Source organism: Astatotilapia calliptera, chromosome 3, assembly GCF_900246225.1.
Source record: "Astatotilapia calliptera chromosome 3, fAstCal1.2, whole genome shotgun sequence".
Lineage (NCBI taxonomy): Eukaryota > Metazoa > Chordata > Actinopteri > Cichliformes > Cichlidae > Astatotilapia > Astatotilapia calliptera.
The window spans coordinates 21038393-21110060 of NC_039304.1; the positions used below are offsets into that span (position 1 = coordinate 21038393).

The 71668-nt window shown below is 39.6% G+C and overlaps 2 protein-coding genes and 1 non-coding gene across 3 annotated transcripts; 2 read left to right on the forward strand and 1 right to left on the reverse strand.

The window, feature by feature from the left end:
• The first annotated feature begins 12682 nt into the window (after nt 1-12682).
• On the forward strand, nt 12683-38873 carry adisspb (adipose secreted signaling protein b). Its single transcript, XM_026162320.1, has 4 exons — nt 12683-12979; nt 29528-29666; nt 32543-32668; nt 36632-38873. Exons 1-4 carry the CDS (start codon nt 12782-12784, stop codon nt 36730-36732), a joined length of 564 nt encoding a protein of 187 aa, XP_026018105.1. The 5' UTR covers nt 12683-12781; the 3' UTR covers nt 36733-38873.
• On the reverse strand, nt 35159-35229 carry trnag-gcc (transfer RNA glycine (anticodon GCC)). The gene has a single exon. It is a non-coding gene; the product is annotated as a tRNA-Gly (tRNA).
• A 5132-nt stretch (nt 38874-44005) lies between the features above and the next one.
• On the forward strand, nt 44006-67494 carry vax2 (ventral anterior homeobox 2). The gene is made up of 3 exons (XM_026162314.1): nt 44006-45666; nt 49654-49841; nt 63207-67494. Exons 1-3 carry the CDS (start codon nt 45432-45434, stop codon nt 63705-63707), a joined length of 924 nt encoding a protein of 307 aa, XP_026018099.1. The 5' UTR covers nt 44006-45431; the 3' UTR covers nt 63708-67494.
• Nucleotides 67495-71668: the final 4174 nt, after the last annotated feature.

Here is a 71668-nt window from a genome sequence, read left to right on the forward strand (position 1 = left end):
ACTTTATTTATTGTGGTTTAACTTGTATACTTATATGTTCTGATTTGTTGTATGACGTCAATATTTGGCTTGATGGCAACATCTGGTGGAAATGTTGTGTCAATGGTCCACTTGGAAATCCCCTTACTGATCAAATGACACAGGGAATAAGTATTGAATACATGGAGATAACAAGGGGCAAAATGACATAGAAAGCCAGGAGATCACCTGAAATCTGTCAGTATTGATAGAGAAATCCTGTCCCCCATCAGTACTAATTGATATCAGCTGCTTTAGTCCTAATTGATGGCCTATAAAGGCTCCTCATTACCCAGAAGGCACACAGGAAAGACTTCATGATGGGTAAAAGCAAAGAACTCTCTCAAGATCTTCGTAATCTTATCGTTGAAAAGCATTTTGATGGGAATGGTTATAGGTGCATTTCCAGAATGCTGAATGTTCCTGTGAGCACTGTGGGGGCCATTATCCGGAAATGGAAAGTGCATCAGTTCACCATAAACCTGCCACGATCAGGTGCTCCACGCAAGATCCCTGTCCGAGGAGTCCAAAGAATAATCAGGAGGGTTCTCCAAGAGCCAAGAACCACTCGGACAGAACTTCAGGAAGACCTTGCATCAGCAGGTACTGTTGTTTCAAAGAAAACTATAAGCAATGCACTGAACCGCCATGGCATCCATGCACGCTCACCACGCAAGACTCCATTGCTGAACAAAAAGCATGTCAAGGCTCGGTTAAAATTTGCGCAACAGCATTTGGAGAAGCCTGTGGATTATTGGACGACTATAGTATGGTCAGATGAAAGCAAAATCGAACTTTTTGGCAGTCATTCTACACACCATGTTTGGAGAAGAAATGGCACTGCTCACCACCCCAAGAACACCATACCAACAGTCAAGTTTGGGGGTGGAAGCATCATGGTTTGGGGCTGCTTTTCAGCAAGGGGTACTGGCAGACTTCATATTATTGAAGGCAGGATGAATGGAGAGATGTACCGGGACATTCTGGATAAAAATCTGCTGCCATCTACCAGGAAGCTAAAAATGAAAAGAGGGTGGACATTTCAGCAAGACAATGATCCCAAACACAAGGCCAAGGAAACAATGAAGTGGTTTCAAAGAAAGAAAATCAAGTTGCTTGAATGGCCCAGTCAATCACCTGACCTAAATCCCATAGAAAATCTATGGAGAGAACTGAAGATTAAAGTTCATAAAAGAGGCCCAAGGAACCTTCAAGATTTAAAGACCGTTTGTGTGGAAGAATGGGCCAGAATCACTCCTGAGCAATGCAGACGACTGGTCTATCCATACAAGAGGCGTCTAGAAGCTGTAATCACCAACAAAGGCTTTTCTACAAATTATTGAATAAAGTGTGTTCAATACTTATTCCCTGTGTCATTTCACTTTATTTATTATGGTTTAACTTGTATACTTATATGTTCTGATTTGATTGTATGACTTCAATATTTGGCTTGATGGCAACATCTGGTGGAAATGTTGTGTCAATAGTCCACTTGGAAATCCCCTTACTGATAAAAATGCTGATGTGTCAAATACTTATTTTCCCCGCTGTATAGGCAGCCCACACTAACCCGAGATTCGAATGTTTTTGTTTTTTTAAGTTCTACTGAATAACTCAGTCGTGTGGCAACAGACTGCAAAAATAATTTGCATAAAGTTATTTGGGAAGGGGGGGAGGTACTGAAAGAGGAAACCAGTTTGCTGATACATTTGGTACAGGAAATCACGCACAGTCATATGAAAAACTGAGTACACACAAGTTGTAAGTTGTAGATTTGCCGCTGTACGTGTTGTGTGACTCACTTTGGGCTAAGCGTTAGCTGTCACACAGACGGCCTCACATTTTGTTCTAGAATACGTTGGTATATAGAGAAGTGCATGGTCGACTCGGTGATTGCAGGATGTCCAGGTCCTGTGACTGAAAATCAAGCCCAAATCATCATGCCTCCACCACCATGCTGACATTTGGTATGCGTTGTGCTGTGCTGTGTATGTTTGGTTTTCTCCTAACGTGGTGCTGTGTATTATGGCCAAACACTTCCACTTTGTCATATCTGTCCAAAACACATTTTCCTGTAATTCCTGTTCAGATGCTACAGCCGAGTTGGTTTATTCTTTTTAGAGAGACGATGCTTTTTCTTGCTAACCCCTCCAAACAAGCCATACTTGTTAAGTCTTTGTCTAATATGATGAACTTTAACTTTTTCATGCACTTTAACATTTAACATGCCACTGAGGCCTGTAATGTTTGAATGTCGCACTTGTTGTTTTTTCTGAGCAGGTTCTCTGAGCGTTACATGGTCTGACCATGAGGCTAATTTGCTTACATTGTGGCTTTGTGTTAACATACACCTGAGTGCTCCAGACCAGCAGACTGCCAAAACTTCTGCTTTTATAGAGGTGCTCACCTTTGCTGATGATCAGTTAATCAAACAGATTTGATTAGGAATATCTAAACTGCTACTTGCCCTCTTAAGTAAGTAAAGGGTAAGTAAGGGTTTGTTTTTCACAGGAAAGGATAGGAAAGGAAATGATGAGTAGTCGTGTGAAACTTTCATTTTCACATTACTATATATAGATGCGTAAAAAAAAAACCCAAACAAAAAAACAGTTTTACTCATCTTGGACATGAGCTACAGTTTTAGATGCTTCATATTTGGCTAACTGACGTAGCACTTCTTCTGTATTCATTGTTTATTAGAAGGTAAACGAAAGGAAAAAAATAGAGTAACTAGTTCCCTGTTAGAATTCATGATGACGCATAACCACAGATTAACCATTTCAGCCATGACACAGCCTGACTTAAATTATTTTTTTGATTGAAAAGCAGAAATGGTACAGTGAGGCATGCCAGGGAACAATGACTATGTGTTTATCTCTATGAAAACTTAATCTCCTTTGCAGTAGTTATGGATACTTGTTGCCTTCACAGACCACTTTGCAGACCTTTGTTAGGTTCACTGATGGCTGGTTTTACAGGGTTTGGATTGGCTCAGATATCACAGGAAGAGTGTGTCTTAGAAGTTGTTACCTTTAGTACAGTAAAAGTATTTTATAATAAGCAGTAAAAATTTTACTGTGGAGATTTCAATCATCTTCTTTTGTCCTTTTGAACATTGCCGTGTGCGAGTATCTGTGGTAATCTGTAACACACAAAATGTTATTGTTGTTGTTTGTTTTTTAAAAATCTTTTCCCAGGAGGATTTTGTAAATTACTGTGCGCTTTCATCTGCTGCATATCAGCGGGATCAGTCTCCCTCAGTTGTCTTCATATGAAATTTTATATTTGTTGTAGCTTGGACCACTTCATGGGCTTGGACACGTCTGTGTTACTTAGGGCCGAGGTCAGTGGATGTAAAGGCGACAGAAAAGAAGCTAAAAGAAGACATGAAGACATAGATGAGCGTGTGTGATCGCACTTTAACCATGCCCAGCAGTGTGCTGAAAGCAAAATTGAAGGTTTTTTTCTCTTCTTCCCACAAAGAGTGCTACTAAATGTGGTAATATAACCAAATGTGAGAGTCTCAGGTGGGTCATTTCAGAGTTGTTACCAAATATTGAAGCTTGCAGTTAGTTGGTGTGATGTTAACAGTAGACACTGGTAATATTTTTTATCTTTTTATTAACTGCAGTTTTTTTCATTAATAACAGCTGATTGGGTTTTTTGGGGGTTTTTTTTTGCAATTTTTGGAGGTAATGATATTTTACGTCCAGTCTGCAAACACTGCACTTGATTCCTAAACCCACCAGGATTAGACTGATAGGCTAACAGCCTACAGTAATATTCAGCAAAGCAGAAAGGGACATGCTGACAGGCAGATTAGTGGAAAGACATAAGTAGATGTATATTAATCTGAAATAAGCCAGTTGAGCAGGGCTGCGTGTTAATTTGTGTGTACACATTCTTTTTTGTGCTAACTCGGGGATATGAGACCAGTCTAAGCAGTGCCAGCTCTCAGTATTGTGATAATGATAGGGTTAGGGTTTGGCTCAGATCTGCGCCTTTGATGCAGTTCTTGTATGTGAAAGTACCTCAAATACACACGAAATGCTTGTGTTAAAGAGGTTATCTGTAAATAGGTTTTCAGTCAAATGCAACTTAAATATATAAAATCAAAGGTTAATTTATTTAAATAATTCATCATTAAGAAAAATGTGCTTGGTCTAGTGAATTTCGTTTGACCAGATTAAATTAAATGTAAGTACATTGTACTTATGTAACAAAAATTATATGGGGAATAACTTAAAGTCGGCAATCTGGGCAGATATATTTTTTTGAGTGTCTTTAAGAAAGAATTGCCTTTGTTGATCTTTGTGAGTGGATTCATTAGTGAAAGAAATTACCGCCAAGTCTGTCTGGATGAGTAGATCTTTAGCATTCATAGGAACATGACACCAGATGAATGATAAAACTGAAAAGTGTTTATGAATGAGCTATTTTAGATGTACAGGCCTCTGGAAGTTACAGTTTTAAATCAGCAATGGAGGTGATGGATGGCTGCAGCATTACTTTTGGCATGAGTGGATCACCCTGTTGAAGAAGATTAGCATTTTAGAGGGTTATAAAATCTTTTTTGATAAAAATCTAGAAGCCTGTTTACATAAAAACACAAGTAAACACATTAGCTGTGAGCTACAGATGCATTTTTGGTACGATCCAGGGGTTAAAGCGGGATTTGGACAGCTCTAACAGCAGCTCAGATAACAACCATAGATATATATTTGTTTGTCTTAGTGGCTTTGTTAGATTTGTTTTGTTTGTGTAGAGGCTGTGTGATCTGCTGACCTTTTATTTGCTGCTGTGGCTCTGAGGTTTATGGATCTTTGTGGATTTAGGCAGCTGCATTGTATAATATATCAGCAGATATTACTCAGGCTGGGACACTAGCTTGAGTGATATCTGCCTAGCTGTAGTATGAAATTGGAATTTGGCAACAGATAGTGAAGAACATCAGCCTAAATTCAAACGAATGAGTGAAAACCCTGACCTAACCAAACAGTGAGCATGGTTACTACTGCAAATAAAAAAAATAAAAAACTTTAACAGGCTTCATGTATAATGTTTACCCCACATAGCCTGTACTTAGGTGCGCCGTCCAAGTGTACTAACAGCTAGTCAAATTTCAATGACTCATTTTTTTTCCATCTGTGAGAACAGTATCATCTGTGATTTGTTTGTGTAAAAACGTCTCGTTCTTTCTTTGAACTCCTAACTGGCTCGCCAGCTTGTGGCAAACACTCATCTTTATCCATCCTCCTTTAACAAAAAAAAATAAAAAAAAATAACCTATGACTTATTTATTACTAGTTGTATTTATTGCAGCTTTCAGTTTCTTTAAGATGATCATGCTTAATTTGCTGAGCAGTCATTGCCCTTTAAAAGTCTTCTTCAATCATCCCCTTGTGTCCTTTGAACTCAGCCGATCTGCTCTTTCATTGAATTGTATTTCTAATTATTGTTCTTTACATTTTGCATTTGTGAGACCATGTTTCACACCCCCAAAATATTAGTAGGGACATAAAAATATCAGTGGTAAATCTTAACTGTAGTAACAACCAGGGCTGGGCCATATCATATGGTCAGTGATAATAATATTATAAATATAATATAAAAAATGTCATATCATTGCTATAGCGATGCTATACAAGCCCGGGCGTGTCTGAAAACACTGTGCCAGGCTCCAAACATTTAGTATCTAAAAATGAAGGTACTCTAGAAACCTCCAACAAAGCAGAGTCCTTCAAAATAGATGAGAAAACCAACCCCACCAAATATGGAAGCAGCACACTTATTTTACCACACCACTGAGTGAAACCAGGCTATAAAAACAGCAAACACTAGCAGCATGTTTAAAGTCACTTTTATTCCTTATTGTGAAGCTCAATTTGAACTTCAAGTCATTATTAGTATGTATGCCTAAATGCATCGAGTTGCTGCAAGATAATTGGCTGATCACATATTTACAATACTGAGCAGTTGAACAAATGTACCTTATAAAGTGGCCAGCGAGTGGATCTGTAAATACACATGTAGCGTCATAGTCATTTGTTAGTTTCTGAGCAAAACATTACAGCTCTTAGATTTACAACTCATGCCATTATTTTTTTTTCTTAAACTGCTAATTTTTTCACATGGAGTCAAAGTTCAGGTAGACTCGCTGTAGATAAAAGCACATTTCTTAATCGGACTTTTCAAGCTATAGCATATCGTTTTGACTGTGAAAGGCTGCTTTACTGCAAAAAGTCTGCCTTTACATGAGTAATTACTCTCCCATGAAGCCATATTGTATGAACTTCAAGCCTTCAAAAAGCCTTATAGCAGGGTGAAAAGTGCTCTCATGTGATTTAGATGACTATAGTAAAGCTTAATATTTGATAGAGAGCTACGTCTTCTCAGAAAGAAAGAAAAAATGCATACATATTATTGCTGAAGTTTAAATTATGTGTGGTGATCATTATATCATTGTATCCACTCACCTTCTATTTGAATAAAAAAGGAAAAAGAGAGCTCTAGGCTCTATTTTTCAAATGTTATTAAGTTTCCCACGTATATTGGTACTCTATACTCCAAAATAAGATACAAGAAATGTCTAGTAGATGTTAAAAGATTTGCTCTTGATCAGTATAAAGCATTACTCCTACAGGAGCTGATGAATTTAAGCTTATAGCTGATTCAGAAATGCATTTGTAATGGTTCTATAAAACAAATGATGATATCAGATAAAACCTCTCTGACCTCTGGGTGTCTTCAATAAAGGTAAAAAGAAAATGTGCACATAAATTATGAACTAATTAAATTATTAAAAGGTTTTTGTAAAAAACAAACAAAAAAAAATCACGTAAGTTCAAAAAAACAGGTTTAATAATGGTGACTCACCTGAATCCAAAAACTTCAGGTCCATCATTCAGAGGTTATTCAGTTTCTTGCATTTGGACCTGCTACAGCATTTTTTTGTTTATTTATTTCTTTTTTGTAGATATAGGTTTCATGTGTGTATTGTTATTGGTTATAAATGATGGTTTATCTCAATTTGATCTTCATTGTCAATTGAGACAATCCCAGTAGCTGCACACTCCCCAGTCCTATATGAACTGCTCCAAATGTAAAGATAAACCTTTTAATTGTGACGTTATAATGTGACTTTGAAGTGTTGACGTATTTAAAATGTAGCATACATCAATAATTTCTTTTATTTGAACAGGATTTAAAATTGGGAATTTTTTGTCACAGATTTATTCTATTTTTTTTCTTTGCCTAAACTAATTACCCTAAACATGAAACAAGTAGTATTCCTTTTATCATTAGAGTATTTTTATAGTAACATTGAGAACTGAATGAGCACATTTACGGTACTGAAAAATGTTTGAAAGTCAAATACCTGATGCCAAACACTGTGCTCCTAAAATCAAATATGGAAGTATCAGGGTGAATATCGTGACTTGGGAAAGACTCATTATTAATACTGTGGTATGTGTTGAATTCATAAAAAGGCACAGATCAGATAAGAAAACTCATTTTACGGATAATATTGACATACTCTGACTCTTCTCATCCTTTATCTGGAGACTTATAAGGTAGCGTTGTCTAGGATAACAAGGCTAATAAATTCAGTTTAAAGTTAGTTTACATTTTGCTTATCTTGTTTTAGAACTTCGAGTATGGGATATTGTTAATATTAAAAGGCTTCTTGTTGTTTTCTTTGATATAAAGAGCTTTGGATATGAAACATCCTTCCTCAGTTTCCAGTTCTATTTCTACACAGTGATCCTGCACATATGGAACATGATGTAACTCCACAAACTCATTACTGTGACCCAGATTGCTGATAGCAAGCACTTCTAATCTCTAATATGAGTCTGAATAAAAGTTAAATGGAACTAGAGTGACAGTAATGCCTGTGCTTTGTGTAAATGTAGCTGGCTGTGTTAGTATATGTACTAAAGGTAAATGCATCAGTCTTGTGCTATGAGTTTGAATACTGGATTGCACTGGAGAGCCACTTATGGTATGCACGGTCACGTCGGGGCTTGTTTCTAAAAATATGTACTCATCGTTCTTACAGCAGACGTTTGTATCTATAAAAACAACTTATTGCTTTATTAATATTTTCAGTTATACTGCTACAGCTGGGATAGACTTCAGGCCCCCCATGACCCTGACATGGATAAGTGGAAGAGAATGGATGGATGGATGTTACAGTGATCTCTGCTGTTAGGGCCAACATAGCCAGCATTTTGCATAATGATGTCTGTGTATGTATATGTATTCCCTGTGAGACCAAAGTTTAGGCCTAAAATGTCTGAAAATGCTTGTCTGCAGACAGTTTTTTTCTGTTGTTGGCTTTGAATGATTTCATAGAGAGGGGTATCCTTACATGGCTATGTCAGTCATATAGCGCTTAATATGACCACAGAAGTTCCACCCATCTTCTTAAAACCTGCTGTTTGTTAAAGACAGCCAATTAGAGGAAGGTTTGCTCAAACGGAGAGGAGCTAAAAGAACTTGTGTCAGACACAAGTTGAATTGAGGGGCTCCACCAAGTCCCACTAATGGATAAATGTGGATTATTTTAAACTGTAAATCATGCAAAACTGCTCTAGTAGAGACTAGTTCCACATAAATAAGTTTCTTGAAACACTAGAGGGCTTCTGTTTAGAAAATGAATGTTAGTGACTTTCTGAGAAAGTGCAACACGTTGGTGTAAAGATAAGTTATCAATACCAGTTTCGGTTAGCATTAGTAGAGGCCAATCAGTTGAAGAACTACTGGAAAAAGATGAAAGAACATTTTCATATCTTTTGACTTCTTTACTTGTTAAGGCAAGACGTTTTAAAATGAATTCACCGTTGCCACTGAAAAGGAAGTAGCAGCTGCCGGCAACCTTTATTGACATTAACCTCCTTGCCCCAAGGAAAAATTGATGTTTGCTCGGTGATTGCATTGAACTCTTTTGCTGTCTGAGGCAAATTAGTTAACAAGTGTTCAATAACAAGGTGATTGCCCCGGTTGCCTGTTGGGAGCCAGGCTGCTTCCAAACAATGGAGACCTGACTTAGTGCAGTCACTCACAAACAGATCACAACACAGTGCGATTAACTGGAGTGAGTCTGTGCTGATGAGTGCGACTGGTCTGCGATGTCTTACAATAGGGCACTTGACTAAATTGGTTCTTGAGTGGTTGTATTATGGTTATATTTCTTTGTGTTTCTTTAAGTGCTTAAACTCCTGTAGTTAATTTGCCATCCTGCAGTGACTACATCACTATTTATAGAGGAATTTTAGTTTCAGATCCAGGTTTTACCGAGTATCTGAATATATCTAAAGGATTTAATATGAGTTGAATATGAATGATTTCATTGTACACAGCAACAAATTTGATATTTTCGCCCTGTTGTTAGAGTTAATTGACAGATTATTGCAAACATGAAATTACCAATTTGACCCCATACAGTCACAAACTGTAGACTGTCTCCTTGTTATTGCCATTTCATTGTGCCATCCAACCATCCAAATTGTTGCAGTTCTAGTTCCTGTACCTTTCAAAGGCAACACAATTGCAAGTTCATTGCACGTGATGTTTTCTTTGATATTACCTAATGAATGTAGAATATCCAAGTTTTTACTTTATTTCATTTCTTTTTACTAGCTCTGCTGCACATGCTGGGCTTTGGTTATTTTTACAGGAGCTAGCCTTAAACAAAAATTCTATTTGATTACTTTAACAAAAAAAAAAAGTAGGTTTAGGTTGTGCTACATAATTAAATGAGCTGGATCAGTTATACCTTACACAAATTGAACCTGTGCATATTAATATGCTCACTTGTCAGGAAACTGGCCTTTATATAAATTTAGCTTATATTAATCTGATATGTCTTTATTTTCAGATTACTATTGGTTTCCTGTTTCTGTGAGATAAGAAATTCATTATTTTTGATTTAATCTGCTCTTCAAGACAAATGCTAGGATATTGCCTAGCTTCACTGTCTTAGATTGGTAATTAATTCAGATGGTATCAGCTTCACCAACTGTTGGCTTATTATAATTTGGCAGAGGATGTTTGACAAAAACCCTGTGCTTAAATTAAAGTAACATTTCTGGTCCAGATCTGAAGGGCAGGGAAACCCTCTGCCAGTAAATGTGAGGATAGTTTAACTTCAGACTTGACTTCAGAAAAAGAAATAAATCTCCCCAACTGTCAGTTTGGCAAGAAACAAAATGTGGTTTAAATTACTCTCTTGCACACCACGAATGAGAAAATGTATTAAAAAAGACATTAATATTCTGACTGCTGTAAATGAGCCTTGATTGGAGTGAGTGTGACTTTGGTGACATTTAGCTCACTGAATTAATAATGCTGATCCCAGATAGCTTTTCAGTGTGGTGGTGCATGGGCCTGTTACACTGTGACTCCGAACATAAACACACCTAAGCCAAAGAAGTAACCCAGCAAAGTTTGTTCCATGGTGAAGTAATGCTTTATGAAATCCAAGTTAGACATGTGGGCCTTGTTGTCAAACAGTCTTTTTTAGAGATTAAACAGAGATAAAACACAGTTTTAAAAACAACAACAACAACAACAACTTCCTTGAGAATATGTGTGAATGCTACAGCAGAAGTAGAAGAGCTTGTATGAATTTGTGAGTGAGATTGTATAGAGGGCTTTGAGTGCTCAAGTACAGCTAAAAAAGTGCTTAACAAGAACCAGTTCATTTACCATTACCATACAACTGTGCAGACAGAGGTTGGTTAAACAATGACATTATTGCAGATTGTATTAGTTTGAAGTTGTATTTAATATTATGACATGTTAAATGATAAATAGAGAAAGTAAAGCTCCTTACATGCCATCTGAAGCACAGTATATCCATCTTAAGGTGTCAGAAACTGTTTAATCGAAATAGAAGTGGTTAAAAAATGTCCTACTTCAGCTAAAGCACTGACCTCCTTCTGGGATTCTTTGGAGAAAAGCTATCGATCAAGTAGTTAAAGTTCAACTCCTCAAACTCTTCAGATTTAGTGGCTATAAGTGACCGGCTGTGAGTGCGCCTCCTTGTTATCTTTAGAAACTAACATCTTGAATATTAACACAAAGGACCGTTATCCTTGCAAAGCACTGACAGGAAGCAGCAGATAGTTTTCACTGTATATAAAGCTAGTTTGGGCTGCTTCCTTATTCACAGCAGGTAGCTCCACATGTTTGAGTTGCAGATTTTTATTTTTTCATGCCAGGTCTCCTTCCTGATTCGACCTTGAAGGGAATTGTGTCTCCTCCTGGGACCGAGCTGGGGATCTTACGCTCATTAGAGCCCAACATACATTAGGAATATTTAAATATGTAAACCGTAATTAACTATCGTTTAACTCCACAGGAGATGTCAGAGGGCGCCTCCAGTCTGCTAGCACCAATCATAGCACTGCTGCTCCACCGCTATGATTCGTCTTAATGCTGCAGACCTCGTGTGAACGTTACAAAACATACAGACATTCTTATAATCGTACTATATTGAAAAGAAACAAAAAAAGCAAACTCCACCCTCTTTCTTTGCTGCATTGTTTCGTCTGTTTATGACCACCTCAGAGTTCTCTATTAACCAAACTCGCATGGCCTTGCACAGTGTTAGAGGATCACAACATAGCTACAAGGACACACAACAGTTAACCGTCTTTAACCTGCAAGCTCCCCAGTGATGCTGAACTGTGCCCACGTGAGATAAATACTGGTGATTATCTAGTGAATTGATGGAGTGGGCGTGATGTATGCTGACTCCCTTATACTCTATTAAGGCAGCACCCGAAACCAAACTGAGTATTTCCAGCTTCTTGAGGGGACTATCTCCTGATTTTTGTCTACATGTTAAAATAGGGCATCTTAGGACAATTTCTTGACTTGATATCTCTGATATTGTGACTCACTCTCTGGAAGCTCATGTGTGATAACAACTGAGGGTTCAGACGTGCACTCACACACTGCAGCATCACTCACTTAAAGTGTTTTTATGGGCAGTAGCATTCACGGTGGCTTAAAGGATATCGTCCTATTAATAGAGTATTTCATAAATATTTAAAAAGTTGCTTAGGTATATTCTTTGCACTATTTCTCCCTGTCTTGCTGTTTAGCTGGTGTTGAAAGGCTCTGGGAAGGAGATGCTTTGAAAGGGGCTCAAATTTATGGAGGAGACCTTTGAACAAATTGTTTGTTTTTTCAGGGAATTATTATTTTTTGTGGAGGGCTGTTTATTTGGAGAAGGATTTTCCATTCTCTCACACTGGGGATGAATGCCTGGGCAGAGGAAAAATAAATAAAAATGTGTCAGTGTGTCCTATGATAACACGAAAATCTAAGGCCAAATCAGAAGTTTAGATTGCAAACCTTTAACTCTTTTATTTTGACACTGAGGTAACAGTGAGATTCACATATAGGTGTCTGTAATGTGATATCACCCTGTTTATCCTGTGGGTAAAGATAGCTTTAAGACTCTGGGTATGTGTTTGGTGTCTTTGTCTCATGCTGCGAAATGAGCGTTGGCCCAGTCAGATGGTCACTTAAAAAAAAAAAAAAAAAAAAAGTAAATATCTGAAGGGGATAAAATCTTTGTGCCTGATGTGTGTTTGTGTGTGCATTTTCAAGGCTTTAAAGCACCCAGAGGGTGCATACTAGCAAAGCATGCGCATGAGTGATTGTGAAGTGCTCTCCAGCAACTCTCCCTTACATCACTTAAAGGAAACAACCGGCTGCTTAATGTGTGTTTTCTCCCTTTAAAGGGATGCAGTGTGAATATTTGTACATAGCAGACCTTCAGCTGCTCTTCCGTCTTTCCTCTTCCTCAGGTTGTGCTAAGGCAGGAGGCGTGCGCTTCTCAGAGGAACCCCACGCTGCATCTTCACACGTTCATTTCGATGAAAAGCTACATGACTCCGTTGTCATGGTGACTCCAGAAGATGATGGCAACTTTTTGGTCAAGGTTAGTTTAACCTTGTAATAGTTTGACACTTAATAGTTACTGAAGATTAAAGAGATGTCTTTTAATGTAGCTCAGTTTGATTTTAATTTTTTTTTACCTTAACTGTTTTTATAACAAGTGCAGTCAAAAAGTTTCACAACTTGTTCCTTGAAAACCAAAAAAACCCCAAACGAAACCCACCACAGCTAAATTCCTGTCTTCTGCTTGTGAAGCACTGTGAGGCTTTAAGGACTTGACAGATTGTTTCCTTGACATCTTGTTCAGACCACCAGCTGAGCACAAACGTGAACTCATTCTTCAAACCAATTTGACTTTTATACTAAGGACGATCGCTAATGATGAGAGCCGAGTCTCTGTCCGACCGTGGTGCAGGTTTTAGTGGAAGAGCCTACATCAGGTCAGGAGTCAGAGAAGTATGATTGTTGTTTATTTTTAAACATTCCTGGGTTGTGCCCTGAAATTTCTTCCTGCAGAAGTTGAGGTTTCTGCTCTAACATCCTGACATGTCACATTTGATCCAAATGACTTGAAATATGGCCATGATTTTAGCTCATCACTGTGCCCTATTGCCAAATTTGGCTCTCTGCAACCTTCTTTTTCCTAAGATGAATTTCAAGTTGCTGATTAGACACAGAGGAGAAGATACGTGAACATGGGAATGGACTTTAGAGTATATCCAGATGTAGATAAGAAGGTCAGAGTTGCACAAGGAGCTTTGAAGGCAATGACGGCTGAATTTAAATCAAGTAAAGTTTTTCTTTAGCGTTTTTATCGGTGCGGTTGTAGAACAGTTTTATCTCACTTCCTGTGTCCTGCTAAAGAGTCTGAAGACCACTCTCCTCTTATGTATTGTCTGTATTAGTTGCAGTCAGACCACAGTCTCGCCTTACAGGAAGTCTAATATAAGATGCTATTTCTGACTGTCAGACGGCAGTTGAGGTAATTCACTTTACTCTGTTTCTCATCAGTTCTATATCATTGAACCTACGAATGGTAGTAAGAAAGATAGCCTTTACTCATTTATAATAATGCTTTCAAAAAAGTTAATAGTACTTCAGTATATATAAAACAGTAGGTGATTAACATGCAAATGTGCAAACATGTGGATAAAATCATATTATTATCACTGTGCACTGAACAGTCTTATGGCAGCTGATATAAAGGACCTCCTGAGGTGATCAGATGTGCACTTTGGTGCAGTCAGTCTTTGACTGAAGGTGCTGCTGTTGATAACCTTCAGGCCACAGAGTGGGTGTGCAGGGTTGATCATAGCTGATTTCAGCTTCAAGTGCATTCTTCTCTCTACTGCCTGCTGAGCTTTTTCAAGTTCAGACCCGACTGCTGGGCCGTTCCTCTATAGGTTTGTCTACTGTTCCTCTCTGCTGTGCGGACAGCTTCTCCTCAGCAGGCCCCAACAAAAAGCACTGGCCACCACCATATGGTAGACACACTGCACACCAAGGGATGGCAGATGTTCAGTGACCTTAGCCTCTGTAGAAAATAAAGTCACCTTTGTCCTTTACTGCATACCGCCTCTGTATGGCTCTTCCATATCTGTGGTTGACCACCACTTCCTCTTAATTGCTTCAGATTGTTGTTAGTGTTGAAGGAGGATTAATATGAATAAAATTCTCTAGGGATTCATAATAAAAGTCAGTAATTATCAAAATCTTCATGCAGGACAATTATTGACTGACCTCTGGCTGCTACATGTATTATATAAATGGAAGAAAAAATGTCTTACGTTGTCTCACCTTCAATGTAAGTGCCATGCTGTTGTTGTTTGGTGCTATAGATGACAGTACTGAGCGCTAAAATAATGAATAAAACCCCTTCTGTTCATCTGGACGTCGAGAGGGAGAAACATTTCATCTCTCATCTAAGTGACTTCTTCAGTCTTCGGGATGATTGAGACTGTTTTCAGTTTTCACATGACACATTAGATCGATCAATCTATCTTATCAGTCTACAAAATAAAAAGCAGTGTGATTAGTGTAGACACAAAACAATGTCTAAGTTGTGTGAATATTTTAGTTAGAGGATGTTACTAGAAGTGGATATGGAGAGCTAATAAGAGGACGTGTTAGATTAGGTGGCATTAAAAAATAAATAAAATAAAGCTTTTGTAACAAGTAGAGTCAAAAATTACATCAACATGCTATGAAAAGTCAGTACTTATTTTATTTTGTAGTTTTTTTCCTGATGTAATTCTCAAATTTTAGTATTTGTAAATGTTTAAGTAATAGGGGTAGGCTAGAGTCTCAAAAAGATATCGCCATATTTCAACAGAAATTTGTGATCGTGATAATTTGATGATATACAAACAAAATACTGAACCAAGTTTCATCAGCGATTGCAGCTCACAGGCAGTTTCTTTTTGATCATATTTTTCCATTTTGCTCCTAGGTTTTCATTTTCCCTTTTAAGAGTACTGGTGGTTTGAGGGACACTAAAAGCACACGTGTTACTTCTTTCTTTTATGCTGTGCAATTATTTGACAAGGGGAAATTATCAAGAGCAATAAAGATGTTAAACCTCCGTCTGTGAAGGATAGGAAGACTGAAGACTATTTTTAGTCTGGTGATTATGTGTGTTTTGTTTATATGTCTGTCTGTTATGAATTAATGTAGTCATGAGGTGCTTCGCTGATGACGCGTTGGAAATGTTCAGAGGCACTTACTTAAAATGATCACCCTAAGCTCAGCTGTCTGGCAGCATCACACGCTCTGGATAAGAAACACTCTGCACCAGTTTGCTTCCAGCCTGTTATTCAGTTTGCGTCATGCGTGTCACGTACACCAGAGAACCAAATTCAATTCCACTTTTATTGTCATGGGGTGCAGGTGTAGTTTCAGAGTGGATGTCAACAAACGCTGTAAAAAGGTTGATTAAAGGTTTGCCAATACAAGATCTTACTTCTCTGGCACATGTCTTTCTAACAAGAAGCCTCCAACCGGCTACATTTATAAAAGGAGTGATTAAAAATATTTTTAAGTTTTGTTTTCTTTTTCAAAAAACAAATCTACTTTTCACAGATTATATCTCTTGTGGCGTATTAGCTTAAAAATTCAGAAATAGTACATAAGGGCTTAATTTCTTTGGATGGCATGTTTTCAAGTGGCAGATATAACAGAGAGAGGTAGGTCTTTGATCTGGTGTACCCGTCCCCTCGCTTTCTGTCAGAATTGATAGGTTGTATCTGTGAAACATCGAGTCCAAGATTAAAGTCTTTTCATTCCTGCTAATCTTCTCTGTCAGCTTTAAAGTTTAGAGAACAATGATATCGGACAGCGCATCTTTCTGCTCTCGGCTCTTAAATCCTGGAGGAACCAACAACAAAGGAAGGTGCCTAAGGCCCAACATTGTCACAGGGTGATTTATCATACAGGCTTGATCTTTAGATGATAGTAATGATAATGAACCATGTTGCTAACTGCACAATTTATTTATTTTTTACTTTCTTTTTACAGTTCTTTACAGCTGCTTTGTTATAGAGGTGGTTGTTCATCAACTTTTGTTCATTTCATTGTTTTTTTTTCTTTATTTTTCTTTTCAACATTATTATCTGTGAATGTAACGTGTGGGATATCTGTCAGTAGAGATGCATTGCTAGATTCGAATTCATAATGTTGTTACTATGTTCAGTTGTTTTGACATATTGCACCGTTTTAGACCCAAACTGAAGTGTCTCAACAACTTATTTTTGAATAGCAGTAACATCTTTTAAAAATACTTCCCAGAAATTTTTTTGCTTTTCCTCTGCCAATGTCATGAATTTGAGGAATGTGTTTATAACTGTCTGATGGATTGCCATGAATCTTTGAAGATTACAAATCCCACAGCTTTTTACTGCTCAGCTGTAAAAAGTCGAGTGGGGTGTTATCGTCGTGAACAGTATAACTTGAGAACGATGGGAGATAGGATATTCAAATTGATCTACTAAAAATATTGGAGAGCTTTCAATGGCAATCCATCCGATGTTCATTCATCGTAAACATCAGGTTCATCATGCCACTAAAGCAAAATTGATCACTGAAGTTGGCTCCAGAAACTCGTGTTTGAGTCAAGCGTTGTTTCATTTACATAAATGTGCTCATGGTTAACTGGTGAAGGCTGAAATATGAGTTGCAGTGATACTCTTTTTACTAGAAAAGATTTTCTCTTCAATAAACCTTGCTGGTAACCTCTGTGTGTTGTAGTTCTATTATGGTGGAAAGTGAGTAATTCATTCTCTGTTGTCACCAGCATGTTGCTGCAGTCACTCTGTTGATGGGGGAGTGTGGGGTTAAGTTACGATAATAAGCCAGAAAGCCCAAGTTTCAGTGTAACAAGCACCTCAAACTTGTGGACGAGTATTTAAAGATCACCTTTGACCTAAGGTCAGGGGTGATCTTTAAATTCAAAGTGACTTATAAGGCGTACTATGTATGTAGTTGGTCTTTAGTCACATAAATGAAACGCGATTAGGCAGAAGAGTGATGTCCATCTGGGACACTGTAATCAAGATTGTAGGGCAATTTGGCGGCTTCCACAAACAAGTGCCCTCCCCAATGTCATTTTAATGGATTAATTTTTAAGTCTATGAGAATGTTTGTTCACTAATCAATGTATCTTTGTTATTACAACATTCTTTTTTCTTTGGTAAATAAGTTTAAAATAACATAAACAGCAACTTGAAATAACATCTCACTTTGAAGTAGTGTCACAGATTTGTTGTTGTTTATCTCTTTTTCTCATGTTGTTGGTGTTTTTTTTAACGGTGCCTTTAAAGTCTTCCGAGTGTAACTTTCCAGATTCATAACTGCAAACTTCAGTATGAAGATTCTTGTTTCGGGCTAAGTGTCTGTGGTCAACTCTGAAACAAAGAGGTGGATGCAGTGAGAAAGCGCTGCATAAATTTGATTCTTATTTTCTTGGTGTTAGGGCAGGTTCATAAAATTTGCATACCAGACATGTGACCCAAAATAATCAAACCCCAAAGTCACAAAGTCATATTATAATGTTGAATGAAAACTGTTGTGTGTTATAAAACACGATAAAGTGGTCGACTTTCTCAATTCAGTGTAATTGGCAAGCAAAGATGGACTTTTTTCCCCCCACACCCTTATCCATGTGTGAAGCTGACCGTCCGCTGTATCTTCTCAAAGGCACAGCAGGAACTTCAAGCTCAACCAACAGCAAGCACATACAGGATGAAAACGGGAGGAGTAAAAACAGTATGTATGCTACTGTTGTGTGCCTACCACTCATGACTCAAATAATTAAAGTCTTATTTCCTGCTCTCGTTGTGTTAGCTTAACTGTAAGCCACCTGGGTAACAACTTACTAGCCAGCTAGCCAGCAGCTATTATCTTAATGTATATATAAAATATTGAATATGTAGTAAGGAGTACATTGGGTTACATTGAATAGGCAAGTTTGTTCTTGCCTTTTACACTTAAACTTGGGCTTATTTAGACACTTTCTGGCTTCTTATAGCAACCTAACCACCCCTGTCAACATACAGCGGCTGCAGCAACATGATGGTGACAACAGAGAAATAATTACTTACTTCCCACAACATTGGAGCTATAAAACACAGAGGTTACCAACAAGGTTTATTAAAGGGAAAAACTTTTCTGGGAAAAAGAGCCTGCATCTCAGGTTTCAGCCTTCACTAGTTAACCATGAGCAGCTCATGTAGATGAAATTTAAAGCCGTTGTGTCTCCCTTACAGATGAATTGTAATAATTTTGGTAATTCTCTTAATTACTATCTGGAACTTTGCACTTTTTGTGGTTTTACATGTTACCCCTCAGCCGTAAAAGTCAGATGGGGTTGTAACCCTGATGGATGGGCGAGCAGGTGGGCAACACCAACAACCAAGTTGTGAAATCGGTAACTCGAGATCAAAGCAACGTAGGAATTTCAATTGATACCACATGTGCATCTACGAGAATCTGACCTCAGGGGCCAGAGGTCAAGTTTTCTGAAAAACTTGTGACTTTAAGAAAGCAAAGTCACCTAGGATTTCTGAATTGATACCATAGATGGTAAATGGAATGGTTCTTATGTAGCTCTTTTCTACTCCATCTTAGCACTCAAAGCTTCTCTGTATGTGCTTTCTATCTAACATTCACATGCATTCTTGCTCTGATGTATCAGCAAGCAACTTGGGGTTAGTATCTTGAAGTAGTGTGCAGACTGGAGTAGATGGGAATCAAAGCACCAACGTTCCGATTAATAGGTGACCTCTACCACCTGAGGTACAGCCACCTCATAGATGCAGCTGTTGGTAGGCTGCGAGTAGGACTGTTTTGTCTGCCTTATTCAGTGTTCTTCTTTTGACTGTTGTTTACTTTAGCTGCAGTGCATTTGACCTCTCAGGGCCACCGTACAAGTGTAACTGGTGTATAAAACCCATCAGCTAGCTATGGAGTCTGCCTTTACAAACATTTGTGAAAGAAGGGGCCATTCTAAAGCTCATGGTACTGTAATAGGATGTGACCGTTGCAACAAGTCAGTTTATGAGATTTCCTTCCTGGTATTATTGCAAAGTTGAAGTGTTTAAAAACCACAACAACTGGGGCACAAAGTGGAAGACCATTTACAGAGCGAGGTTGCTGATTCCTGGTGTGTAAAAGTCACTGACGCTTTGATGAGTCGGTACCTGCAGGACTCCAACTCTCCTCTTGTATTAACATCAGCACAAAAACTGTGTGATGGGAGTTTTATGGCATGGGTTTGCTTTTTTTAAAACACTCTAGGTGTGTTTAAAAAAAAAAAAAAAAAAAGTTATTGATTTATTGAGATGGAAAAATTAATGTATTTGGCTATTAGTCAGGACCCCCGTAGTCTAGACACTGATTGTGGTAAGGATGGAGGCTTGGGTTGTCTGAAGTCTGAAGGGGAGAATGACAGAGCAGAGAGTGGAGGCTGATTGGCTAAAAGAAGGCTGGTAAGAAGATGATTGGACTAGGGTAATGATGTCAGCATTGAGTTTGACAACGTGGGAAAGAGGAAGCAATGTAAAGAACAGACTAACAGCCGAACACCCAGGAAAGCAGGCAGATGAGTGATTACAGATCTCTTTTTTTAACTTGCGCATACGTTTAATTTTGCAGTAACAAAAGTGTGTTTGTTAATGTGCGTGTGACTATTCTAAGCTTTCCTCAGATGATAACTGCCCTACCAGAAACCAAGTTGAAATGTCTTAAAGTTCAGTTCATGTTACTAAGCCTCTTGAAGTGTTAACTCTCACTCACAGCCAGATCATTGTGATTAAAAGTTGTGTGTGAGCGCGTGGATGGACTGCAGACACTTAGTTCTCAGTCACAGATCGGCCCGTTTGTGCACTCGTGTTTCTAAAAGCTCTGTAAGTGCAGGCCCAGAATATTGTGAGCTCGGTTTTGTGGAGGGGGCATCGCTAATGAACTGGTTAGGGGGTGAGAAGGAAGGTGCCAATCCCTGCAGACATACCACTAAGGAAGTGGGTGTGCGTGGGATGGAAGCACTATGCATCCAACAGCTGTATGAATGCAGCCCTGATGAAGGTAATTTACATTTCACAAATTGTGTATGTCCATGTGTCAGGTGCGGGTCGGGCAGATTTTCTATTCAGTGTTTCTGCACAGAAATTTCAGTCGCGGTGATGCAAATGAGCAGCTGTCAGTGCTGCAAAGACCGGCTGAAGAAGCCACACGTTTTTAAATTTAAAGTGTTTATGAAGTTTAGTTTCTGTAGTGCATAAGGTGAGGTGTTGCTCTGCATAACATTAGTGGTTCTACATGCAGATTACCAGTAATCTCATTACTAAGTAACCAGATTAAAGGCTAATTAGTGAAGAGTGTGTGGTTGTCTGCTGGAAAGATTAACACAAAATAAGAAGATGAAAATAGGAAAAGCTGCTTTTAGCTTCAAGCGGAACTAATACATCTAGTATATTAAAAAGTGATTTGTTGTTAGAGGTTGTTCTTGTAGTAACACATCTGCAAACAAAAGCTGATTCTTGACGCTTAAAGATTTCTTCTTCAAGATAAACACTGCAGAAGTGGTAGTTGTTTAGTACACAGGGGGAATTTACCTACAAAAGAGCCATTTATTCCACTCAGGAGCTGATGGAGACCAAAATAGAGTTAAAAGAGATGGGCCTTCCAGTAATTCGGTGAACACAAGGATTTTGCCTACATACAGACTTTTTGTGTAAGGAAAATGAAACAATGAATTGAACAATGAAGGAACAATGAAAGCGGTAGTGTTGGCTCCTCTCTTAAGCCTTGTTTATACTTTCAGCTTTAACGAAACGTCATTTTCCCCATCAGACGGTGAGTGGGAGAGAACGTGCGCCTTCCTGTTTTGTGTGACCGCACGGACTCGTTAGAATTTACATTACAATGCACCAACTGTGCAAGCGCCCCAGGTGGCAAACTTCAAAGAAATCTAACAGGAAAGACTACTCAGCGGTTGGGTCTGCAGTTGTCTGTGTCCACAGCAAAGTATAATGAAGGCTTCATTTTCCACAGCAGCTTTATCTGCCCTTTCTGCACCGGATGACCTTCCTCCCATTTATTTAGACTAACTTGCGACCCTTGAGTTTGTCTCTCCTTGTCTCCATCTGGGATCTTTTGCACAGTTTTAATCACCACCACCAAACCACACTGCTGACCACATAAAGGCCCTACAATATTAGGACAAGATGAGCATGAACAAGATGGGAAGGACAAACTCCTTTTCAACTTTTTAACCATTAGAGAGGGAACACCATTGACTCTGATGTGTTGGAGGATGAAAAGAAGAGGATGAGGTAGGGAATAAAGAGGGCAGAACACAAAATATGGGAGAGACAAGAAAAAAGTTAATGACGTGTAGTACTGGAATGTAAATGGACATTTTTTAACCAGTTTTGGTGCAGTTGACATATTTATTCTTTGTACACTGTAATGGTACATTCCCAGCATGGAAAATAGTATTTTGACTTTCATGACTTTGTGCAAATTGCAGTCTCCTTGTCTTTTAAATCTTTGCTTTGAAGCCAGGGATCTGGTTTGTGACCACATGCAAAAAGTTGCCAGCTTCACATTGACTTTGGTGAGTTAATGGTCAGTCCGCTATCACTTTGAGATTGAATGGAGTCAAGTTGGCAAATATGTGCAATCCGTTTGTGATAATCGGGTGAATTACAAATCCCTTTTCAACTACATAAAGAGAAATTTACATTAACTACATTTACAGTCCAACCAGAATCAACCAAGCATGACGTAGTTGCTGCAGGATGGTGATTTAACTGCAAATTGAAATCGGTGCTCAACAACCAACTCGAGTTTCCTAATGTAAATAAGTGTCACAAAGGAGATTGGCTCATTGGCGCAGACTGATTCAGATTGATTGCAGCCCTTTGCCAAACTGAATGATTGCACCAATCTGAGTTGCACTAGGCGACCTGTGCAAACACCTTGTAATCAGAAGTGTGCTACACCCTCAACTTCTAAGCGACAACGTTTGTAATGTAGATTGCAAAGGTTCAAAACGATTATAGTACCTAACAGCATTTTTCTGCAACATAAAATGAGCTGATCTTTGATATTGGACTAAATCACAAGAGGTGGTTTAAAACGGGAGCTAAAAAATACCCCTTTCCTACAGTAAGTTACATTAATGTATTTTCAACTTTTTGCCAGCTGTTTTCATAGCTTAAAGGAACCTATTTAACTTTACTGCATGGGCTGATCATACTCACCCATTTTACTCTTTAAAAGGCCTTTTCTGAACCAAGATACAACTGAAGTGATTGCAAAGGTTGCTCTAGTAGTTTTGGACATGTAAATGAGCAATTCTTGCTTACAACCAGAACCCCTGTGCATCCAAGTGCAAACAAATCCACAGAAACGTAGGAGATTTGTGTATATAACACTTTTACTTCTAGTTATATTAAGCTCTATACAGGGAGTGCAGAATTATTAGGCAAGTTGTATTTTTGAGGAATAATTTTATTATTGAACAACAACCATGTTCTCAATGAACCCAAAAAACTCATTAATATCAAAGCTGAATGGTTTTGGAAGTAGTTTTTTAGTTTTAGCTATTTTAGGGGGATATCTGTGTGTGCAGGTGACTATTACTGTGCATAATTATTAGGCAACTTAACAAAAAACAAATATATACCCATTTCAATTATTTATTTTTACCAGTGAAACCAATATAACATCTCCACATTCACAAATATACATTTCTGACATTCAAAAACAAAACAAAAACAAATCAGCGACCAATATAGCCACCTTTCTTTGCAAGGACACTCAAAAGCCTGCCATCCATGGATTCTGTCAGTGTTTTGATCTGTTCACCATCAACATTGCGTGCAGCAGCAACCACAGCCTCCCAGACACTGTTCAGAGAGGTGTACTGTTTTCCCTCCTTGTAAATTTCACATTTGATGATGGACCACAGGTTCTCAATGGGGTTCAGATCAGGTGAACAAGGTGGCCATGTCATTAGTTTTTCTTCTTTTATACCCTTTCTTGCCAGCCACGCTGTGGAGTACTTGGACGCGTGTGATGGAGCATTGTCCTGCATGAAAATCATGTTTTTCTTGAAGGATGCAGACTTCTTCCTGTACCACTGCTTGAAGAATGTGTCTTCCAGAAACTGGCAGTAGGACTGGGAGTTGAGCTTGACTCCATCCTCAACCCGAAAAGGCCCCACAAGCTCATCTTTGATGATACCAGCCCAAACCAGTACTCCACCTCCACCTTGCTGGCGTCTGAGTCGGACTGGAGCTCTCTGCCCTTTACCAATCCAGCCATGGGCCCATCCATCTGGCCCATCAAGACTCACTCTCATTTCATCAGTCCATAAAACCTTAGAAAAACCAGTCTTGAGATATTTCTTGGCCTGTTCTTGACGTTTCAGCTTGTGTGTCTTGTTCAGTGGTGGTCGTCTTTCAGCCTTTCTTACCTTGGCCATGTCTCTGAGTATTGCACACCTTGTGCTTTTGGGCACTCCAGTGATGTTGCAGCTCTGAAATATGGCCAAACTGGTGGCAAGTGGCATCTTGGCAGCTGCACGCTTGACTTTTCTCAGTTCATGGGCAGTTATTTTGCGCCTTGGTTTTTCCACACGCTTCTTGCGACCCTGTTGACTATTGTGAATGAAACGCTTGATTGTTCGATGATCACGCTTCAGAAGCTTTGCAATTTTGAGACTGCTGCATCCCTCTGCAAGATATCTCACTATTTTTGACTTTTCTGAGCCTGTCAAGTCCTTCTTTTGACCCATTTTGTCAAAGGAAAGGAAGTTGCCTAATAATTATGCACACCTGATATAGGGTGTTGATGTCATTAGACCACACCCCTTCTCATTACAGAGATGCACATCACCTAATATGCTTAATTGGTAGTAGGCTTTCGAGCCTATACAGCTTGGAGTAAGACAACTTGCATGAAGAGGATGATGTGGACAAAATACTCATTTGCCTAATAATTCTGCACTCCCTGTATAGTGAGAGCACTGACTGAAATGGTTACATAGCAGTGTAAACTTATATGTTGTTCAGTAACCTTGGTTACTCTGGTAACTGATTGAGATATTGAGTGCTCCTAGTATAATCTGCTTAAGCTGCATGTCGGCACTCTGAATAAATGAAGCTGACTCTATGGAGTTGCCCTTTGAAGTCCAGCAAAAATTAATTTCTTATGTGTTATGTAAGTATTGCCAGCAGCTATAAAGCAAATGTAACCAGACAAATAGCTTACAGCTCAATCTTTGCAAGTCAGTGGCTCACTCGGTCTACGGAGAATTTTTTTTTGTTCTCACAAGTGATGTCTTCCAAGTAAGCGTTCCCTGCTTCTACATGTAGTCAGCAGTCAGTGTTGTGTGTTCATAAGTACTGACTGAACTGTCTTGGTGAAGTGGGGTGACGAGTTCTTGAAATGTGTGGTATTTGTCAGCCAGCTGAATCGGACCATTGTTTTTGGGTGAACGCTTCCAGTGTTACACATGATATATTGTAATACCAAAAACAGGAATGCTTTCTTTTTCTTATGAACTGAAATGGTTCACGCTGAGTTTTTCACTTCCAACTGTTTGGTTGGGCTTTTTCCTGCCTAAACTCTTTATTTTGTTGTTTTAATGTGGAGCCTGAAATTTGAATTTCACAGTGTGTGGACGTGCGTGGGACTACACTCACAGAACGATTGTTCTTCTCTGCAGCGCTCCTTCAGCATTCCCTCTTGTCTCTGTAGCGCTGTTTGGAGCCTCTGCTCTGCCCGTTGCTTTAACCAGGGGTCGCGTGGGGCTGAAAATGCCGTTTGCAGCTTTAGCTGGAGGGTCTTTACGCTTATCTCTCCTTGCCTGCATGGCCCTGCTGTCTCATTCTCTCTCTCTCACTCTCGATGTATCTGTATATCTCATCTCCTCTGCACAGCTTTCTTCACCACTTGCTGTGATAACTCCCCCTCATGAATTTTTCTCTTTGCTTAATATGAGGCTGCTACTTCTATATCTCTACTACTATATCATCCCACACTAACTTTTTGCAGCTTTGTCTTGCACTTACTATGCCAACTATAATACTCTTTATCTCAGGTTTGAGCATAAAATGCAGGATAATTGACTGACTCTACAGATCTTTTACCAAGTTTTATGTTTTCAGTTGGTTGCTATGGACCAGATTTGTGGGCAGCATCAGTGCAAAATGTTCTTTTGGTGTTGAAGATCTGCTGCTCAGATTTTATAAAGAGGCACAATGAATATTTTTCAAACTAAACTGGGTGGAGGTTTCCCTTTCAGTGCACAACAATTTTGGGAGAAGGGTATTCAAATGATTCACACAAACATGAGGAGAGCGGTAGGCTAGTTATTGCAAATAACACTGAATTTATCACTGAAAAAAATGCATGTCTCATTTTACAGCTTTTGTGGTTGTGATAGTTGTCACTGGGTGTTAATTTATTGCAGAGGGTTATCAGAATGGCAGACTGAACTGAACCTAATGTGGAATGTGGTGGGAGGAAGAGAGGCCCAATATAGCAGAAATCAAACGTGTATAACAGAAAAGACTACTCCACCGTCGGGTCTCCAGCTCACTGTATTCATATCCTGCAAAGTATAATCTAGGCCTAAGGTGTAAAACCTGTGCTTACCCTGTAACAATTTGGCGAGTACAGTACTCACTCCCACATTGGTTCCGCTTGATTTTGACCTGCTGAGTTGTGCTGCTCTTTGTAGAAATCTGGTCACAGTGGTTAGTAGATTTTTTGCAGAACTTTCCACTCCCATCAGTGCATTTGATGATGGTGATTGTGGCCTCATGCTAAGTGCACAAACTGTCAGAGAATGAAAACGTTTGACAAAATTTCAAATTTCTTAAACTTCCTAAACTATCTGAGCAGCTTCTTGATGCATGCTCAATCATCCAGTTAAATAAATCCCCAAAAGGGGAGTCTGTTGATCTGGACGTAGTGTTTTTAGTGGGAGACACATTTTCTCATCCAAGTGACTTCTTCCATCTGAAGAAGTCACTTGGATGAGGTAATTCAGAAGGTACAGGGAGTGCAGAATTATTAGGCAAGTTGTATTTTTGAGGGATAATTTTATTATTGAACAACAACCATGTTCTCAATGAACCCAAAAAACTCATTAATATCACAGCTGAATGTTTGTGGAAGTAGTTTTTAGTTTGTTTTTAGTTTTAGCTATTTTAGGGGGATATCTGTGTGTGCAGGTGACTATTACTGTGCATAATTATTAGGCAACTTAACAAAAAACAAATATATACCCATTTCAATTATTTATTTTTACCAGTGAAACCAATATAACATCTCCACATTCACAAATATACATTTCTGACATTCAAAAACAAAACAAAAACAAATCAGCGACCAATATAGCCACCTTTCTTTGCAAGGACACTCAAAAGCCTGCCATCCATGGATTCTGTCAGTGTTTTGATCTGTTCACCATCAACATTGCGTGCAGCAGCAACCACAGCCTCCCAGACACTGTTCAGAGAGGTGTACTGTTTTCCCTCCTTGTAAATCTCCCATTTGATGATGGACCACAGGTTCTCAATGGGGTTCAGATCAGGTGAACAAGGTGGCCATGTCATTAGTTTTTCTTCTTTTATACCCTTTCTTGCCAGCCACGCTGTGGAGTACTTGGACGCGTGTGATGGAGCATTGTCCTGCATGAAAATCATGTTTTTCTTGAAGGATGCAGACTTCTTCTTGTACCACTGCTTGAAGAAGGTGTCTTCCAGAAACTGGCAGTAGGACTGGGAGTTGAGCTTGACTCCATCCTCAACCCGAAAAGGCCCCACAAGCTCATCTTTGATGATACCAGCCCAAACCAGTACTCCACCTCCACCTTGCTGGCGTCTGAGTCGGACTGGAGCTCTCTGCCCTTTACCAATCCAGCCACGGGCCCATCCATCTGGCCCATCAAGACTCACTCTCATTTCATCAGTCCATAAAACCTTAGAAAAACCAGTCTTGAGATATTTCTTGGCCCAGTCTTGACGTTTCAGCTTGTGTGTCTTGTTCAGTGGTGGTCGTCTTTCAGCCTTTCTTACCTTGGCCATGTCTCTGAGTATTGCACACCTTGTGCTTTTGGGCACTCCAGTGATGTTGCAGCTCTGAAATATGGCCAAACTGGTGGCAAGTGGCATCTTGGCAGCTGCACGCTTGACTTTTCTCAGTTCATGGGCAGTTATTTTGCACCTTGGTTTTTCCACACGCTTCTTGCGACCCTGTTGACTATTTTGAATGAAACGCTTGATTGTTCGATGATCACGCTTCAGAAGCTTTGCAATTTTGAGACTGCTGCATCCCTCTGCAAGATATCTCACTATTTTAGACTTTTCTGAGCCTGTCAAGTCCTTCTTTTGACCCATTTTGCCAAAGGAAAGGACGTTGCCTAATAATTATGCACACCTGATATAGGGTGTTGATGTCATTAGATCACACCCCTTCTCATTACAGAGATGCACATCACCTAATATGCTTAATTGGTAGTAGGCTTTCGAGCCTATACAGCTTGGAGTAAGACAACATGCATGAAGAGGATGATGTGGACAAAATACTCATTTGCCTAATAATTCTGCACTCCCTGTAGTTTGGTTTTCTTTCCCCATCAGGCTACAATGAAAATCTGGCAGAGGTGATGGGATTACAATCACCAAAGCCAGGGCTAATAATTTCTTCAGCAACTTCTTCAGTCTGAAAGAGGTTAAAATATTACACAACATCCTTTTTTTAAGCAAGTCACTACAGTCTGAAGAGGCCACTTGGATGAGTGCCGAAACGTTTTGCTCACTGAAAATGCTGCGTCCAGATGAACAGAATCAACTGTTGGGTACCTGAGCAGCTGTCTAAATCATAAATACATTTGTATTTTAATATAATAAAACCTAAGAATAAATATATGAAGAAGATGGATCTACACTCTCTGGTTTATAGAGTTAAATTATATGTAATGAGTCACTATTGGATCTGACTTAGAAACCGAGTGATACTGTATGCTCATGCTGTAGTGACTTGCATAAAAAAGAATGTTGTGTAATATTTTAACCTCTTTATGCTGCAGTATAAAGCACCTTGAGATGACTATTGTTGTGAACTAATGCTATATGTATAGGATTATTGTCTATTTTACACCAAATTGGACCTTCATTTGCAAAAATGAGTATTATACTGTTTTACCTAAGATTTGAAATTAGCTCAACTTTGAAAGAGCATAAGGTCGTCATTGGAGTGTTTTTACTAAGATCATAAATCACTTTAGAAGAGAATAATTTTCCCATAGACTTTAGTTAGAAAAGTCTCCCCTGGCCACTGGAAGGAATGCAAGTTTCAGGCAATTACACGTTGCTGAATGCTATGTGCGTTGTTTATATGTGGAACTTGTTTGTATTAGAACTTGGAAAAGCCTAAATTTCTCACGTTTGAAAACATAAAATTATTCTCTGTTTGCCTTTTTTTGTTTCAAAAGTACTGAAATCAAACAAATGTGTTAATTTTCCTTTTGTTGCAATTCTTGCACTTGATCCTGGCTATGCTAAATGTCTACCATCATTGGGTGCTAAAGTTGTTTGGGTGCTGGAGCTGATGGCTTTCATACTTGAGTAGAAGAATAAGTGCTGAAGGCTTCACACACGCACGATTAGCATCACTAAAATGATTTTGGAGTTGAGTGAAATTCAGAGGGTAATTTGGTTTTCTTTCCCCATCAGGCTACAATGAAAATCTGGCAGAGGTGATGGGATTACAATCACTGAAGCCACAGATAATCATTTCAATTAGAGGACTCTCTCAAGGAAAACTCAGCCCGGTAGTGGAGCGCTTATATGTATCCATAAAATAAATCATTTTTATGTACCCGTAATAGGCTTACACTATGAAATGTGAGAGCACGGCTCAACCACTTTCTTCTCTATATAGACCGTCTCTGCTCAGCTAACCTTTCTTTCCCTTTGATGTGGCTGAATAAAGGAAGGAGAAAGAAAACAAAATGATTTGCCTTCATCTCTAAATCTGTGCTGGACTCTTGTTTAAAACCTCTTCTCCCTCTCTACAGGTCGGCTTCTTGAAGACACAGCACCGGTATGAAATAGTGTTCACCCTGCCTGAGATCCCAGCTCTGGGTAAAAATGTGTGTCCAGCGCCGCTACCCGGTCCACACCTCCGGATCACTGATATCACACCGGCACAAGAGGGTGAGGTCACGAGCGATGGAAAAACAAAAAACAGTTTTCCATTAAAATTGTGAAAAGTAATAATAATGTAAATTTGTAATTACGTTCAAATGATCAATGCCTGTCTGTGTCGCATCTTTTGACTGATGACTTTGAGCTAAACTAGGTCACTGGTTTGGGATTTGTCCATCATGATCAGTCTTATGTAACATGTTAGCTTAATGATTACTGAAAAAGTCAAAAATGGGAAAATCATTTTTCATGTAGTGCAGTCTTTATGTCAGATGTGATTATTTTAGATTCGCTTTAGGTAATAAAACCAAATCAGTAGTAACAGATTAGTGAATATAGCATAAGGACTGCACAACAGGCTGGCCTAAAGTCTAATATGTTAGTACCAATGCTGTGGTTTTATACTCCTATTGCTTTTAAAACCATAATATCATCTTCTTTTTCTTTGTTTGGCTGATCCCTTTAGGAGTCGTATGATGCCCTGTTAGCCTGTGCGCTGCTATACAAAGCTTTGTAGCCTCTCCAGAGTACATCGCACAAGGTTTACATTGTGTTGTCTGTTTTTGGAGGACTGCAGGCGAGTGTACCTCTGTAGCCTCTGCATTGGTTGAACTCCCATGATCCCTCTCTCTGAGAGCTAACAGAGACAAAAGCAGGAGCATAAATCCGGCTTTAGTCAGTGACCAGACTCTGTAATATTGTCAGACTTACCGGCGTTTAATAAGCAGATGCTAAGAAGAAAAAACCATAATAACAACACAGAGTAGCGTTACTAGAATGATCTGCATGCAGGCTGCTATTGACGTTAGTTGTACCTTTATCATTATTCTAACTACAAAATGTGTTGCAATAAAAACAGAGGCTTGGCTACAGAAGAAATGTTTGTAGATTAGATGAGTTATCATACGTTCTGTAATTTGGGAGCAGAGCAGTTACTACAGTTGCAATAATCTCAATTAAATGGAGGAAATGTCTTCCACTAACAGCTCACATGTATGTTGCCTGAGAGGTGAAATACAGGCTAAAAACTCAATTAAATGCTTATCTAAAGCTGTGAGATAAGCTGGTACATGTTGATAGTTATTTTGTTAAACTAATCAGCTGCCATCCTTCAGCCCTCACTTTCAGTGACACGAAGCCCTGTTCTTTCCCAGTCAGTATATGTAAAACAAGCTGCATTTGCAGTTTACAGTCATTAGTTTCCTGTTTAAACTGTGAGTCAGGCAGACCTTTTGTGGTATAAAGGTCATTGGTACTGTGTTTACAATACATTTGGGTCATTTTATATCAAAATCTCATAAAAAAAAAAAGTTCCCAACTGAACACCTCAGACTATGATCATATTAGAAAACTGCTTTGAGGAATCATGGCTCGAAGATGACCTGATATCAAAATGTAGGGAAAATGAGACATTTCATATTCTGTAACACGTTTTCACTGACCAACTATCTCACCTATCTCCAGTGAATGATCACAAGACAGGTAAACCATCCAGGGCACCAATGCTGAGGTTTTATACTCTTTGTTGTCATAGACATTAAATTGCTAGTAACACCATGCTTCTTCTTCTTCTTCGGCCGATTCCTTTTAGGGAATTGCCACAGTGGATCATCTTCCTCCACCTCACCTTGTCAACACCAACCCTCTGCATGTCCTTCACTACATCCAGGAACCTCAACTGTTGTCTTCCTTTCTTCCTGCCTGCCTGCTCCATCTTCAACACCCTTTGTCCGATATATCCTCTGTCTCTGCTCTGCACATATGCAAACATCTCAGTCTTGTCTCTCTAACTTTGCCACCAAACTGCCTGAGCCATCCCTCTGATGCACTCATTTCTAATCTTGTCCATTCTTGTCACTCCCAGTGAAAATCTTACATCTGCTTTCTGCCACCTCCACCTCGGCTAATGTTGATCTGCAAAATGATCCACTGTGCAGTTCCAACTGGAAATCGACTGATTGGCAACAGCATTAAAAAACAGATTATAATTCATCGTAACTCAACATTATTGACGCAGTGTGTTGACAGAGAACATAATAAAAGGCAGAAACATCCAAAAAAGGGCTTTGACTGTCCTTCAAGAACCCTCAAGAACTATTCCAACTTGAAGACATTACAAGAAAGCTGCCTCAGAGAGTTCGGACTGTGTTGAAGGATAGTGGCAGTCATATTTTTCGAAAGCATAGCTAAGCTAAAAAGTAAGTAACTCGGCAGCACAGTCACAGGCTGCAGAGTTCCAGATGGCTGAGGATTACAGCAGCAGACAGTTCAGCTCATGTCAGCACAGAGATCCTTCTTTGAAAAAAAAAAAAAATAAATCATAGGAACAGATCTGACTTTCAGACGCTTTCCTGTGTTTCTCTGTGTTCCTGCCGCCCGTCATGCCGCAATAGTCGGTAAACCCTAAACATCTGCCACCTGTGTGGGCTAAAAAAAGACATTTTTTAACTGCTAGCATGAACGTGAGCTTCTCCTGGCCAATAAAACAGCTGAAATGGGTCAGAGGTTTCTGGGAGTCATGCCGACTGCATGCCTGTAATTGAAGCAGGTTACTGACCTTTACTTTCAGTTTATCGTCACACCCTTTATATTACTCTCAGCCTGATTATGTTAACAGGTGTGCTACTATGTTTGTCTTGTGTGTGCGTGCGCGTGTGTGTGTGTATATATTCATGTGCTTATCAGTCAGTTGTGTTTGTTTTTTTTCCATCCTGTTGACATTTTGTTCTGGATTGTCTGACACTCGAATTATCCTTATGAAAAACATCTCACGCAGAGACGATAAAGTAGAGATGTGTGTGCGTTAGTAAAACGTGCCAATAAAGAGGAAACTTACTCTCTTTTCTGTCTTTGTTGCTATTTTTTTGTCCTGCATGTCTCTCCAGGAGGTCTGAAGATAACGTGCGAGTACATAACCCAGCACGAGGGAGTTCTGTGTGAGGAGGTGAGGCTGCTGAGCGAGACCAACGACGACGTCTGCGTCAGAGTTAAAGTTCACGCCAGAGTCATGGGTAAGGTTGTGTTTAACAACATATATGTGATAATATAATCTTGTCTGCTTCTTCTGTATAAATAGTTACAAATACACCACATTGTATCCTATAAGTTGATTGATGTAGTTGTTGTTGATTGATTTTTCAGTCATTACCATACGACTACCTATGCCCGTGAGACTTTCTATTATAAAACCATTAATCATTTGGGAACTTATTAAACTGAAATGACTGGAAGGCTTCCATAGATTAGTTGCTAAGGCTCATGAAACCTCGAAGGAAGGCCAAAGACGATTTACCTCATTAAGTGTAGAGGACAAACTGACCAGGAGCCATTTGGTTTAGTTTTTATCACTTAATTTGATTAATAAAATTTCATAAACTTGTGGAAACAAATCATACATTTTCCACAGGTTTTCTAAAATCTGAAGTGGTTCTTAAAAGTGTTTTTTTTTGTTTGTTTGTTCCTCCATGTCTTCTTACATGAGGTAAAATACATAAATACCTGATTAACTTATTGATAAATGATTTATTTGATAATTAATATATAATTGGTAGTTCTCCCAGACTGTTAAATGACCTATAAAGTTAAATGATCAAACTACATAACGTCAGAATTTGCCCTCACTGACCGCTTCATTGAGTACACCTGTTCAAGGACGCATCAATGAAAGCGCCTACTCAGCGAGTCACATTGCAGCAGCTCGATGCTTTTATCCATGTAGACATGACCTTTGGGATGTGGTGGAACAGGAGATTCACATCATGGATGTGCGGCAGCTGTGTGACGCTGTCATGTCAACATGGACCAAAATCTCGGAGGAATGTTTCCGGCACTTTGTTGAATCATGAAGAATTAAAGCAATGTTGAAGGTAAAAAGAGGGCCAACGCGGTTCTAGTAAGGTGTACCTAATAAAGTGTCCTGTGAGTGTATTTTCATTATATTTTACTTTTTAATTTATAAATGATCAGTCATTTCTTCTTTGGTTTTAAAGGGAGAACTAACAGATAATCCCAAAGGTCGCTTGTTTCTGGTGTGCTGCTGCCACCTGCTGGTTACTTTGAATTTTTGGGTCTGAATAACTTTTAAAACAACAACCAAAGTAAGTCACAATGAACCACTAAAAAAGAAAGGCTAAATTTTTTTGTGGTCAAATTTTTTAAAATAATAAAAACAAAAATGTTCAGAAATACTAACCGAAAAATCATTTTAAAAAGTCCCCTTTTCTGTGGTGAGGGATACGACAGAAACAATATGGCTCTTGTAATCCATAAATCTTTTGTTCTGCTCTGTCCTGCTGCGCGGAGGCTGTAATAATAAATTTGCATCCTCCTCTTCAATCCATGTCAGTGAGACTGAATTAGTCTGTGGCGTTTCTCTCAGCAGATGGAGAATTAGTTAAAGAATTAGTTAAAGGGGGTGCGCAGTGTGTTTTTCCATCTGTGTCTGTGTAAATATAGCAGAACGTGGTGTGTGTGTGTGTGTGTGTGCGTGCGTGCGTGCGTGCGTGCGTGCGTGTGTGGTACTTGCGTAGTTGAGGATGAATGATGGCTGTGTTGTTTAGTGTTTATTTTTATCCTCATAATGTGGCCTGAACATCTGTTCAGATGTTTGTGTGTAACTGAGTCCTGGATGAAAACCAGATCAATGGATTAAACTCTACGTCAGCTGTACCGCTCACATCAGATCAGTGACGGAGTATAATACAACTCAGCTGCAGGCTGAGCCTTTAGTCTTGTATAAATACACATGGTTGTTATCCGATGTATAGTTAATTATTATATATCCAGTGAGGCTGATAGGAAGTGTCCTAATGGTAGTTTTTAGTTAGTTATTAAAATGTAAAAAGTGATTTTATCTTGTAGGGAAACTGTAATAGACATTCCCAATATTTTAATCTAATTTGATGAAAGCTTGAACTGCTAGTTATTTTTACGTTCATCTATTCTTAAGGTGGTCGTTTGTTGGAGCCCATATACGTTATTTCTTAATACCTTAAAAAAACGGTGTATCCAAAACAGTATGGTAAAAAGAATCACCTGATGTCAAAGTGCTTTAAGTCTTTAGCCACTCACCGGTGACGATCAAAACATGTACTGTTAGAAAGCAGATTAGTGAGTTTCACATGTTGCAAGTAGGTAAGATAACAATAGGAGTGGCTGCAGACAAGCTCGCAAACGTGTGGGAGTAGTTTGATCTGGGACTCTCCACCATTTGACCCTTTGAACTGAAGAAGCTTCTCGGATGAGAGGTGAAACGTCTTCAAGCAACTTAAAGAAGTCCAGACGCTTTTCTTTCCAAGGTCCTTAGACTATGATGGCCTGGATGAGTAGTTTAGTTATTTCATGGACATATATCGTGTGTCCAGAGGGGAAGGGGATGTGTTACTTGTGAAAATTTTAAGCTTTGTAACTGTACATTCAGCTGTGTATTTTAAAGTCTACGACAGACTTCTGGCAGTAATTTTGGCAGTATTAGGGCTGGGGGGAAAAAAAATTAAAGGAATTGCATTGGCCGGGAATCGAACCCGGGCCTCCCGCGTGGCAGGCGAGAATTCTACCACTGAACCACCAATGCGTTGCTGCATGTGTATCCTGCAGTCACGAAAAAAAGCATGCGCCTGCTGCTGCAGGGTGGGGGGAGGGACTGTGGAGAAGTAGAGTAGATGCCTCAGGGGAGAAGGAGGAGGGGGGTGAAAAAGGGGGCTGCCTCTCTTAAAGGAGCCGCTCGGTCTGTGTCTCTCACACCGTGTGCACATCGTGGATTATATACATGAGTTTGAGACCGATGCCTGAGCTTTTTAAAGCCAAGTGCTCACAGGTCATGTTTCCACTTCTAAATGCTCTACAACAAGACTTAAAGGAAGGAAAATATGTCACTCTCTTTTTTGCCTCTGTTTGCTCAAATACTTTGATGTTGTGAAACACTGTTCATAATGTGCAAAGGTGTGGCTGGAATAGGCTGACGATGTTTTATTGTTATTGCACCAGAACATGCCATCAAAGGTTATTGTCAGATTGTAATGTAGCTCCAAATAACTGACTCCTGTCAGACATTTCCAGTGCCTGACTTTCAGTGGTTGTGTCTAGCTGAAGGGTTTCAAATTGATTTAGTTCATGGACCACATTCGATTCAGTTCTGCTTTATTTAAACAGCACCAATTCACAGTGACAGTCACTTCAAGGCACTTTATATTTTAAGGTACAGACACTACAGTATTAGAGAGGAAACCCCAGCAATCACACAGTCCTGTATGAGGGAGCACTTGGCAATAGTGGGAAGGGAGATTAAACAGAAAGAGATATCAGAAAGAAAAAGTTATAGATATCCAATGTTTCTTTAATTTGAGCGAGAAATAAAATTTGTTACTTTTAGGTCATTCAGGCTTCGTGCTGGGACAGCCACTCTCATAACGCCATCCACTCTAAACTAACAGCACAAGGCTTCCTGGTACTAGAACGTCCAGAAATTCGGACTTGTTTCTCTGCAGATTTTAGACTCTGCAGCCATCTAGTGGCCGGATATCGACTCTTATGCTCAATCACAAAGAGCCGCCTCCACGTCTAAAAGCCTTAAAGTTCATATTTAAAATTTGTAGTTTTTATGTGCAGACCAGTTTCATGCCTGAACACTGGGCCATATAGTACTACATGATCAAAGGTCTTTTTACTTTTTTCAAATGTAAATTTCCCACATAACTATTGACTTATCACATTTAGGTTTGTAAAGAAAGCTACAAGAGTCTTGAATATGTGCAGGATCAGAATCTGTATTTATTTTGTTTTAAATTAACATTTAGATTATTTAGTTTCATTAAATGCCTCTTACAGTAAATTCAGGCTAGTGAAGCAGGTTATTTCCCAGCATGCCCTTAGCAGTCGACAGCCTTGATTAATCTCTCATTACAGTTCATATTGTAATGTAAGAATCGCGCTGATTAGAGTAACGATTTCTTTTTGTCTCTCTGCCTCTTGTCCAGATCGTCACCATGGTACCCCCATGCTGCTGGAAGGCGTTCGCTGCATCGGTCCGGAGCTCGAGTACGACTCTGAGCAGAGTGACTGGCAGGGATTTGACTAAATGTCAGCCTTCTGTTCCCAGTTGTTTCACACATCCACAAACGCCTACAGAAGTTCACACACCTGCCATCTTCACAGATAGAAAAAGAAACAGAAACCTCCTGAGCTGCCCGTTAATACACACACACACACACACACACACTATTAGTGCCACGGGCTGTGCAGCTTTTCCACCTCTGGTGTGATTCACTGTTCACTGGACCTCAGAAATGGTTTTCATCCTGAGACGTGAAAAACATTCCTCAGCTCTGACCTTCACTCTGAAGGAACATGTAATTAAGTCCTCTTGCTTTTCTGTCTTCAACTGTTGTGCTTTCCTTGTTCATCCGTTAGAGGGCAGCGTCTGCCTGTAAATCAGCACAGCCTCACAACTACTTGTGGTTCAGTTTTAGTCTTTTTCTGATGTGCAAAGCCCGCCTGGATTCATAGAGTTAGGAGTAAACAAGGGCTCATTTACGACTTCAAAAGCTTGACCCTAAATTAAGGCTCTAATCTGCGCAATTCAGGGAGGACGAGAGCGAATTAGGAACATTGTTTAACATGCAATACCTCTGTGTGACTATCAGGGGTGCTAAAGAACTCTGCATCCGTTGCTGCTCCAATCTCAAGGCCATCTTTTACCAGTTGTGCTGCAGTGTTCTCTATTTAAAGGAAGACCTAAATATAAAATGTGTCTGCATCTTCAGTGTTCATGTTAAACCCATCTCAGCAGGTATACCTAATATTTCTGTTGTATTTGAACCAACCTGCCCCAAACATTTCACTTTCCCCAGTCTGCCTTTCAAAATAAAACATAGGCTTGTTTCAGTAGGTGAGGAATGAATGTACAGCTGCCACACTGGAGGGAGGGGAAAGTGATGCTTCAGTACCTGCTCTCCTGCTATCTGGCACTGATCTGCTGACATATGTCAGGATTTTCTAAGCTGGTTTTCACTCTGTGTGATAGGTGTGTGTACTTTAAAAGCTCCTTCTCGTTCTTTTTTGGGGTCCTTAGGACCAAGTAAAGCGCTATACAAATACAGACCATTTACCATTTAAGAGGAGCTGACATCAAAATCTGACGTTTACCTCTCGTGTTTTAAGTCTCGTCTTTTCTTTTTCTTCTTCTTCTTTTTGTTGTTGTTGTTGCTGAGCTACAGATGCTGTTGACTCACCAGTTTTCCCCAAATTAAAAACAAATGTGTAACCAAAACAAGATCGAATCAAATATTCGGTGTACGTGTGCATAGCCTGTAGTTGTTTTAAGGGTGTTAAACTGGGGTGAAAGAATTGGCTGATGAATTTGTTTAAATATTGTTGTTATATTATTATCGAATAATCATTTTAAAAACATTTTCATTATTTTATCCCAAACTTTTCCCTGGACCAACATCTCCTGCCCATGTGTAGACCCTTAAAGCAGTGCTTTAACACACACTGACCACCATCCTTTGGTATTTAAGTCTCTGAGGGGCTTTTTCCTTTCAGCTATTCAAGCTCCAATCTCTTGCTTTAATCCATGAAGCCTTCAGAAAAGTGCCTTTCATCGCCACATCCCGTTGTCTCTTAACTCCCCGTTGTTCATCCGTCTGCATCCTGTCACCCGAGCAGTTTTCAGGTTTAGCCAGTGTTAGTCCGAGCCACCCAGGACTCAAACATCTGGGGTCATAAACCGGAAGCACCTAAACTTTGGAAGTTTGCAGGTTTCAAACCACTACTTCCACCACCTCTCTGTCCCAGCGCCGTCTTCACAGTGCAACTGCAGATCAGAGGGAGCTCTGCTAACTTAAATTTGTGCTTAAAAGATCAAGTGCCATGATCTGGCTGCACTGCCGTCTCTTTATAATCTCCTCTGAAAGAAGTCCTAACATCTCCTTCCTGCTGGTTAATGTTCATGTTTTTGTTGTTACTCGTTCTGTTGTTGGTTGCATTCAGCCTTAAAGAATTCAATTTAGCGTGTAATTTTTTTTTCTTATTATTAGACCACGCGCACTGGGTATAGTAAAGATTGGATAGATTATTTTGATGTTTGTTTGTGCACGATAGGTCAGAGATCCATCTTAGTGTAAAGCTGAAGTGCTCGATAGGTTTCAGGAATGTAGCAGTTTATTTGTTGCTCCCGGTATGTTTGATTTGTATTTTTAATGTTGAAAATGGATTAAAAAAAATGTATATGTTTGAGTCTGGCTGCTCTTTGTGTCCGCTGTCAGTGCATTTCAAGGATGCTTGGTGGCAGTCTCCACTGTCACTGCACAACAGATATCCTGCAGAAAGTCTATTCAGTCTTTTACACAAAGTATTTCTTTATTTGACTTCAGTGGATAGGGAAAAAAAAAGTTTTTTACCCTCTAAAAAATTTAGATGAATTGTGAAGTCTTCACTTGATTTAGGGTTACTTTATGTTCTCGACATTACAGGATCTTTGTGGAGAAAAGTTTCGCATGAGACTGAACACAAAATGTACTTGTAACCGGTTCATGGAAGCTTTACAAGAATTCAGTTCATGTTTCTGTCCAACACACAAACCTCATGACATCCTCCTCTTAGTCAGATTTAGTGATTTACTGTAAATGTCCCAAACAGTACAGACTACACTCCTTTTCTTTTTCTTGGATCATGATCTAGAATTATAATAATATTTTTGTCTGTGTTCAATTATAATTTTAATTGAATACATGGGATTACAAAGGTTGAAGAAAAAGTCTCATCCACCTCATATTTCCATATATGTCTGTCAGGACTCAAAATCAGAGAAACTTTATTAATCCTAGAGCAGCATGCACCCACACAACAGACAACACAGCAATCCTATTAAATGAAGTGTAGAAGTAGAAATAGAAATAATATAAATATATATATTTTTAGAGAGAGACTTTATCTGAACATCTACAGGCAGTCTGTGCACACACAACAAAAGTTCTCATCGTGTTCAGGTTTAGTTGTTTAACAACCTGCAGGCCTGCATCAAAATTATAACCGGGACGATGTGCCATTACTCCCGATTCTTGAGTTTACGCTCCGCTTTAAAACTTCCACACTGGAATTTCTCCTATAAATAAATCAATAAATAAAAGCGGACGCAGCACCGTGAGAAAGCAGGAGAGGATGTTGTGGATTCTCTCCTTTATTCCTCTCCAGCTCGTTTCCAAACATTATATAACCAATCTTAAATAACCGCCGCTCTTGCAACTGCGTAATGTCGCAGTTTCAAAGGTCGCAACCCTCCCACAAACGTCCACACAACACCAAACTGACGCATTTCTAATTTGCTTACGTTTGACCTTCAGATTTGTTTTCTTCTCATCAGTTGATGGGCGGCTTTGGGGACAAAAACAAAGAAAAGAAAAGTTTGAAGAAAGTCCGCAGTGTTCAGATCACAGAGGTCTCTGCGCTCCTGGGACCCTCTGTAGTCCTGAACTAAACCCGGATTCGCCAGCCCCGATGCTGCCGCATCAAACTAAAAATCATTTAAAAAAGAAAAAAAAAAAGGACAAACAGCCGTTTGACCTAAGACTGAGATCACAGCTCGCTTTTAACTTTTTCTTTCTCTGAAAAAAAAAGTAGTCTGGGGGGAAATGCAGAGCTGCACGGATCTGCATTTAAACTAATAACCTTGTGATTTTCTACTTTCTTGTTTTCTTTGTCATTTGAGACTCCTCCTGTTGTTAAAGTGAACTCATGTCTTTGAATAATGACGTGCACAAAAGCAGGAGTCAGTAGCTCTTTAAATACTCGGTGAGGAGACAGAAGCACAACTAACATAACTTTAGTAGTTTTCATATGTGGTCACGTTTGGACCAGTGTAAGCAGCAGCGGTGTTTGGATCCCGTGGAAGAAACCAAAAGGCAACATGTATGAGGACACCAGACAAGCGCTCTGAATTATCACATTGATAATTTTCTGTGTGTTTCTAATAAATGCTGTAAAACTCTAATAATAATAATTTAAATTCATTATTAGTTAAACTCATTTAATTTCAAGTGAAATTCTAATTTAAAACATTACCACAACGATAGTGTAGTTTGTGTAACTTTGAAGTGTGGCGTTATATTCAAAAGTTTTCCTTCCGTTTAAAAAAATATTGATTTTTCTTCTTTCTTTTCTTTTTGTTGTTGCAGATTTTAAACGGGGAGAACTGAATCTAAAATTGAAATTTGTGTATTTCTCATGCTTATTATTATATTCAGTAGTCCACGGGCAAAAAAATAAATAAAATAAGAAGATTTTAGAGCAGTAATCGCGCATTTCAATACCAACACGAAATCATATTTATAAAAAGGTACATTTCGTTCAAACAGTTTGACCTTAGAGCCACACAGAAGGCTACTTTGTCTACAGAGCGTCACTCCACAGGTTTTATTTGGCGGGTCTTTTCCTCCCGGGACTGAACCTGGGATTTTTTGTGTAAACCACCACACTGTGGACCACTTGTTAAAGTTAGTTTCCTCCACTTTGTACGTAAAAACTTTGTAGAGAAACCTTCAACGGGCCAGAGCTCCTCTGCGTCCGTTTTAACGAGCAGCAGCATTCACACACACTGCACGCGCACATTTACCGAACAAACAGGAACTCCGTGGAGGCTCGTGTGTGACATCTAACGCACTTTGTTTGTGGTTTTTTTGTTTTGTTTTGTTTTTTGTTTTAAAAGAGTTTCTAAGAGGCTCGTGCAGCCTTTTATGTCCTCGTTTGAAATCTTCCAGTGGGAGACTTTTCCCCCTTTAAATTGTGATAAAAACTTCACTTGTTTTTTATATTCACATAGCTGTGTTTGGCATGGCTCCACAGAGGCAACACTCAGGTTTGCTCATTAAATGAAGTTAAAGTGAAAACTCTAACAATTCTAATAAAAATCGTTACATGGATTCTTACACGTGGACATGTTTGCGCAGAGCTTGTGTGAGATGTGTGCCCTCCCACTGACCTCCGGGATTACAGTAATCTCTGTTGATTGATCTGATTGATCAGATTCATCTCCACGAGGCCGCAATCCGTACACGGGGTGGCGGTGGTGGTGGTGGTGGGGGCGCAGATGAGGCAGTCGGTGAATGGTGCAAATAAAGCGTTTTTTTCTTTTGGCCTTTGGGCACGAGCTTTTCCAAACAGTGCGCAGGTCTGGGTGGCTGTAAACACCGGTATCATGTGACGCAGAATATGCGCTTTGATTTAATGTAAGTGAGATTTCAGGAGATTAAATTTGGATCTCACCGTGATGATACTAAAAAACAAAAGTGGGGGAAATTTGTTGTTGTTGTTGTTTTTCAGGATAAACCTGAACTCAGATCAGCACAGCATAAGGAAAAAAACTTTCTAAAAAAAGATTATTGTTATTATTATGCATTATTTTATACTTCCAATGCGATAGCGACATTTAATGAATAGTGACGAGTGCAGACTATAAAATGAAGCGCAAAAGGAAAGTTTAAGAAAGTCAGTATGTTGGAAAAAAAACAAACATCTTAACTGAAATTACGAATGAGGGCACTTAGAATAAAAACATTACACAGAACCACTTCGGTATTAAACGCGTGTAAATTGATGCTGTATTAACATATAAAAAGCATCCAAATGTTTCTTAAATGTACACCAGCATTTAAGTGCTTCCCTATATCGCCACAGTAAATGTTTTTGATATGAAGCATTTAAGGTGAAACAAAACACTGTATCTCCTGTTTGTTTTGGGGCATCTTTTGAAGAGGACCGATCTGTTTACTATTGCACAAATTCAGCCGTGTCTTTTAATTTCATGCAACCACTGTTTGTGCACGTTCACTGTTTATTAACAACACAGGGTTGTCCCCGTCTTGATCTCTCTATCATGCATGCGTCCATCCATCTAACGCTCTCTAAAAAGCCTAAACAAGCAGGTGTGTCAGTCAGCAGCCAGGCCTGAATGGAAGTACTGGGGTACAATTAGGCATCAAATGTAGCAGCCAATAAATAAATAAATAATCTGTACTTGTTAACATATTAGAAACATGAAAATGTTTCCTAAAAACACCCAAAGAAATCAAGCTATGAGGAGTCTTCAGAAAATTGAATATGGAGGGAAAAATCTGTTTTTTGGAGGGCAAAAACATTGGAGACAACGAGGAAGAAGGTGTGTGTGTGTGTGTGTGTGTGTGTGTGTGTGTGTGTGTGTGTGTGTGTGTGTGTGTGTGTGTGTGTGTGTGTGTGTGTGTGTGTGTCGCTGTGCAGCAGCAGCAATCAGTCCCCTCTTGTCTCTCCGCAGAGTGCAGCGTCTGATTGACAGTTTCTATTCATACTCTGTGAGATTAGGCCAGCTGAAAGGAGTAACGACCCATGGCTGTGCGCAGTAATTACGGCTTCGGATAAGAAAAATAAGAAAAAACACACACGGCAAAACTATAATTATATAATCCCATTCAAAATGCCCCCCTTTTTCCGCGTTGTTTTCAGACACGTTTCACCTGTAAAGAGGAAATTCCATCCAATGTTTCAGTTGCGCCCGCGACTGAAATTATCTCACAATCACAACAAACTACAGGCTGCACCATCAACATCAAGCTGGCAGAAGAAAATAGACCGGTGAAAAGATGACTCCGCGCATATACAGTGGCGCTGGCAATGAGCCGCTTTATCTCCAATGGAAAACAAATTGTAACCTCACTTTGTGCTGCTTCATCTCAGTGCTTGTGACAGATTTGTGTGTTAACAGCGTGCAGTGTGCTTACCATCCATATCATAAACAAAAGACCAGACAATTCTGTGCAGGCTAAGGGGGTGGACAAAATAACCGGAACGCCTATTCAGACAGTTGGTTTAACTCTTTGGTCATTTTCAGAGTGGAGATTGTGACACTATGGCACCGGATTAAAATTTCAAAACACGTGTTTTGCTGCTGTTGCATCCATCCTCAGGATACAGCTGCTTTTGGCTGGAAGCTAAAAATCCAATCTCTGAACTAAAGCTATGCAGATAAAATATTTTGTAGATACCACACATTTAAAAAAATACATGTATTTTATTTATTTATTTAGCTATGAGCTTTGTTTTTTATTTATTTTTTTACAAAATTATGGCCTCATCACAACAACATTCAGGGGCACAACAACTTTCTCAGAAAAAAATCCAACTCAGTTTATGAGGTTCTGCGTATTGAAGCGACTCTGTCCTCAACGCACAGCACAGTCTAGTAATATAGAAATTTATTTAATGGCCCCAAATCATGATTTCGGTTTTAAAAAACGACTAGTATCGTAATATTTTGATTTCAATAAGAAAAAGGGAACTCGAAGGTTCATGTGAATGAAGAATAGATTTAGAAACGCTCACAGCATGCGAGCAGGGCAGGGGGCTTTCTGTTTATTCCCAATATGTGGCAAAGACCGATAAGAACATCCAGGATTTAATAAGCAGGAAATTAAGCATATATTTTACTGCACAGCTCAAATATATATATGTTTTTCTTCCTGGTGTTAAGAGGCTTCCATTGAGAATTGCTAGTGCCTCTGATCGAGTGAGGGAAAAAAAATCGAGCTAAACTGAGACATATTGAGAATAATTCAGGCTTTACCTTACTGGGTCAGAACTGTTCATTGTGCATCTGCACTCATTGTTTTTCTGGACCGCAGTGAGGAGCTCAGAGTTCAGCCGTACAACAACACAAAAACACACATAAAAAGTCAGAGCTGGTGCTGATGCTATAGGGAAACCCGTGCATTGCTTCTTCGGGCTGTTTCCAGAGAAATACTGCAGGAAAAAAAACAATCGTCTCATATCTCTGTGCCTGATCGCAGTCCACAGCGCCGCTTATCCTCTAGTGAAAACATGCCCTGCCGGTGGACCAATGGGAGAGCGACTCTGTGCGGGCAGGAAATGACGTCTGGTTCCTGCCTCTGTAAAGTGCACCGTGTCACCACAAATGCTATCCACACAGCACCGTCTCTCCTGCTCTGATGTAGGCAGGGTGCTCGAGCCGCCCCGCTCAGACGTGATGTTTCAGCTGTAAAGCAAATTGTCAACAAACCAACAAGAGTGCTCGAGACTGCGAGCAAATGTGACCCCATTACCCGACACTCCCCTCTAGAAGGGTCTCAACACAGACATTTTTTTTGTTTGTGCGCCTTTCAAAAGCAGGAGAAGGACGACCCCCTTATGTGACCATCTCACCATCATCATCATCATCATCAACATGCAGTCACGGATCTGCAGAGGCAGCCGATCTGACCAGGAGTGAAGTAACAGGCTGCTGCGCTGGACAAACCAGGAGAAACTTTCCTTCCTGACTTCTGCACGGTGAACTGTGGCCGCTGTGGGGTTTTTTTCAGCGCCTCCTCACACTTTATTTCTATGTGGGTGAGCAGTGTGTGAGTGGCACCTCCCCGCTCCTCCGTAGATCTTGTTGCCCCCCTTGCAGCCCGCACCATGCATTCCTCCTGCACCTCGTATAGTTAGAGAAAAGATATCGAGGTCTCTTTCTCGCTCTCACCCCCCCTAGGCCCGGCTAACTCTTGCTTCGGTTTTGGACTCCGGACCGTGCGTCATGCAGCAACACCTGAAGCTCACCACGGTCCCTTTGCAGGACCACATGGTTCCTTTGTAACTGGATCTACTTTATTTTGGAGGGAGAGGGGGGCATGCTCTCCTCGTCTCTGGAGAACATTTTCATAGAGGTGAAGAAAGTAGAAAGAGAGGACTGAGTGGAAGTGACGTAAGGAGGGAGAGATAAAGCTAATCTTATAGATTGTAACTTACTTGTAGATGTTTGACCAGGCCACGACTATGGGCGATGGGAACCACCGCTGTGGTCCCAACCCACTGTGTCCGGACAGGATGGAAACAAAGTGTCGCTCCGAGATAGGGAACCGGTCTCCGGTTCAGAGCTCCACCGACACCCCGGGAACATCAGCATCCACGCCGACTTCCTCCAGCGAAGACGGGCATGACAAACTTTTGGGAGTGGACCCTGACTACTGCCGGAGAATTTTAGTAAGAGGTGAGTGGACAAAACGAAGAGATTAGTCCTGTGCTTAAAACTGCTGATCAGACAAAGATCTGTCAAATTTTACGCACGAGTATCATAAATAAATTAAGTGGATGTACAACAAAAACAGTTTAGATTATAGACTAACTTCAGATACACAGTGCAGCCAGGCAATGCATTTAAAATAAAATATACACACTTTAGACAGTGGTAAGAATTTTCCTGGAAATGTTTTAAATACCATATCAAACTATTAAATAAAAAGAAGAAACACTTGTGTTTATATGGAGTCAAAACTGTGAAAGTTTATCAAACACACACTTGAACTTCTAAACAAAGCGTATGATGTGAGCATGACACATCTGGTGAAGAGAGACCCAGAAAAAAAGAAAAAAAGTATCTATTGTAGTAACAACAGGCGGCGTGCACTTTAACTATAACAGTTTTAAACAGCAACAGTAGGGGAGTAAACACACCTTCGCTTTCTAAGTTATTTTTACTTATGCATACTTATGCAAACTTAAACCTCTGAGACAAATCATCGACTAATACTGGTTGCATCAATTGTGGCCGCACCTTTGTTCGTGTGAGAGCATAAAAAATTAATTAGTCCAATCAATAATGAAAACAGGGACATTTTGCTTCAGTGAGATCATGCCTTATATTTTCCTAACAGCAGGGATATTTTGCCTTTAAGCGATAGTGAGTGCAGCTGCTTCAAATCACAGCTGAGAGGTGCAGGAAGTAAAAGAAAGGCTTAAAACTTAAAATCAGGGAGAAGTCGCGCTGTTTCTGCAAAAGAACTGATATATATTTTAAAACACACACACACACACACACACACACACACACACACACACACACACACACACACACACACACACACAAAATAAACACACATAAGTGTGTGTGTATTGCCTTTTCTGTCAGTAACATTATATTATTACAAATATTAATACATAATATTTCATTAAGTGTTAAAGTCCACACTCTCCTGCAGGAGGTCAGAAATCTGGGTAAGATCGTGAGAAAATAAGTTCCGATAAAATATGAAGTCAAGAAGAAAATAAAAATAATAATAAAATAAAATACATCCGTTTCTAATCCTTCAAGTTCGTAAATGATTGCTGGTAGTTCTTTCAGAGTCATGGAAAACATAAAAAGAGAACTTAAATCATGTGTTCCGATGACAGCTAAAAAAATGTGAAAAAAGTACATGATGTACTTTTTTAAATGTATGTAAAATACACAAACATACATAAAACAGCAGTTAGACATATTTTAGGCCAGCTGCAAATTAAATTAAAATGATATAATTTGAGTTATGAAATAACTGTCTTAACCTCGTTTAAAATATTGATTTATACTTAGAATATTTGAAAACTGTGAGCCATTGTAAGAGTTTCCTGCATGGATTTTTTTCCCAGAATGCATTTCATTTATGAAAAAACATAAACGTCAGCTTCTCTGCATTGAGAGAGGACAATAAAAATAAAATAAAATCTGAGCGTTATTTCGATGGGGATCTATTTCGCAGGAGTGTGTAACCGCTGTGGGCAGACTCGGTATGTCGGCCTATCAGTTTTCAGGTTATAGAAAGCTGAGGATGTTGTGGCTGCTGGCTGGTTTAGTTTTAGCTTTCATCGAGCGTTTTGTCGTGCGCTGTCATGGCTCACACTAAGCGGGGGAAAAAGCATATTTAGCTTTAGAGAATATTAAAATTACTACAGTTCACTAGGAGGGCTATGGCAGGAAGAGGGAGAGAAATGTCCATGTAAGAGGTCTAAAAACCGTCTGTGCTCCTGTAGAAATGCACCTACACGGCTTATTAATAACAGAGTCATTCTTTATTTCTGACTCTTTGTTGCACATAATTAAACATTGTTGGGTGATTCTATTCGAGCGTTTTATCTGTATGTAAAATAGTGTTTGTGATTATTTATGGACATACTGAATCAAACGTAGTTCTGTATTAAGAGATCTGGCAGTCAGGTGTTCATTGTGAATCCTCAGCACTCGTCACTCCCTAGTGCTGGAACATACGGTCCTTATTGTGCTGCCTCAGTTTGATCATCTGAGAAGAAAAAGAGGCCTGGAGGACAGATCTGTGAGGCCATTTAGGTGGGGATAGTGTGTGGTTAAACGTCGGTAGGATTTGTTTTTCGAGCTGAGGCCGGCTTTTCCGCGGAGCCACCGAGGTCATCGAGAGGTCAGCAGGTCTGCAAACAGCCGCTGGCTTCCTCCTCTGCTTGCAAATATTTGCTCAGTTCGAGCTGCTCGAGCAAGGACATATCTAAACTGTATGTACTGTATGATTGTGTTTAAGTAGATTTAGCCTCTCTGAAGAGAAGATTTTCCCCCTTCCTTTCTCTTGCCTGGCTACACTTTATGCAAATAAACTATGTGTGCGTAAAGACGGAGAGCTCATTATGCATCAGGGACCTGGGGGTAACCAAACACTTGTGTTTGAGCTGTTGGTAGGGCTGGGATTGAAATGCGTTTTCAGTACAGCTCATGGCGTGCAGGGACCATAACTGATGAATTCACGGCGTTTCACAGACGCTTCTAATTGTCACCAAAACGCAAAAACAACCCGCCTTTTGTCTTTTACGCAACAATCCTCATTTTAACTTACCTGCTGTGTTTTACGAGCTACAATGTTTTATTTACATTTTCAACTCCACGTTACAAAGAAGAGGGTGTTTGACATTTATAGGAGCCGAACAAGTCCATGTAACTGCACAGCTTAACAACAACAAAAAACAAACAAAAGAAAAAAACGAGTTTTGTTTTTACGCACACTATGCGTTTCTCTTACCGTTAGCAATGTCCTGCCCGTAGAAAACACTATGTGCCTCCAGTTCAATCGGTTTTGTTTCATATTTTATTCAAAGCTCTTCATATTTTATTGGAGTACATATTTTATGACCTGAAAAAACCGTGGACAACGACGGGATCATGTCTGGCCGGTGCGTCCATTCGTTGTGATAAATACGAACAAATATTCGTAGCTACAGTGAGACCACAAATACACGGGCTGGACACGTGGTTTAAAAACACAAAACAAAACAAACAAACTTTTTAATTTTTTCTTTTTTAAGAAATACGGGTGGGTTTTTTTTTATTTATCAAGGACTTTTTAATTTTCGGCTCTCCACTAGGTCTGATTCAATGTATGAAATTATTTATTATTATTTTTTTCCCGGTGTTTTCATTATTCTGGGAGGGAAAAAAGTCATGGCAAACATGAAACAATAATACTTAAAAGTCAACACAAGGAAAAAGCAGGAAAGCTGCCACCCATAGAAACCGTGCGCGCTAACTAATGTTCGGGGCAGATAACGGCGCGCAGTCCTGGTGCTTGGAGTGGAAACGATGCTCAGAGAGCTTCTGTGCAGCTGAGTCGCAGTGTTACAAAACACATTAGTAGCTCTGTTTAAGACCCAGGGCAGAAATTAAGTGATACAACACTTAATTTTTTTAAAGGAACTGACCAACAGCCAAATACTCGCAGTACCATAAATTTGACAATGCGTCACACAAATTTGGTTTTTTTAAAATTTATTTATTTATTTATCTTTTACGCACGTTAACCCAACATGGCCCTCAGCTCTACAAGCCTCATGTATGTCCCTGCGTTTTGGGCGCAGGGCAAGTTTAAACCCAACTAATTCAGTTTTAATGATAACATGGCACGTTGGTTCAACTAACATACCATTAAAAGTATGTGCCATCATTTACAACACCTAACACCCAGGCTCATTACTGATAACAGAGTCTGTTTGCCTCCGTGTTTTCTCTCTGAAGTCGTATATTGGCCGGTTTAGTATCTTTATAGTTCTGTTTCTGAAGTCTGCAGCTGCTGGAAAGTCGATTAATCTAGTTTTTAGCTGTTTTTCTCTGTTTCGTTTTCAGCAGCAATCTGTTGCTATGTTATAACCACCACAGCCTCACGTTAACACTTACTTTAACCGAATCGACGTTTCTTTTTCTGGACAGACGCCAAAGGCACCATCCGAGAGATCGTCCTGCCCAAGGGCCTGGACTTGGATCGGCCCAAACGCACGCGGACCTCCTTCACGGCCGAACAGCTGTACCGGCTCGAGCTCGAGTTCCAGCGGTGCCAGTACGTAGTGGGGCGCGAGCGCACGGAGCTCGCGAGACAGCTGAATCTGTCGGAAACGCAGGTAAGGCCAAAACGGAGCTAGCTGCTCTGGACCAAAAATACTTTTAAAAAATGATACAAAACAAAACAAAACGGTTTATAAATATTTAAAAATAATTAGCCGTGACAAAATTTTCTCCAACTATGCACTTAGCTACTAAGTTAAGTAGCCGGTTCCTAGCCAATAAATTTATCTCATAACAAAGGCTACTTTAATAACATCACAGCCCTCTGCTACACTTGGCTAGCTAAAGCGGTGGTTCGATTAGCGACAGACAGATGTTTTCTTAATTGTGAGTACAGGTGTGCGCAGAATCTTTAATTGGCTCCTCGACCAATCGGAAACGAGGAGTCGCAAAGCACAGAATAATTTTCCACAGAAAATTGTTTATTTATGTCCGTTTTCAAGAACACATATTTTCACAGTGATGGGATCAATAAGTATCTACCACAAGTCCATTTTTGGAGCTTTTAAAATACCTCTGCCTACATTTAGGTATATATGCATTTTTTGATGAATTTCAAACCACAGCCTCTTGGTGAGTCAACATCTCCGTGACACATGTGGATGCACATTAGCTGCTTGTGTGTTACGATCAAAGTGCATGTCTTTTGTCTTTTCAAACGTTTTAATTGTCAGCAAACGCAGAGAAATATAATTAAAATGTAAATACATAGTTATTAATTCAGTTTATTTGGTTGTACGTTGGTAAGAAACCACACAGAATCAAGGCTGAGCACACAGTGAACAAAAAACTACAGAAAATGATTGGTGGTGGTGGGGGGGGTTGGTGTTTTTGTAACACAAAAAAATAGATCGTGACATTTCATGGCACTCTTTCCTGAACCCACCTCCCGTCATTCATTCCTGCCCAACCACAGAGGTCATGGCTGTATGGAGTTATGTATTAGCAGCAGCGGCAGCACAGCAGGCTTTATGTTTCTTTCTTTTCTTCTAAAAATGAGCTGGTTTCAGAGAATTGTCCCTAAATTACAAATTACAACTGGCTAAACTGTTGGCTGAAGGACAAGTTGACATATGTAGAACAATAAAAAGCTTGGCGCAGATGTAAATCAGCATTAACTTATATCCTCTGTAACTTCACTTTATGCACTTTATGTTAAAGATTAAAACAGGTGAGTTGGACTTCTGCTGTCCAAATGTGTGCTTTTTAATATTCATGTTTTTTTCATATATATATATAAACACTGGAATATTTCTAACATTTTGAGTTATTTTTCAGTGTTAGAAAATCAGCACTGCTCAGTGTTAGTCTTTGTTAATCTTCAACACTGACTAGGTTACTTTTAAAAATATAACACTGTCAAAAGTGTTCATTTAACACTCAACAGTGTTATATTTAACACTCAGAGGAGTGGACCCACTCTCTAGTGTCGATTTAACACTGCTGTGTACCGAGACGCGTCGCCTGCGTGAAAGCACTAGTTGCAAGCAAAAACACGCAGCACTTTTGCGCATCTTCGTCGTGCGCGAAGCAAACCAATTGTGAAGTACCTCAAAACATGCCCTCACAAATAAAGGTGGTCGGATGGACGTGTGTGAAACACAGAGCAGCCACTGTGTCCCTCATTAGCGCTGCATATAGGGGTGTTAATGGGAGGGCCTCAGCTTCCTGCTGCTGAGGATTGGCTGAATGAAAAACTGTCTGGCCTTCAAGTGACGTGAAAAAACAAGTGAAAAAAAACCTCTTTGATGTGAAATATTAAACCCACGGAGTCGAAATTTCTTAATGCTATGGGAACAGCTTTTAAGCGTGATCGAAAGGCTTTTAGTTGGCATTAGAGGCGTTTTCTTCCTCATTATTATCCTCTTTCTATCGGTGGCGGTTCCATGTTTTTAGGCAAATGCGCCATTCAAGGCTAATCGCGACCAATCACAAAGGAAAGATAGGAGCTCTTATAAGTTTCAGACCCCCTTTAAGGAAGATGTTTGGAGATGTTTTTCTGGCTTTCTGGTGACTTATGGTGTTTGTTGATGTTTTGAGTTCGCTTCTAAAGATTTTCGAGCAGTAATCTGATTTTCATGCTACAATTAAAGAGCATTACGTTTAAAAGGAACTCAATTACATCTATCTATCTATCTATCTATCTATCTATCTATCTATCTATCTATCTATCTATCTATCTATCTATCTATCTATCTATCTATCTATCTATCTATCTATCTATCTATCTATCTATCTATCTATCTATCTATCTATCTATCTATCTATCTATCGTGAACAATTTCTGTTGGAAAGCAAAAACAGCAGAAGGCCTCAGGGCTTAAAGCACTTTAGAACAAAGTCCATGTTTTGGGGTAATTTCGATTTTGTTTACTCGGTGGGAATATGATTGACTTTTAGATGATGATTAACTTCCAATTAAAATATGGTGAAAATGTGCGTATTTCTCTGTACATCTTTCATCGTTATTTTTTATGCCAAACTCTTTTGTATCAAGTGATCACTGAAATGAAAAAGACTAAATAAAAAAAATATATAATACATTTATAAATACATTAAATTAAATTAAAAAATAAAATTAAAAAAATCCCTAACTTCCGGTATTGCTTGTATTCAAGCTGACCCTGAATCAGCTCACAAACACACAAATTTCCATAATTGATTCATATAATATAAAAATATAGAAAACACATAAATAAGAAGTAAAAGTCACTTCCAGCAGTTGATCAGCATCTGAATATCAAAACTATTATTCTCACGTGTTCCAAGCTCCAAAACGTAAATGTAAACTTTGCACTTTCTTTCAAATCTGATTCTGGTGATTTTGGCCCGAGTTTGAAAGCGTAAATCTTCTTCTCATATGCAATCATTTATCCATAAAAATGGGTGGAGCTCTGTTAGTGTGGAAGAAGTTAATTTTAAATTAGTTTATTCGTATATATATATATATATATATATATATATATATATATATATATATATATATATATATATATATATATATATATATATATATATATATATATGATTTTTCTGCATTGAGCTGAAAGAGTACAAAGAGCAGGGTGAGAGAGAAGAGAACAGGTGTTATTTATGAGGGTTACAGTTACAGTTATTTTTCTTAAATTATTCTGACTGAAACAATTCAGAGAAACCGAAGACTTCAGCCTCATTGAAACATTTGAGTCCACGTATGAACAAAGCAGGTGTAAAGAGGGTCACTCGTGGCCCTCACTCTGTTGTAACGCGTTACTCTGTAATCTGTTACCAGCTCAGAGCTCCCCCTTCATCCCGGCAGGTGGCTCCCCGCTACTGGACAACACAGCAGGAAGGGCTGGAGCACACACACACACACACACACACACACACACACACACACACACACACACACACACACACACACACACACACACACACACACACACACACACAAAGCCTGAACTGTACATGAAGCCTCCATTTCTGTTACCTTCATGGTCAGTTTTGGTTGGATAACGGAGGACTGATGGATGTTTATGGAGGTGTGTTCCTGCATGTGGAGTTGCTTTAGGATGGCAGTCAGAGAAATCAGTTGATTCAGTGAAAGTCTATGTAACCGTCTGTATTTTAGGACACATTATGTGTGTGTGTTATCGTGTGTATTCTACCTCACACTTCCAGACGAAACACATGGCCTGTCAGCATTAGAAAAATGTAAAAAAAAAAATATATAAAAGCATGTACAACATTTTCAGCCAGGAAAAAACAAAAAAACAAAGAAAAACAAACTTGTGTGTTCTTTAAATCTCTCCACTAGCTCGAGTGGTGTGTTTGCCCTCCAGATGAAGTACAGGTTGCCTTTGTCTCAGCCTTTTGTTGTCTGCAGCCCTTCCACAGAAAGCTGTGGATTTAATGGTTTCTGTGCTGTGGTGTAATCCTGCCTCAAATGGAAGAGAGTTCAGGGATGAGATCGTGTTTTATAGATAATTTATAGCTGACTGAACAGAGCACATTTGGGCATATGCTAGCACAAATGCACACCTTTTTTTAACATATTTGTTTGAATGCACCGCAAATAAACACTGATTTTAGATTTCTGTTAGACATCTTTTAACATTCGGCTGTTAGAAACGTAAAAAATCTCCAAAATAAATCTCTTCCAGGATCTAGGACTGTGACTACAAACCCTTAGATTTTTTTTTCTCCGTGTACAGAAAGTAAAATCTAAGTCTAAAGTGTCTCCTATATCTTCTCTTTATCAGCCTCCACTGCCTATTTATTTTAAAAATTGAAGAAGGGAGTATGAGAAGATTTTTTGTGTAAATTAAGGTATTTCAGTGTCAAGAGAATTAAAAAAGAATATTGTGATAATATATTTTTAAAAAACTTATGTTTTGTGCAGTGCAGTGTGCTGTCCGTTAAATTGTTTAGTATGTGGGACACAAAGTTGGCTTCATGTAAAAAGTGTTGGATCAGAGCAGGTGGAGCTCGTTCACAGATCGGCTCTTAACTTTCTCTTGTTTTTATCCCAAACAAATCATTCAGTCTGCTTTAGTTTGTTTTCTTCACTGAGCTCTCAGGTGAGTGTGCACACGAATGATTTGCATGTGTTTTCTGGCCCAGTCAGATTCTGTCCCTGCTGGCCTCCAAACACTCTGTAAAAGAAGCACATTTTAGTGTGTATGTGTTTTGGGTATGTCCAACCTGCAATCCACCTGGTTTGGGAATGCCTCTTTATTCCCCTGGAAGAGCTGGAGGCGGTAGCCAGGGACTGGCTCATGTTGTCCCAGTGACCTGAAGCCCTGGATAAGTGGTAGAAGATGGGTGGATGGTTGGATAGATGGAAGGAAGTGTACAGCCAGTGTTAGAGTGAACCTCTCAGATGTAGCTGCAGGTATATAAGTCACCCAAAATGAGTGTCATGCTTTGTTTGTTGCCCTGTCTGATGTCTTTTCTCTCAGATGGACTGTCTCTTGATGCCAAACAGCCTGGAGAGCAGTTTAATGGCTGTAAAAACTTCAAATGATGCTGTTTGTTGCTTTTTGTTTTGTGGCCTACTGTACTGCAGAGGGGTCAGAGGTCACAGATGATCTAATGTGGATCCCAAAACCTGTAACTTTGGCTTTGTAACCGGTTGTGTAAGGCTTCTCTTAGCAGCTTGCAAAGTGGTTCATAAATAAAATGTATTAATGAATTAATAATTGTTATGTTGAGCACTATGTGAGGGTAAAAGGAGAGAAACGTGGCTCTCGATGAACCTTTCTGACCTCTTATGAAACTGAAGTTACCGTTTGCTTGTGCAACTGTGCAAAATTCTTTGCATGATATTATTTAACGGTCAATGTTTTAGTGGGAAATAGCAAGAGAGGTGTATTATGGACCTGATTAAGCCCTATGGGAAATCCGATTTTCCTCCTTTAGATATACAAAATTCCTTTTTTGATAACACGAGCAGAAAGTGATTTTACGTACATGCCGATAGATCCCTGAAAGACAGCTATGTTCCTCTGAGACAAGACGACGAGCCGTGCTCCTGCGGGTGTCTGCTTACAGTGAATGTGCTCGTTGTGCGTATTGTTCTCCATGACGGCCCAGACAGACGTTGTCTGGCCGATCGTCTGGAGCGTAGAGGGCCTGGCCATTACGTATAGTTTTGCAGATGTAGCAGAGAGGCGGCCGCACAGTACGGCGATTGTCCAAACACTCAGAATGGAGAAAGAGATAGGAAGGGAGGCTGTCAGACAGACAGACAGACAGAAAGACGGACACTTGCTGCCTTTGTGCTTTCAGATTAAATGTTTGGACTTGGTGCTGAAAAGAAACAAACTCTTTCCTCTTCGCTCCGCAGTGACCTAAAACTCGAGCGTCGTCTTCAAAATGGGAACTTTGTCCAACTTAGCGATGGTCAGGAAGAAACCTGTGAAGCTCTGATTATCTAATCAACTGATTAGGTAATCAGAACATAACAGCAATTAATTCTTCGCCGCCTTTGTCCCTAATCACTCTCATAGATTGATTTGACTTGCTTCATCAGTTTCTGGCAGAGTGAAGAGTGTGTGAAGCCAAGCAGAGGGTAATTTTACAAACATATGGAGCAACTTGTAATCCTTCAGCTTATGGGGAAATAGGAAATCAGCAGAACTGGATACAAGTGGTTTTCACTTCATGTGCACAAACACTCACACAAACACAGACACACACAAAGCTGACCCCAAGTTGCCAGACAATTAGAGGGGTCAAAGGTCTCCCATGTGGCCCTTATTTTTTGGGTAAGATTTCCAGTTTGACAATTGCAATGACTCCTGTGGTTGAAAATGGGAATGCTGGGAAGCAGTCAGATAAACGGAGCAAATGTGGAGGCGGAGCAAATTAAATAAATTAGAAGGTAATGAATCCAGTCAAATACTGATGAGTACAAGTATCTAAAATGTGGCCTTAACGACAGTGTTTTAGTAGCATAGATGGCTTTACATGCTTTCATTTTGGCTCATTTAAAACACTCTAAAGTCTTTAACAGGAAAGCCGCTGAGCAGAGGAGATGCGGGACCCCCTGTGCTATAGGTGATGCATGCACTGACATGAAATCTAAGAATAAGGTAGAGTCGCGCTTTATTGTAGCTTGCTTTTACCAGCTGTGATTCCCCAGAAAGATGGAAAAAAAATAACAACTGTCACAGATTTGGGCATCACGAGGCTGCGCAGCCAAGACGAGACCATGTGCCGAAGGCGATGGGAAATTCAAGTGACTGCGGGGTGACATGCACAAAAAGTCATGGACCACATCCAAACACCTGCTGAGTTTTTTTTTTTTTGCTGAATGCGTGCGGTGTATCGCTAACGTTGCAGTGTGCGCGGGGAGGAGGTAATGGCTTAAACGGAGAGCAGTCATTGGACAGAGGACAGGAAGGAGGGGCAGAGAGAGAGAGTGAGAGAGGTGGGCCTCATAACAGTCCCGAGTGCTTTTGTGCTAAGGAGGATTAGGCAGCCATGTCTAACAGCGATTCTATAAAACGAGGTTAACCTCTGAGTGAACCTGGAGCTGCTCTGAGGTTTAGAGGTCAGGTGAAATGTGTTGCTGACAACAGTTTGGAGGGGAGATGTGAATATCAGGCAGGTGAAAATGATTTCTAGTCCTAAACTGAGGTGATTTTACTTTTAATACAATACTACTACTATTTTTTTCATGCATGAACGTGTTTAAATGATCGAATCTGGTACATTTAACCTCAAACGGGCAGATTCTGGGATTCTTTGCAACCACACATTTTGATACTCGACAGAAGTGATATTGAAATACCCAGAAACAATGAGGAGATCACATCCTCTGCTGTGTGTACATAAAAACTTCATTTTATTATAATGACTTCATTTATAGAGCACATTTTAAAAAGACTTATTATTAAGTGCTTTGAAAAACGAACAAAATCAGGACACAGGAGGTAAATGAAAACAGAAAGCCAAACATTAATGGGGGGGAAAGGGGCGAAAAGCAAAATGTCAATAATATTAATAAATACCATTCAAGGAATAAAAGCTATAAAAGCTACAGCAACAGTGGAGACAGCAAACAAGACAGTGGAAAATAAACAACAGCACTGCGTTAATGAGTTTATCAAAATATGCTTTCAGAAGTGATTTAAGGAAGTCCTCGACGGTTTAAAGCGTCTCTCCTCAGGCAGGTTGTGCAGAGCTGAGGGGCCCTGATGGAGGAGCATTTCTGCTGTGCGTTAAAGTAAAACATGCAGGGAGCCAATGGAGAGAGGCCAGGGTCGGTGTGACGTGATGCCATCTGCTAAAACAACATGGTTATGCAGGCATTTGAGAACAAACGCTCCACGGGGCTTCACAATAAAAGCATGTAAATGATTCAAATGTCAGGTTAGTGGTTAAGAAGTGAGCAAATATAACGATGGTTATTTTGAAACGGACAGGTGAGTTTTAAGTTTAGGTGCAGAGACATAAATACGACTGATCATCTTTGTGAAACAGTTTTATAGATATTAGTGTAAGTTTCCCCAAACTAAAAGGACAGTAAGTTTATAATAGATAGTTGGTCCGGCCCATTAGCTAGCCGCTACCAACCCATCGCATACAGTACAGCTGAGTCGCCAGTGGCCCATTGCGCTACATACAGTTGAGCATCCATCATTGCATTATATATGGTTCAGTGGCCCCTGGTGCGCCTGGTACAATCTCCATGGAAAAGTGTTTTCATTGTGTGTTCGTCACATGCCTGAGATCAGGGGATCTCAACAGGGTCACAGTGGGAGCAACAAGCGGGTGGAGGAGTCGTAGAAAGTGCGCCGCATTTCACTTTGCATTACACAGCCATTATACAGTCAGAGAGTGCTGCTGGGATGTTGTAGTTAATGATTTCAATCGTGCGGGGGGGTCAAGTGCATACAACAAAAGGGTCAAAGTGCAAAAAAAAAACAAACAAAAAAAACATTAAGAAATTGAGAATCATAAATGCATCTAAACACAAATAAATCTTTTCATGATCTCCAGTTCTCCATCTCTAGCTGGATACAGCAAAGCTTAGGTGCACACACATATGCCCACTTGATCTGTACATTGGGTCTTGATCTGGCTTAACCTTTCTACCTCTAACCCGGTTTGCCCACCTTGCTGTTTGCAGCTGGCTGTAACCACGGTGAAGGCCTCTGACCTGTGCCCGGCGGCCTCATCATCTCTCCATTTTGTTGAACGTACCCCAACCTGGCTGAATTTACCCCATCACTGTTTAAATTGTGTTTTGTTGCTCAGCATTGGCTGGTTTCAGGGAGAAGAAGTGACGTGCGCGCTGGAAACTAAACTAGAGATCCACTGGTCAAGACAGACATGCATATGTGATTTTTTTTTTCAAAATAGCCATATACATAATGACATATTTCCACACAAGAACATTCACAAAAAGCCTGCCTGCACCTGTAAATATCATTTAATAGATAAACCAACTTCTTAATGTTTAATAAAAGACTGTTTTAGAGCGTACCACAGCTCCACAGAGTTGTAATTATTAATAATAATTACAAAAGCAATAATATATAGTAAATTACTGTCTCTTCAAAGCATGAAAGCATGTGTTTGTGAGGTTTTAATGCAAAGGCTTCAGTGCGAGTGCTCAACCAATGTAAGAAACATTTGATCCTTTATTAGCAGCTCTTCTTCATCATTAATGGCATTTGAGGAGGAGTTATTTATGAAGCTCTTGTTATTCCATGATGTAGTGATAAGGACGTCTGGGCTGAAAACACAATGAGATGGATATTGGTTCGTAAGCTGGATTGTTTTAAATATAACCTCATGGAGGACTCAGTCCTAAACTCTTCACCCTCGCCCCGACCATGCCCCCTGTTCTGCATTAGGGCGTGGTGCAGAGGGTGAGCCTGTCTGCCTGTCTAGGGCAAATGCAGGTCACACCCGATCCAGATCTCCCTCGGTAATCTCTGCTTCCACGCTGAACCCTGGATCCCATTAAAAAAGGATTTACATCCAATAGTGTAGATGTACCAAAGGCAGCTTTGCTTTCTTCTCCTCTCATCATTTTCCCTCTGTAAAACATCGGAAAGCTTTTTTTCCACCCCTCCCTCCTTTTGTTTGGAGCAGTGGATAGGAGGATACTGATGTGAGCAGGAGAGGAAGCCACGCCCACGTCAATGAGGGTAGAGGAAAGGGATTTTGCTCCATAGTGAAAGCCTTTAACTGGATATTTGGCAGGCACGTGAAGATACAGAAAGAGGTCTTAGAGGGTCGTGTGTGAGCTAACGAGGACGAAATCTGGAATATAAGGAAGGACATGATGCTGCACACATCATTTCTGATGCTTTTCCCACCCTCCTGTTGTCCCTCCCCTCTTCTCCCCTCTTATCTCCGTCTCTGACGTCCCGTCCCCCCCCCCCGCGCCTTGTTTGGGTCTTTGCAGTAAGATGTGCTTGCATCAGTATTTCTCTCTGAGCTGTGGGATTCTTTGGATCCTCTCTGATCTCATTATTTGTGTCACGGTCAGTAGCTGGAACTATGATCTCACTTGAACTAGTAGCTGTTACAGTGACACTGTAGTTAACACCAGCCAGACTGACTATCTGAATAAAAATGAACAGCTTTAGATTATTGCCTTACTGGATTGCTCTGATGTTTTGGAAGATAAGACTTAGCTGATACCAGTTGAACAAAAGCGTCTCTCAGCAAGAGTCTAGAAGGACCGCAGGGTCCTTGGGAAGGATCGAAATGTGTACGTAGGAACCATCAAAGTGCCCTTGAGTTCTTACTAAATGTCCCATAATCTCACAGAAGTCGGGATTAGATGAGCATGTATGGAAGCCTCCAGTGGCATGTGACACATTTCTAGGGATTTGATTTGGTCAGATCTGCATTTTTTATGATCAGCAGATGGAAACTGAAATTTTACCCGGGATATCTGCTTGTCATGGAAGTGCAACACTTGCCAAAAAAGTCTGGTTATTCTTAACCTCCTAAGAACTCTTCCACGGCACGCATTTTTAATTTGTCTTTGATATTTGGGGTCATTGGGGCCCAATGAATGTAAAAACAAAGAATTACCAACTTTTTTTTAACCTTCTTTTTGTTTTTAAGAAACATAAGAGCCACATATGAGGATATTCGTTTAAAAGTTTTATAGAACAATGGCAGTATAATGTCCTCATAAGTGGATATCAGTAGAGCAAAATTGAGTATTTTAGTCAAAATTACCCAAAATGTGATGTCCACATATGTGGACGCCAGGTCCTCGGAGGTTAATTAAGAAGTAAAAAATGCAGATTGATTTAAAAGGCCAAATTAATGGCTAAGTCACAAAGGATGGTTATCCAATGCTTTATAGCAAACACATTTCCTCTTTTGCTCTCCACAATGATCATTTACCTTCTTAGTACTAAAGCAACAGGCCAATACCAGTCATGTCTGCACCAGCGGCCATCGCGTGGAGTCGGTTAAATTTTTTATGTGATCTTTTTAAAAACTTCTCTGCATTTACAGTCACAGGCTTAGTCATTAATAGCTTTTCTAGGAACCACAGACACATTGTCAGTTGCCCCTGAGGCATCAGAAGACATCCAGATCAAGTCCATCTCAGCACACAGCTGCTGTGCTTTCTTTTCTTAATTTGTTTCTGCTCAAACACAACACAAACCCCAGGTCATGACGACTCCCCTTTTTTCTTACTTGCAGCTGGAAATCTACCAGTGGACTGCAGTGATTTTCAGCAGCAATGAGATTTAAGATCAGGCCAAACATGTTCAGTGAGCCTGATGAAATGAAGTTGAAATGGTGTTTTAAGCCTGTAGGTTCCTATGAGACCCTCTGTCAGAGCGATGGGTCATGTGACCACTTTCTGTGTGGGTCCAGTTTACGCATAACTTCTCTGTGGATCTACGCTCACGTAGCTTTACGTTCCTTCGTATGTGTCATTTGGCTGTTGTGCAATCAACACAGTCATATGAAAGTATTTTTTTCTTTTATTTTTTACCATGAGCTGCAGATCCTTCACAGGTTTATATGTTTCTCCTGTAACAGGAATTCCCTCTTACCAGGGATTAGATTACTGGATTTCTAGGAACGTCTGTTGTGTAATGTTGGATAAATTTACACCGTATAGATGTGAGCGGAGAAGAAGTGGGGCGATAAACGAGGCATGATTAACAAATATTATTTAATACCGTAAATCCCTGGGGAGATCTCTTTGGTTTAGTTTAGCTTGGTTTCCAACCTCAGCAACAAAATGAAGTAATCAGAAGGTAGGATGACATGTAAGGAAACACCACCTGTAGAAAATAAGCTGCTTGTAAGAAGTTAGCTGAAAGAAAAACTGCTCAGATTTGCATTTGCATCTTTTTCTTCCTGATTATCATTTAGTTCAGAAATAAATCTGTAGATTAATTATTCTATAAATTGCTGATGAATTGAAACTGAAAATATGTAAATGAACATTATATGTCGATGTACTTTGAAATCTTTCAAAACAGCTTTAAAGTCTGAAGCGAGAATTAAAAACAGCTGCTTCTAGTTACTGCTTTTTATAGCACAAACGGAGCATTGCGTAGCAGCTTTAGTATTTAGGCTGTTAAGCTAAATCACATCTGACACCACAGAGTTATTTTTGCTTTTAATGTATTTACTTATTTTGTTTTTGATTCAGTTTCCAGGAGGGATTTCCTAGTTTCTATTTAGTTTTAGTTAACTTTTTAAAAGTTTTCTTTTTACATGTCTCAGGGGTGAAAATCAGTCAAACAGTTTTTTTTAACCACATACTCCAAGTCTCTTTTATTTTATTTCAGTTGTTTTTTGCTCCAGTTCTTCTTTTTAAAATTATTTTCATACAGCTTCCTAACTTTTATTTTTAATGAACTAGAATAAATTTAATTGCTAAAATTTTAAAAAATAAAACAACATTTTAATTATTTTTTTAATTAAAGTGAAATAACCTTAATTTGAATTGTAGTTCTTAAGTAAAGATCAAACGAGAATACTTGTAAGTAACAACGTCTCGTTCCACAGAAGCTTTCCTAATTCTCCTGAACTTGTTTCAGACTCCTTTTGCTGATGATTTTGATTCATTTTTGATTAGACCAAGCCGAGAGCTTGTTGGAAATGCTGAATTATTACGCTGCTCGTTTTAGCGCCACACTCTGCGATACAGTGAACCTGCAGCGAAACACGGAGTTAGCTGTATCTCGGTCAGGATGTTATACATTTTTCATGGGTGACTCCTTACAGAGGTGTCTCTCTATGAGCTGTGACCCTGTGACCCCTATGTTCCCTTCAATCAGCCTCCCCGTAGCCATTCCTAAGTTTTAAGCATACTGTACATTAAAGCTGCACTTCATTAATTAAATATGGCAGACAAGGACAGACAGAGTTCACCAAGCTTTTGCTGTTTGGCTGCAGTTAACACGATGTCTTGTGAACGATGAAACTGAACGATTTCGAGAGCGTTTTTGTTCTTTCAGCTTCAAATTTTCACTTTATTTTTCATTTTGCATTCTAGTTTCCAGTGTTTCAGTTGAGACTCTGCGTTTCAAACCTCTTAGGGCCACAAAGTGGGCAAAATCGTGGTCAAAGCTGCAGACAGAAACAACAGATTTGATCCATTTGCTGTTGCCTTGATTTTAAACTATCTCTGTTTGTTCTTCATGGAGTTCTGAGGCTATGACTGGTTTTGCTGTTGCAGCGCACTTGAGGTCACAAAGTGTCCTCAGACTTTGGGAGCTGTGTAGCTTTTGGCATGAAGTGAATCAGTGTGATGATTCTGGAGACGTTCCAGTGCTGAAATGAAGAAAAGGTGCAATAAAATCAGGGTTTTCACGACTGTGATTGAAAATTTATTTGGTCCTATTCTTTGAGTCTTGGCAAAATCATCTCTCAGTTCTTCTCGTAACATTTTTGCCGACTCCACCGCTGACAGACTGTGTTTGCCTTCGCAGGTGAAGGTGTGGTTCCAAAACCGCAGAACCAAACAGAAGAAGGACACCACCAAGGATTCAGACAAGCGCTCCTCCTCCACGTCTGAGTCTTTGGCCACCTGCAACATCCTGCGCCTCCTAGAGCAGGGGCGCCTCCTGTCAGGCCCTGCCCCCCCACCACCCAACTCTCTCCTGGGGCCTCCGTCTCATCCAGCAAATGGCTCCCTGCTGAGCAGCCCGGGTGGAGGCTCTTCCACCTCTCCAGGGATCAGCAGCAGCACTCCTCCCAGCTCCCTACCAGGAGGGACGTTCGGGCTTTCTCTGCCCTCGCTGGGGGGCACCCCGCCCTCCCCGCGGCTGGGTGTCCCGCCACCTCACCCCCTCTGCTTCTCCATGCCGCTCCTGGGGAGCGCTCACCATGAACTGTCGTCCTCCTACGGCTGCGGCTCTTCAGCATTTGAGCCGTACATGCGGCTGGACAGGAAGGAGGCAGACCTGGGTGGGAAGAAGACAGTTTCTTAAGTGTAATGCCCCTCTTTCAGGGGACGACTGGGGGAGCAGGGCTCGTCTTTGGAAGAGTTTTTCTCCTCAGTCTCTCTCCCCGCCACCTGTTTGACTCTTGAGTGGCTGCAGTGAGGCAAGAAAGCAGCCCGGTTCATAGAAGTGCGAAAAAAAGAAAAGAAAAGAGAGGAAGTCGCTTTCTTACAGCACCATTTTGTGCCACTGCACTGTTTGGCACACTGACACAAAATGGTGAAAAGGACTTGATGTGGTAGGAAGTGATGATTTCACCCTCCCACATAAAAAAAACAAACTTGTGGATTTTTGAAAAAAAAAAATGCCATGTGTGTATGTTGCGTGAACTCCGACAGGCAGATGTTTTTATCACCACTCTCTTTGCAGTGGTTTTAAGCGACTCTTCACTTTTTGTCCAGTGTGTGTGTGTGTGTGTGTGTGTGTGTGTGTGATTTTTCTCTCTATACAGGCCTTCATTTACTGTTCAGGATTAAAAAAAGAAAAACAAAACAAAAAATGAGAAGAGCGGTATTTCAAAGAGAGCTTTATGTACACATTTCTATTCCTGTACACGTGGCCATGTTTGATTTTAGTTGATGTGTTTTCACGATAATAATAAGAATAAGAAGAAAAAAAAGAACTGTAGCATTTTAATATCAGTCTGTTTGGTGTCCAGCTGTAGTTTTTGTAAAAGTTTCTTTGGTTGTGTTTGTGTATGAAACATAATGTGGTAGGATCTGGACAAATGGTGCAAAAATCACATATCTAGATCTAACAGTTTAACATGAAAAGAAAGCTGAAAAGAAGGCTGGTTAGTGTCTGCCAGAGCGTTTACAGATAAAGCCTCGAGAAGCGCCTCACGTGCGTTCTCTGGCCGGTGAAGTAAGTGGAGGTCGGGCTGAGAGAGATGACCTTTGAACCCGGGCCAGCGGTATCAGTTTGACCTTGTAATCTTGTCTTCAAGACGCTGAGACCGAGAAAGTTTTCAGAGGCGTAAAGAATAAGCACCGACTCTCAGCGCAGAGATCTCTGCGCTTAAGCTGCATCTCCATCGTTAAGTCATCACACATTAAAATGAATCAACAGTTTTGATAATAACTTGTTTAGCATCGCTTTTCAAGCAAAAGAAAACAAACAAACAACAAAACAAACCTGTAACTTTTTCTGGTTTCAGCTTTTCAAACGAGATGATTTGTGATGGTACAGCGACCGCAGCGCTAACCTTTCACATACTAAAAGAAGAACTGAGAAAACATTTGTCAGATTAACTGATGATGAAAAACGTTAGCTGCAGCTGCAGTTTGGATTAAAAAACTGATGAATATGCAGATTTTTGGTACCGGAAACTTTCTGGTTTTTGCTCGAGGTCTGCTTTGGTCGCACCGAGGTAAACGGTCCATTTAGAGGATAAAAGAAGGTCTTTGTTTGCAGAATCATTGGCTATGTAGTGATGATCCCTTAGCTTTTATTAGCTTCTTTTAATTTATCGGCTATGATGAATGGATGAAAGAGGATATCCGCTTGAACACCCCCAACACCTGGCCGTTGCTCTGAGAGGTTCCTACAGCTGGATTTCCTGACAGCTGTAGGATTTGCTGTTTCATAACCCATAGTGTAATTTTTCTATTTTTTCAGGTTTGTTTATTTAATTATTATTTTTGAAATGTTACAACAACATGAAAGCTACCTAAGTACTGTTTTACCGGGTCATCACATCCCTAATCTTAATCTCTTTGAACATTTTCAGGATACAGTAAGCCGCAGCGTTACATGAGAAAATCTCAGGCTGTTGATTTTCCTTCAGCCGCCCTGTTTTGCCCTCCTGTTACACTTTACCTCAGCCTGTCTGCGTTCACCACTCATTGAAAGCACTTTATGTTTTTATGGCGTTTCTACATCATCCTGTATTTCCTCCACTTTCACCCCCTCACCCTTCCTGAGAAGTTTATTTTCTTAGGAAGGTGATTTTCAGAATTAAAGCCAGGAAAAATACATCCTAAGTTATTTCCCCTCCTGAAATAATCTGCAGCTTTCTTTCAGCTGCATTCTTTAATTGATTGATTTGAAGCTAAATTCCCCTCTTCGTGTTAGAACTAACAGAGCATTTGTCTGATTCATTCAGGGCTGAATGAGAAGGAAGGAAGTGGCTGAATGACCTGTATTTTTCATTTTTCTCTTCCCCATGAGATGCCATTTGTCCAGGTTTCCTTGTTGTCCAAAGCAAATCAGAATCAACCGCGAGAGCCTGCTATTCGAAACAGTTTGCCCTCAATTTGTGCGTGTCAGATGAGTTATTGCCCCCTTTTCACTCCCGTCTCTCGTCTGTTTTCCCATGTATCTATTCATTTCTAAATTTCACCTCACTGTGAGTTTTATTTCCTGCTCTCTTTCTCTTACACTCACTGAAGATGGCCTGACATGTGCTAAAAAAAAGAAAAAGGACACTGCCATGACATCAATTTTAAAAAAAAAAGAAAAAGAGTGCCTGTAAGTAAAGGCCGGGGCTACGTTTAAAACAGCCGGGCATGTTTCTGGCTGCACATACATTTCTTTCTGAGTGCAGGAAAGATTCTGACCTTCAGCTCACCGGGCCTTTTTGCACCCGTGTACCAGCAGCCAGTAGCTGGTGATTTGTTGTTGCTCCTGTGTTTAGAGCCCAGCAGCGATGCAATAAAAAAAAAGAAAGAAAAAAATCCCCCTGTTATCTACTCGTAGGTTTCTGTAGCAGTGCACCTGTGATGTTGTTGAACACTGTATTATTTTCTATAAGCACCATCCATAATTCACATGCTCTGGCATCAAATATTGAGCAGAGAGATGGAGCTGAGAGGTCAGGAGGCTTGCTTCTCGTGTAGGGCCAATGTAGTCTTTTCGTTTATTTGTCTTTTTCTCACAGCCAGGTTGTTTCATTCCTCTGCTGTCTCTCTCTCTTGTTTTTTTGTTTTTTTTGCTGGATATTAAAAAAAAGTGTTTCTACTGTTTTGCATTAAGCTGCACAAGACAGAAGACACTGAACTTCTTAGCTCATTTCCCATCCAATGTGAGATGACAGAAAATGTTCAGTGGTTGCAAAAGAAATCTCAAACTCCATATTTTCCCTCAACTTTCAGCCACTGAATGCTTTCTGGACTTACTGTAATGCGTCCTCAGCTCATTAGATGCAGGCTTCAGGTTGAGGGGGGACAGCCGGATAAGCGAGACGGCCCTTCTTCTCCCTGACAGAAGGAAATGGGGTAAAGCTTTGCATCAGTTCAACAAAGCCTTCGTCTTAGTTTCTTTTTCTCATTCCAGCTGAAGCGTGGAAGTGTTGCTTTTGTTGCGTGTGTGACATCTTGCACTTGTTTAAGCAAGACCACCATTTCAGGAACATTGCGGGCCTCCTCGCGGCTCTCGTCCTTTGAGATTGTGAGAAAAATGTTCCGTTTATTTTGAAGACAACAAACTGATTCTGCTTGGTTTACTCTTTGGTTTATGCACAGCCTAGGTCCTGCAGAGGCCCTAACTTCTTTTCTTTGAGCAGTACTTTAATGTCAAGCTAATGGCACCAGCTACTTCTTATGATGAACAAACTGTATGTACATAGATATAAATTTATATATAAATATATATAAATGGGTCTTTGCACAAGTTATCTCCATGTCTGCTCCGTGTGATTTTAACAGGAAAAACAAAATGTGAAAGAAAGTTCGGAAAAAAAAGACTTTATATATGCTTTACAATTCTTTGTCTCATTAACATTTTGCACTTATTTAAAGAGGCTTACTTTCTGTTTCTGGGCTGACAGAGCAGTTTTCACGCTCTGCCAAGATATTGTACAATATGTATATGTATTTTTATTCATATGCATATAAATATATGTCTATGTAATTTGCCTCCTGTGTTCTGTTTTATTTCTCATTCTCTGGCCTGCCTCAGGGCCAAAAATGCAACTTTAAAGAGTGAATATAAAGAAAATAATAATTAATAAATGCCCCCCCTCAAAAAAAATAAGTTATTTCACAGTTTGTTGTGAGTGATAGTATTTGTAATCCACAGTCCTTGCAGAGGCTTATTTCGTTTGTCTTTGTCAGTGAACAAACATGACCAACATCTGCGTGCTTGAGCTTCCTCCATCCACTCCGAGCATTTTGAAAGTGCCTTAGCTTGCTTACAGCTTTATTAAAAACCTTGGCCTCTCCCTATTCGCTTGGCAAATCAAAGCAGTGGACGGCTCATTTCTTCTTTTTTTCCAGGCCTTTCTGTGGAGGTGCTGCCTTTTAAATTCCTCACACTTTAATTATGTTTTGGTTTGCATGGTGGCGCACAAAGCCTGAATTGGCACGTCCTTGGGACATTAATTGGATGAGAATATACTTCACGAAATGTGAAATGACTCATGTGATTCTGCCTGTATGAAATAATAATCTGATGTTTTTAATTGCAAAAATATTTATTATAGTGGAGAAGGTCAAATTAGAGGAAGAATTGGAAGAGCGCTGCTGACACCTTATAAACTCATTGGTCTGTTTTCCCTAAACAAACCTCGGATTTAATTGCAAAGAGCAGTGCTTTAAAAGATTCTGTACAGTGAGGGTATATTTTGGCATTATTATTATTGCTCTTGTTATTAAAGCCAGTGTAACCATGTTCTAATGGTAAGCCCTAACAACCAGCGTATATTTATAAAGGAAAAGGCAAGAAATAAGTAGGAAAAATATCTAATCATAGAATAATTCAATAAATGTGTAAGGGTTATTTTATTTTATCCCCTTTTCTACCCACAAAAACTGGACTTACAGCTACTTTTCACCCACCTGTAACCCGTTTTTATTCCCTAATGAAAAAAGAAGATCTTTCAGTCATGACAAATAGCTGTGATTAGCTTTTCCAGTTTAAAGATACTGAACATGTTTGGTCCTCACAGAGGGCAGTCTGAGATTCACCAAGATTGTTATGAACCCTTTGTGATGTAGCACCTACCGCTGGGTCACGCGGACGCAGACATGTCACATGAATCACATTTTTATTATTTCTTACCAAAAGTCCCCCAAATTACATGTCAGTGTGAAGAATTATGTGCAAAGAAAGAACAAGTTATAACTCTTTCAAAGCCGTGAAGGTAAAATACCACATATATCCCCTGTAAGCCCAGACTTTGGTGAGGGGCACCTTTCCAAACAGGGACAATCGATCTGCAGGGTGCCAATTATAGTGATTGGCACCTTTATTTGAGCGAGGAAGAAGCGAGAGGGCCAGCAGAAAGAAGACCAGATGGGTGGGCTGTTTTAGAGAGGGGCTGGGAGGAGGGGAGGGCAGAGCTGGGCGGGGATGGAGAGTAACTGCGGGGGAAGAAACTTTGGTGATAAACAGCTTCCAGGGAGGAGCAACAAGGCTGAACTTGTTGGTTTTTAATGGTTTTTAATTGGTGCAATTTTATCAACAGCTATTTAAAGGATAATTATTGCTGCATTTAACTTTATTTGCCTGGAAAAAAAAAACACATGGTTGGAAAAATAAAAATCAGTATTTTACTAAAAATAAATAGAACAAAAACTATTATCAAACTGTCAGTTTGACTCATAACAATTAATAAGCGGCTTATTTTAGTTTGTGCAGTGGCAGCTTAACTGAGCCAATAATGCCTGTAATAGTAATCAATAATTAGTAATTAAAATGCACTAGTTCAAACGAATAATCACTGAACAGTGAAAGAATTATAGTAAAAAGAATCAGTGAACAAACTTTGTAATTTTTTTCATACTTTTCTTACTTTAATTATTTTTAAATAATACATTTAAAAAATGTGAAGATTTTAAGAAAATAACATTAGAAAAATATTTAAACATCAAAGGCAAAGTAGTACAAAAGCTTTGTAAGGTAGATGAGGTGTGTAAATTACACGTTTTTAAACAGTAGGGAATTTTTATATTTTTAAAAACCAGATAATGCTTTATTTGGTTACTTTTAAATGTTATTTTCACCGTGGTGTTTGAGGAGTGCGCTTATTGTTTCACTGAATTTTCACTTCAAACACTTCATAAAGTCACTTAACATGATGAGCGTGTTTATTTTGGTTTATTTATTTTGGTTTTAGTTCTGTGTTTTGTAGTTTTATTTTCATTTTTTAATAAGTTTTGATTTTATTTGTTTTGTGAGTTTTTGTTTTCAGTGCAGTTGAGTTTCACTTAGTTTTCAGAGTGAGTTTGCTTGTTTTATTTTTATTTTTGTTAGCTTACAGTTTATTCTTTCTAATTATGATTATATGGAGAGACTTTATCAGTGGAAATATTTAGGCAAAGCAGAATGGATGCTTCAATACAAACACAGCTCTTTACAAAGGCAGCTGGCTCACAGTTATGTAAACATGCCGGCCTCGGTAAAGGCTGGTTACACCGACAAATTTTTACCAAACCAATAAAGATAATTAAAACTAAGAAGATTTCATTTGTAACTTTGCTTTTTGTTTGTTTGTTTTGTTTTGTAAGTTCACAAAGTTCGGTTGGTTTTCTTTTCTTTCTTACTTTTTAAGTTTATTCTTTATTTTTTTTCTGTCAACTAAAATGTTTTTTTTCCCCACATCTTGTTTTACTTTTTAATTTAGCTGCAGTCAAACCTTGACTGTGATACTGAAGCTCTGCTTTTCTATCTTTCAGCACAGATTGATGTTTAACAAAGTGCTTCACAGAGTAATTTCATATTTTTCAGTTAAATGAATAACCTTAGCATCACAAACACAAACAAAACATAACATATCAATTCAAATCAATATTTAATGTGCTGCATTATACAGCCTAAGTACTCTTATAGGCTTAAAGCAATATCTGTTATCAACTACACTGGCTTATATGTGTAGGAAATATAGTTGTATATTTAGACTGCTTGTGCATGCCCATTCTAGATTATGGAATCTATTGATTCTATAATCTGGACACTCTGTCTGACTATGGCCCATTGATGACATCTGAATATAAAAGACATAATGAAAGTTCTGTTGATGTTGCTGTCATTAAATTTGTCATACATAGCTTTTATAATAATAAACTAAAGAGGCATAAAGGTTATAAATAGTTTATTTTAGCCCAACTTCATTATATGTGACAAACATAAGTACTTCCAGGAGTGTGAGTTGTAGCTGTGTCATAGTTTTAGTTTCTCAGCTCCTGGTGATGTAGACAAATAAACACTGAGGTAAGTTTCTAATGAAAACTAGAGTTTGGTGAAGTGATGACCTTTTTTTCCAAACACCAGAATGTGTGTTTACATACAGACGATACCATCGTCTCCACCAGTGACGTAGGAACAACAGTTCAGCAGACAAATGAAAACCTTCAACAACAAAAACCCTCTAAATCTAAACTGTGTGATCTTGATGATTTTTTAAACTTGATTTGATTCTTTTACTCTGATAGCAGCCTGTCTTACAAAGACGTCTGAGCGAGAGATTAAATGAATAAGAAGGAAAAACGGCTACAAAGTCTGCACTCACGCTCATGTAAGTGAGCATCAGATCAATTCCACATCACCACTCAGAAGCTGTTTGTTGTGCATCAACAAATGAACCTTCAGCTCCACATTGGCTCTGTTTTTCTTTTAATATGCACAGTGTGTGTTTGTGTTTGTGTGTGTGTGAGAATGAGGGTGTGCGTTTGGTCCACAGATCTTCAGGAATGCTTCACTGTCCTGCCACCCCCGCCTTTTTGCCCCCGCTCGCCTTTCTCCATCCCTCCATCCTTTCTCCCTCTTCCTTCCTCCTCTGATAAAGCAGCTCAGCAGCCCATCAGGGGGCCTCTCCACTAATTAGGGTCACTAATTGGGGGTCGGCCAGGCCAGGGACCCCTCCACACCTGCATGGTCATGTGACTTTCAAAGAGGTGCGCAGGGTCAGGGGTCGTGCAGTTGAGGTTGTGGTTGGATTAATTTGACTGAGCAGATGAAGAGCGGGGTGATAGCAACACATAGATAGAAAACAGCCTCGCAGAAGGACTTTA

Excerpts from the sequence above, each read along its gene's own strand:
- adisspb (XM_026162320.1), top strand. The coding sequence starts at position 12,782 with ATGCAGTGTGAATATTTGTACATAGCAGACCTTCAGCTGCTCTTCCGT. Across the intron at positions 29,667-32,542 it reads TATCACACCGGCACAAGAGG|GAGGTCTGAAGATAACGTGC; the intron begins GTGAGGTCACGA and ends ATGTCTCTCCAG. Across the intron at positions 32,669-36,631 it reads AGTTCACGCCAGAGTCATGG|ATCGTCACCATGGTACCCCC; the intron begins GTAAGGTTGTGT and ends CCTCTTGTCCAG.
- vax2 (XM_026162314.1), top strand. The coding sequence starts at position 45,432 with ATGTTTGACCAGGCCACGACTATGGGCGATGGGAACCACCGCTGTGGT. Across the intron at positions 45,667-49,653 it reads CCGGAGAATTTTAGTAAGAG|ACGCCAAAGGCACCATCCGA; the intron begins GTGAGTGGACAA and ends TTTTCTGGACAG. Across the intron at positions 49,842-63,206 it reads TGAATCTGTCGGAAACGCAG|GTGAAGGTGTGGTTCCAAAA; the intron begins GTAAGGCCAAAA and ends TTGCCTTCGCAG.